The 72,089-nt window shown below is 37.1% G+C and overlaps 3 protein-coding genes across 3 annotated transcripts in view; all 3 read left to right on the forward strand.

Annotated features, from left to right (window-relative positions):
* The first annotated feature begins 539 nt into the window (after positions 1-539).
* On the forward strand, positions 540-27,529 carry LOC129244154 (UDP-glucosyltransferase 2-like). Its single transcript, XM_054881770.1, has 6 exons — positions 540-683; positions 24,448-24,609; positions 24,680-24,776; positions 24,845-25,303; positions 25,384-25,862; positions 27,137-27,529. Exons 1-6 carry the CDS (start codon positions 540-542, stop codon positions 27,527-27,529), a joined length of 1,734 nt encoding a protein of 577 aa, XP_054737745.1.
* Positions 27,530-48,493: 20,964 nt separating this feature from the next.
* On the forward strand, positions 48,494-57,935 carry LOC129244155 (UDP-glucosyltransferase 2-like). The gene is made up of 6 exons (XM_054881771.1): positions 48,494-48,682; positions 54,867-55,028; positions 55,099-55,195; positions 55,264-55,722; positions 55,798-56,276; positions 57,543-57,935. The coding sequence occupies exons 1-6, from the start codon at positions 48,494-48,496 to the stop codon at positions 57,933-57,935; spliced, it is 1,779 nt and encodes a 592-aa protein (XP_054737746.1).
* Positions 57,936-64,686: 6,751 nt separating this feature from the next.
* The window catches only part of LOC129244156 (UDP-glucosyltransferase 2-like), an 8,201-nt gene continuing 798 nt past the window's right edge, over positions 64,687-72,089 (forward strand). The window contains exons 1-5 of the mRNA XM_054881772.1: positions 64,687-64,737; positions 70,670-70,831; positions 70,908-71,004; positions 71,063-71,515; positions 71,596-72,074. Of these exons, the coding sequence (XP_054737747.1) occupies positions 64,687-64,737; positions 70,670-70,831; positions 70,908-71,004; positions 71,063-71,515; positions 71,596-72,074 (1,242 nt within the window). The remainder of the gene's footprint in view (positions 64,738-70,669; positions 70,832-70,907; positions 71,005-71,062; positions 71,516-71,595; positions 72,075-72,089) is intronic.

Consider the following 72,089-nt stretch of genomic DNA (forward strand, 5'->3'; position numbering starts at 1 on the left):
TTCTGCAGCAGCAGTTGTTGCATTTTTACCACTTTTATAAAAAAATATAAAATATGCATCTTATACGCGTTCGAAGATTCCATTTTATTTTTGTGATTAAAACCAGTTGTTGAATGCACAATATATTAAAGAAAATATAAATAGTTCCGTTATATTCCGCGAATAGTTTTTTCGTACAAAAGTGAGTTATGGGAAAAATACGCACGAACTTATGAACTGACCTGATATTTTTCTCTCACTTAGCCGGGTCATAAGATACAACAGGTAGCAATAAAAGCAATGTGTAGGCTCCATAAATACGGCCTCTGGCACGAGGACGAAACTACGGGACACAGAGAAATCTTTAAGATGATATCTGTGCAATATCCACTGTTTTTAGGAAATAAAATTGCGTGAGCAATGGAGTAATCTAGAGTGCATTCAAAGAGGTTTGACGTACCGGCGGGTCCAAGTGTAAAATAGATTCTGGAGCCGATTGGTACTTAAACAAGAGTGATAGGTATCATTACGCTATGGTTGGAAGGGCAATTGCTTTTCAAATGGATATTTTTGCCATTCTGAAAGTAGCAGAATGGATAACTGGGCAGATATGGAGCGGGAAACAGACTGGAGTCTTTAGTGACAGTAAGGCTGCACTAAAGACTCTGGAGAACGCAAAGGAAATCTCAAAATTGTTCAAGAATGTAAGTGAAAGCCTAATTCTGTTGCAAGACAGAATAAGCTCGTACTAATGTTGCTTCCAGGACACTGCGGGGTTCAAGGGAATGATATTGCTGATGAATTAGTCAACTGTAGATCTACGGTTCCCCCACAGAGACCAGAGCCAATAATCGGAATCAGTTCTGCAGAAATCAAGAAGTAGTGTAGCGATTATGTATGCAATTTACATTAAGAGCGATTGTCCGGTCTGGAACGCTGCAGAGTATTTTGTGATAAGCCTGAAGAGAAAATTGTCTTCTAAAACTTGGAAGAAAAGACGTTCGGTTGACGGTCGGTATTATTGCAGGACACAATCTATGGGGTGAACATATGACCATCATTGAAATCATTGAGGACCCGATTTGTTTGTCTTGCTTAGAGGAGGCGGATGTCACTGAGTATTTTCTCTGTGAGTGTCCCGCATTTGCTAGAGCAAGGCGACACATTTTAGGTTCGGAGGTCTTCCGATTTTTTAAAGAATCTTAAAGGTCTAACTACCTCTATTCCTCTATTCTATCTTATCTTTTTCCTTCTAATACTTCTCTCATTCCTTCATTGACTATCTACCCTTTCGTTTTCCAGAGCTTTAATTCCAATGAGCCGTTTAGCCTGAGGGTTTAAGGAGTTACCAAATCTCTCGGTGCTTCTTGGCTCGAGCTTTCAAATTTCAGTTTCAACATACACAGCCAGCAGCCGCCGTAGCCGAATGGGTTGGTAAATGCCTACCATTCGACAATGCACAGGTTCGAATCTTTGTGCATGAACATCAAATAATACATAAACGTTTTTTCTAATAGCCATCGCCCTTTGGCAGACAATGGCCCAGCCTCCGAGTGTATGCTTTATATCTAAATAAACTAGTAGTCGGCGATATTCCATTTAAGTTATAAATTATCTCTCAACGCTATGCTTACTTCGAGGATATCTCAGAAAAATCACATCAAGACTTGAACGATCTTTTCGCGCCATTTGGGCTTCAATAAAATCGTATAGATTTTCATTAGTTATGTGCAAGTCAACATCCGAGATATTATTTTTCATTTTGCGCCTGAGCGTATGCAACAAATAATTACGTGTGAAGTTTGCCGAAAAACGTGCAAGTGAAAACAACAACAGATTATCGTAAGATTCGTGGCTAGCGAGTATGGTTATACCTAATAAAACTGGTATAAGTCACTACTTTACAAACAAATGCAGTTTTAAGCAGCTCTATTCCCCCGCTGCCAAGATATGTGTATTTATGTTCCTTTATCTATTCGCCACTTGCTATAGTTGCTTACTAGGTTCGTCTGTGGGTATATAAATAAAATTTAATATTGCGTCTGCATACAGGGAGAGGTTGATGACGAATTCATTCAACTCCAATTTGCTTGTAAAATTAAATATTTAGTGAGGAGACTCACTGGTTGTTACCAGTGTCGGATTATCCATATTTTCTACAGTTTTTGACGGTTAAATGAATGTTTAGAGGACTCAAAGCATTGACCTACTATTTTTTGACGGTGTGAAAATTCCTAATTTGAGTTGTGTGGTACTTTGCGAAGCCACTCAGTATAGTTTTAGACGTTATATACGTGATATATCAGAAAACTTACGATACCCTTATGATACCCCAATTGCTTTTAATACTAAACAATGTTAAGTTTCTGAAAGTGAAAGGCAAGCAATTTCTAATTTTATTAGGAGTTTTTTTTAGTCGAATGTACGTAATTTAAATATCTAAGTGGTTTAAGCAACTCAGTTAGGGTAAGGAAATCAAATGCAGGTATCAAAATGGGCCTTAGGGCCACCAAGTATCTTGTCTTAGACAAGCAACCTGGCTAACTTAATCTAACAATCTGACATATGTATAACCTTTTCATCGATACCGTACCGCAAATCGCATAAGAATATGTTTCCTTATTTATACAAGGAGGACCACAATTAATAAGTCCATCGGAAGACTTATAATTTTTGCAAATGGCGTCCGATGTCAATCACATGTGGCAATTGTGAACTCGAAAGCTGTAGTGTATGTACAAACGTACAAAGAATGGCCAGTCTTTGCATCTGCGGGGCCCTCAGAACCACACCCACAGATGCACTAAATATTATGCTTAACATTTTACCAATAGAGCAGTACGGTAAGCAAACAGCTGCCAAAGCAACTCTCAGACTAAGAGAAATCGGCCTACTCAGAACGTACCAAAGAAGACACTCCTCAATTTTAGAACAATTCCCCTGCATTCCCAGCACAACGGATTTCTGTAGGACCAAGTACATCCATTCTAATAAATCCTTTGCCACAGTATTTCCTTCCAAAGAGGAATGGGATAACGGGCACATTGTTAAGATAAATGACTTAAACATCTAGACAGACTCGAGTATGCCAATCATTTCGCTTACCTGATCATTGCAATATATTTCAGGCGGAAGTCACTGCCATAAAAGAGGGACTTAAAGAAATAAAAACGAGAGTATTATCCACAAATGAAGTCTTCATTTACTCGGACAGTCAAGCAGCAATAAAAGCGCTGGGATCAAAAACGCACTCGTCAAAAACAGTTCTAGAATGTTTTAAACTACTAGATGACGTATCTAAGTGCTACAAGGTGCACCTTATCTGTTTACCAGGCCACAGGAATATCGCAGGAAATTGTAAGGCGGATGAACTTGCAAGAACCGGTACAACGCTCGATCTCGAACCGGATAAGGCGCTGATACCCATGCCCATAGCCACTTGTAAATTACTTATACACAAGGAAACCATCAAAAAGGTAAATACAATCTGGCAAAACCTCACAACATGCGAACTAAGCAGACAGACATGGCCGAACTGGAACAGCGGTCGATCGAAGATCTTGCTAAGATTCAACAGAGAATCTATAAGAAAAATTATAGGGGTATTAACTGGTCATTGTTTAATAGACAGCCACGCTAGAAGGTTAGGACTCCCGTACTTCGATTTCTGTAGAAGCTGTCTTAATACAGAAGAAGAGGAAACAGTCATTTTATGTGAGTGTGAAAGCTTAGCTATGAGAAGGCTGCGCACTCTCGATACAGCATTTCTAACCGATGTAGCGGATATAGCCCATCTAAAACTAACGAAGCTCTGCTCGTTTATTCAAGCAACCGGATGGTTTGAAAAGGAACACGTAGAGTAAGGATAAGCTCCAGTGGTATCACAATGGACCTGCCGAAGGTCTAAGTGTGTCTTACGACAACCACCCTACCTACCTACCATGTACAAACAGTCAAAACGGAGCGCGTAAAATTCAAAATAAAGATTTAAATCACCCAAAATTATATTATATACAATTTTTTTTTATTTAACAAAACAGTTATTCAAACTCAATATTGGCTGACTAATTTTTGCAAAATTAAAATGTTCTCAGTGGTAATCTACGCCATACTGGCATGTAATACTTATTTCAGCTGTACTATTATTTACCATTTACGCCTTAGGAGTAAGGTGGCAACGCTATCACAACGAATTTTAATTAAAGCTATGTTTATTCTTTTAAGCACCATTTATTTTATACTAAATTTTTATTTATTTGATACCCTTATACTAAATACATTTGTTTTAAATAAGACGGCAACGCTCTATAAAAATATTATTGAGTTAAAGCCTGATATTAATCTACTTTTGTACACTTTTTTATAATCAATATATTTTTTTAAATAAATTTCTTTATCTACAAAAACAAATAGATGGCAACACCTCCTAAAATGTATGTATACGGTTATTCAATAGGTGCGCTTCAACTTTTTTCCGATAGGGAGGGCGAACGACGCAAATTTTTTATTTTTCGCTTGTAATTTGTAAACTTCATTAGTATACATTTCATCATGGAACGCTACACACTTGAGCAACGATTGCAAATCGTGCAAATTTTTTATGAAAATAATCGTTCTGTTGCTGCTACTTTAAGAGCATTACGGCCATTTTACGGTCCATTTAACAAGCCGTCCCGTTTTGGGGTTATGTGAAGTCATTGGTCTACAGTAACAAGCCGGCGACGATTTGTGAGCTCAGAGCCAATATTGAACACGAAATTGCTGGAATTTTGGCCGATTTATGCAAAAGAGTGGTCGAAAATTGGGTTCAACGATTGGACTTCGTAAAACGTGCACGCGGTGGTCATGCAAAAGAAATCGAATTTCATACTTAAATGCATATGTTCAAACTCGATAATAAAAAAAAAAAACTAGTTAAAAAAGTCAAACCGTTTGTGTTTTATTCAAAAAAGTTCAAAAGTTGAAGCGCTCTTACTGAAAAACGCTTTATTTACTCTATTATATCTTATTTACACACCATCCATATACCTTAATATTCAACTGAAATTTGTGACGAGTTGCTAGTTTCGCAATAAAACTCAGGTGGCAACACTGTAAAAAATTGTTTTGTGAATATATGTATATTTCTTAAAAATGTTTGTCTGTAATACTAAGTTGTAATACTTTTATCTATTTTTTAATAATTTAATTTGTTTTTAAACATAACAGGTGGCAACGCCATGCTGAAATAATTGTTGCACGCAAATCATCTATTATCTACACGTATTCACATATAAAAGGTGAAGTTTGAAATGATATATTTTTAAAATTGCTATAAAAACGCAGGTAAATATTATATAAAGGGTTTTCCAATAAGAGGTGTTATTTTGATATTCAAAGAGAAATGCTATTTTTTAATATAAATGATCGGATGTTTATTTCATTATAAAGAGGAAGGTATGTCGTTAATAGTGGAAAATAGCATCAAGCAAATTACCACCACGTCCACGCTTATTGGACAATATCCTTTTCATGAATTTTCCATAACCGAACTGCAAAGTGGCTGCCCTATGTTCTCGTTAGCTTCACGAATTCTATCTTTGAGGTCTTGAATCGATCCTGGGCTGTTGGCGTAGACCTTCTCTCTCACGTGGCCCCAAAGAAAAAAGTCACAAGGTGTTAAATCACAAGATCTCGGTGGCCAATTGTGATCACCTCTTTGAGAGATAACACGATCCGGATATTTTCCCGTAAAATATCAATGGTTTCGTTGCTTGTGTGGCATGAAGCGCCGTCTTGTTGAAAATAAACGTTGAACCAGATCAATATCATCCAGTTCCGGCCATAAAAATCGTTAATCATTTCTACTGTTTAACACATAACACCTATTATTGGCAAGCCCGTTAATATTTTCCAAAGATGTTTTCTTTATTTGAAGGATTAGTTATGGAATAAAGATTCATTCATATGGCTGCTTCCTCCCGCCCATCCTGTCAGTCCAATTTTGGATGTAAGTTTAAGGTATAAGGGAGTGTGAGGGCAATTGTCATCATATATCGATTTTTGGACGACATACGCGGCACTTAGCGCGATTTTACGGAAACCAGATCCCCTAATATACTTTTTCAATATGTAGCCAAAATAAACTGAGTGGCACATCTCTGCCACGCACACCATTGACTGTAACGTTATTGCCATTTCCAGTTGAAGAAAAACTGAAAAAAAGTTAAAACCGCTGCTCCAAAAACCACTCCACTAGTCGCAAGCTCAGATGCTCTAAATCCCAAATACGCCAATTCTATTTGTTGAAATAGCAGGAGAGGAGGAAATGTGCCTCTTATCTGACAATATGATTTGTGAGCAAAACCAAAACCCGAACAGAGAAGTGACTTGCAAGCGTCTGGCCATTTGCGTGAGACAAGATCTCTTTGCAGAATGTTTCTCATGCTAGTGTAGCTAATATCTGTCGGCTAGTAGTCTCGGATTTATATTAAAGAGCAGCAATAAAATTGATGGAGCGGGCCAGACGAACACGAGAACAGCCTGTGGTGTAAATTGCTATGCGAACTTCTTAAATATTCTTCACAAATTTCATTCGAAACTTCATGTCAAAATTACATGTGGTTCAAAAAGAAATTACCGATAGACCCACCCTTACACCCCACTCACAGGTGGGTAATTGTAGTACTGGATTTTTGCAAATCATCGTTGATAAAAACGCACATATGCAATGAATGACATAAAAGTCAATAATCACGGAATGGCTTGCAAAAATCCACAAATCCTTGAAACACGTTTTGCGTTTACTATTACGTCAATTTCCAAATTTATTTGTGCACATACATATATTTAAGCGGCTCACTTCCCTGCAGAAAGTTGAACTGTTTCATGACCAACACTAGACTGGGGACTTTGAGACAACACCGAGTCTCACTTAATTCTTACCGGCAGTTTACGTGATGATGCCATTGACTCTTGTAATAGATGCCTGTAGTAGTATTAATTAATAAGAGTTTTAAAGAAACTCTATCATTTGCTATGTTATAAATGCAATCTACATTCAAATTTCTCGCTAACTATCGATGATGTTTGCAATGGAATTTAGGGTATTAAAAGCTCTCCGTTTGCGGAAAATTATGGTTTTTCTTAGCTTATTATCCATCACATCTTGCCAACCTTGAATGGCAATAAAAATGATGTTGTTAATTGCATGCCTATTTCCAAACTATATACGAAATCAAAGTGGTTTGAATTTATTAATGTTTCTTCGCATTCTTTCGCTAGATCTTCTACAGTTTTAAGCCCACTCCGAGCGACAAATCATCTTTTTTTAAGGCAGAAATACATTTATTCTCTGCCAAGTGGCGACCACTATTAGAAAAAACCTTTTCTATTAATTGGTGTTACGTGCCCTGGGACTTCAAACATGTGCCCTTCCGAATGGTAGTTACGCTATTCGGGTACGGCGGCCGATATTATATGCAGATAAAAAGCTTTAAGCCAATTTCAAGTCTTTCCGATTCGTGCATGCTGCACTCACCTCTCGACCAAATCTCGCACGTCACGTCAGGGTGTGATAAAAAATCTCCTTCACCAAAATTTTAGGAAATATTTTGAAATATCGTTTTGAAAATCTAAGGAATATTTAATTAAGGAATCACTTCTCACTACTCTATATGAAAATTCGGATCTGTGCGTAATATTTGATTCAAAAATCCTATTACTGAGTAATTTAAATTCTATAATTTCTAAGTCATATTCTGCACTTACCTTTTTCCTACGTTTCGGTTCAGACCTTACTGATCCATACACGCTAAGGTTATTACTTACTTGGCTTGTATGATCTAAGTTGGCAGATACCGCCTTTTTATGGAGGCCATATTGAAAAACTTGAACGCATTCAAAAGAATTTTCTTCGTTTCGCTCTCAGATCGCTAAATTGACCCGATTGTTTTGTACGATGCAAAACGGACTTTAATAAATTTGAAGTCTTTACGAAATACGACAAGTATTCTTTCGCTCTGTTTTATCTTTGTTACCATCAGTGGTGTAATTGCTGGGGAGTGATGATTTAATCTTTCTGGAGTGGCCTAGAACGGCGCATGCCTTCTATGCTCCAATACATGAAACATTGTAAGAATTTAATAAAATTTGAAATTCATTGGCTTTTAATTTTCCATCTTCTAAGTAAACTTTCAAATTAGTTTACCTAGTTGTTTGGGCACGATGCTTGTATCAACGAGTCGAACTCGCTGTTAAAGTCACCGATTCCCTCATTTTCGTGAGGTAGCAGCGAGTTGTCTATAGTGAATTCACTTTCGGTCGTTTCTTCACCTGTCTCTGTCGTGCCAGTGTTGATGTCGGCTTGCTTGCTGCACGCTTCTTCAGCTGAAGCTTTTGCACCTTCGGCGCATATTTTGAATTATATAGATAAGTATGAATTATTTGTGGAACAACATCAATACTCACGCAAGGGCTATATATACACATATACATGCACATTATTATAGCTGAGTGTTTGTTTTTGTAGTCTGTAAAAAATAACGTATATTATTTCTAGATTTGCTGAAAATAAATAAACAACATTGCCCTGAAATCCAATATAGAATCTCTCTTGCCAACATAGCTTCTTTGGACTAAGCAAACAATTAAGTAGTAAAGCCCTTTCTCGACGAACAAACCTAACACTCTAAGAGGCTCTCATCATGACCATCCTAACGTATGGCGCAGAAGCGTGGACGATGGCAATATCCGATAAAGCGTCGCTTGGAGTGTTTAAGCGAAAGATTCTGCAGAAGATTTTTGGACCTTTGCACGTTGGCAACGGCGAATATCGCAGGCGATGGAACAAGGAGCAGTATGAGCTTTACAACGACATAGACATAGAACAGCGAACAAAGATCCAGCGGCTACGTTGGCTGTGTCAGGTCGTCCGAATGGATCCAGGTGTAGAGTGATTATTATTAATATGCATATAAATATATGCACATATCATATTCGGTATACAAAAAAAAATTTGTCTGGTGTTCTTATCTGCCATAAACAGTGTTCTTATCAGTCAAAACAAATTTGTGTGTTGTTGTCATTAGACTTGAATATTTTTTCATATATGCTGTTTCACGTACATACATTAGAAAAAGAGCGTGTACTGGGTTACAGAAACAACAGGATTTAGTGGACCATATGCGAATACTGCGCAGAAGACTACACAATCTGCAGTGGCCTTTGAGAATACCCGTGAGCATTCTTTGATAGTAATTCGGAAAGGAGTAATTTTGTATTTTCTCTTCTCATGGATACTATACCTGTATGATTTTTGACTTAATTTGAGACATAAAATAAATAATCAAAAGCAAAAAAAACACAAACACGACAAATGGTGGTGATCAACATTTCTTCGTTTGCTATCTTTTAAGTAATATTGTGTTTTTTTTTAATTTTGTTGACTATGTTTTGTATATGCTCACTCTCTGCTTGAAAAGGGAGTTCAATTATCTTCACGAGCACTTGATTAAACATTAAGTGTTTAGAATTGAATCAAATGTATAATCCCTTTAGCTTTATAATTGTTTAAACTATAACGGCGCTGTTTCGGATAATGAGCCATGAAACTGTTTATGATGTTATAATGCGACGAATGAAAAATTTTTACTTTATTCGCAATCATGTGATGATTTGCTCTTTCAACAAATGTTGTGCAAGCAACGTCAGAACTGAATATTCGCACACACGGATCAGGCAGGGTATGCCCCGTGTTTTGAAAACTCGTATCCTCTTCAATAGCGCAACGCAATACAATTCACTTCAATGAATGTCTAAGCAAATCACATCAATGTATTACTATGATCGCTTACATTCTGCATTAAGAATTTGCAACTAAAGAATAAACTTAGTCGCCGAGAGGATATTAAAGACTGATGTTCTCGAAACATATTGATAACTTTGTGTCCAAAGCTTGTTCTATGATTGGGCTGGAATTTTACGTCGTAATGTGGAAGACTTCACTAATCCCTTGGCCTTGAAATCATTGACATGGGGAGACACTCTAATATATTTACCCACTGACATATCCTTCATTGACTCTTCTTAGCTATGCATCGCTCGACATGTGCTGTTCCTCCTTGAATTAGTCGTATGTCTATTTTAGCCACCTGTGTATCGGGCAAGTGTGTATCGGCCAACAAGTCACATTATTTGACCAATATACAGTTACGGCACGCACCAATATGCATGTTTGTCCCCTTGAATTAATGATGGCTTAACGGCCAAAATATGTACATTATTTTCTCGGTAGATGGCTGTAGTGATCGATACCTCGTGAATATCGGTCAAACAATTTAAAGTTTATGCTCGTTGTCAAGGTGACATTTCACACTAAAACATTATTTTGCTGGGTTAATTTTTTTGTTTTCATTCAATTGTGAGTTACAGGAAGTTAACAATGGAAGTCAACAAGAAGAAAATTCGGTACATTTTACATCTAACAAAATATATACTTTTTCACTTATAAAGGCATTAAACAAAATCGTTTGTGGGATATAATTGTAAATAGTATCCAAACACAAAGCCACAATCACACAAAGCCAAAGACCTCGTAGTACACTAGTAGATTTCGGACTACCCTTTACCCAATTAGCATATCAAATATCGTTAATAAGTACACACATACCTATGTAAATGTTATATTTGGTTAAAAGAAATATACATTTGTCCACATGAGTGCGTCTTATCGGTATTAAGCAACACGCTTTTTATTTAGATTATATGGTTGGCGGCCGCCGTAGCCGAACGGGTTTGTGCGTGATTATCATTCGGAATTCACAGAGAGGTCGTTGGTTCGAATCTCGGTGAAAGCAAAATTAATAAAAACATTTTTCTAATAGCGGTCGCCGCTCGGCAGGCAATGGCAAACCTCCGAGTGTATTTCTGCTATGAAAAAGCTCCTCATAAAAATATCTGCCGTTCGGAGTCGGCTGGAAACTGTAGGTCCCTCCATTTGCGGAACAACATCAACAAATAGGAGGAGGAGCTCGGCCAAACACCTAACAGAAGTGTACGCGCCAATTATTTATTTATTTTTTTTTATATGGTTGAAGCAGTGTTGCCTTTATATGAGAATAATTTGATATATATGACGTACAAAAATTTTCAAATTATTAATCATTAATATTTTTATATTAATATTCCAGAATATGCGATTATATGGAAATTTAGTAACACTGAAGGCACCTTGAAAGGATAGTAGCAGTGAAGCAAAAACAACAAGACAGTAAACGAAGATTGAATGTTTAGAATACGTCTCACAAAATTTCACAGATTAGAGACCAACAAAATTAATTGAAAATGCGTTGTTTTTTGGGTTTTCGAAAAGTATGTCATTGTCTATGTCATCGAAAATTTATTTTGAGAATATTAAGCGTTTACCGAGAGACGATCCCAGAAAATGTTTAAAATGCTTTAGGATTAGGTCAAATTTCCACGTTAAAAATGGATGGGAATATCATTGATGGATGAAAATATGCGATCCCCGCAAAAGCTTTAGGAAACATCGAAGTACATCACCACCGAAGTCATGTGTTCACCACCGAGACAATGCAAGTAAAACACTCCAGTGTGAAATCAACTGCCCTCCCCACCGGTTCTTGCGTCATGCGATCTTCGCTCTCCTATTTCCTAAGCTGATCGGAGCACTTTTAAACAGCTCCCACATATCAAATATAATTTCGAAAACTCGTGACATTCTCTGTTAACACAGAAAGTCAGTAAAGATTATATGTGCACCTGGACATGTTTGAATCTAAGGAAACCAATATGCAGATCAGGCGGTTAAAACTGGTGGTAAAGCCTCATTACATTGCATTACAATTTGTTAGTAACGCCAACTAAAAGCATTTGCTTTCAAGTTTTCTTTTGTCCACAGGTTCCTTTTAGAATTGGCCGTATCCCTCATTATCATTTGCTGGAGGTAAAGAGTCTGCCCAATTTATGGGTTATCAATTTTCCAACTTCACACCTTTTGGATTTATGCACCGGGTTAAGTCAAGTCAGAACTCTCATATAGATGGCAGTTTTTTAGATATGATTTGGAATTTATTCTAGCCACTACAATAATTATCTAATAAATATTACTCTCCTATGTTCATCTTTTCAATTTATAATCTCATTACATTTTATCATTTATTGTCTTCAAAATTGCGTATGTACATACGATATGTCCTGTAAAATCGGCAATTGTTTCATAAGAATTAAGATCGAAAAAAACATCCATTCCATGCCGAAGTATCCATTGAAGCTGTAAAGAAGCTGACTCAAGCAGACTTTCAGCAGAAGAGTCGCAAAGAACATTACTGCGGCCGCCGCAGCCGATTCTGTTGGGGTGTGACTACTATTCGGAGAACGTAGGTTTGAACCTCGGTGAAACACCAAAATAACGAGGAAGTGCAAGCGATGGCAAACCTCCGAGTGTATTTCTGCCATGAGAAAGCTGCTCATAAAAATATATCTGCTGTTTGGAGTCGGCTTAAAACTGTAGGTCCCCTCATGTGTGGAACAACAACAACATACACACCACAAATAGGAGGAAGAGCTCGGCCAAACACTCAAAAAGAGTGTAAGCGCCAATTATTGAACTTCTAAGCAAATATGAAATGAAATTTCGGTATCAACGACGGTTGGCAACTCTCTTTGTAATCGTTTTACTACCAATTGGATACTATCATTAGAAGCATAAAAAATTATTCTCAAGATTTTTCAATAAAAGCTAGACCTAATTGAAAGAAAATTAACTTATGATTTTAGTAGAAGAACTTATTCTAAAGAGTGCGGTGGCCTTGTACTTAACTAAGTCCTGCCAATGAAATTAAAAGTGAAATTAATAAATTAGTAATTATTTTAATCGTAGGAAATAAGAATGGTAATTGAAATGGGATATACTCGTACTCAAATTTAATTTACAAAAAGTAAAGGAAGTGTCGATATAAAATCATTTTTTTTTCGTTTGTTCTCTGTCGCTAAAAATTTTAAAATTATCATGGAAACATTTGTTGGCAAGTTTGTACTGATTATGTGAAATTAAATATCAAATTGAAATTTCAATATACATTTTTTTTTTTATTTCAAATTAATTAAAAAAAAGTCCCAGCTACGGCAGCCAGCCCTAAACCATTCGGTACTTCCTGGGGTTCGAAGCCCCGGACATGAAACATCAAATAATAGACAAGGTTACTGGTTATCCTCGGCAGGCAATGACAATCCTGATTTCCTTGATTTGAGCTCAAAAGGTGACACAAAACCGATAGAAAAATCATAAAACTCATTTCATAATGGATTAAATAAAGTGGATTAAAATAAAGTGAATGGATAAAACTTCAACCACCAGTTATATTTAGACCTATGAAACCGAAGTGTACTGGATATATATATAATACTCTCAAGCAATTCGTGAAGGTTTTGCCAAAAATTGTTCGTCCTTTGAGCCAAACTAATCACCGAGCGATTTTTCTACGTTTTCGTTAAAAATTAAATAGTGTGTGCCCTAACCGAGCATCGACGAAAGCAATTGATAATCAAATGAGGCTCAGGCTGACAATCAGTAATCTATGCCAGTCTCAAGTCACTAAACTTGCTAGCCCGATAAGTTCACCAAATTTGATGATGAAAACCAATATTGACAATATTGACGGGATGCATTTAAGGATTGCAAGAAAATGTATTTATCGACTCCGTTAGAGGCTAAATACCCAGAAAAGGGTGTAAGCGCCATATGATGTAGATACGATATTTTTGTGAAGTTTTATATATTGCCGAATATTTTACGACAGTGCAGAAACGGAATAAGCAGACATCTCATTTAGTTGGCTTTAGTACATCTCTCAACGTAAAAACAACAAGAAGTGCTGGGGAATTCACTCCACAGCCTACACGATGCAGTTAAAAATACAGCTATTTCCGCAGCAGGCTTAAATAAATTCAATTTAATGTTTATTATGCGAGAGCGTCCTTCAGCAGTGTGATCTAGTTTAGGAGCATTTCAAAAACGAAACGTCGCCTCGTAAAATAAGTCAAATTGTACATTTAAGTTCGTCAAAAGTTCAGCTCATTATTGAATGCCTTATGCATAAAAATCGTGTGGTAAATAACGGACAGGCTCCAAATCCAATTTTCACGGAGAATGAGTGTCAGTGGCTAATGCGACGAGTGTAGAAAAATGCAGCAACAAGCGCTGAAAAGCTAACTGAAATGGCCCAAAACAAAGAATTTAGGCAAGACCTGCCATCCAGAAACTGTTCGAAGAGTACTGAGGTAGGCAAATTTAAGTGGTAGAATAGCCCGTAACGTTTCTTAAGTGCAAGAAATAGAAGCAAGAGATTGCAATTTGCGCGTAACCATCTAAATAAGACTTCACCGTTTTGGAGGACCGTACTTGCTGCAGATGAGGTAAAAATAAATTTATTTGGACCAGATGGCAGATTTTTTATATGGCACGAAGCGAACACGGAGCTCCGAACTGAAAATTTGTCAGCTGCTATAAAGTATGGCGGAGGCAACTTCATGGTTTTGGCATGCACGTCATCAAATGGAGCTGGAAATTTGATCTTTATCAAAGAAACAATGAAAAACTATACTTATTTAAAACTTCTGCAAGAGAAAATTTAGTTCAAAGCGCTGGAAAAATACAAATTGAAAATGACTTTCGTTTTTATCAAGATAACGAACGACCTTAAGCACAAGTCACAAATAATATAAATATGGTTAATATATAAATGTCTCCACATTGTTGAAACTCCTGCGCAATCACCGGATGTTAGCGCCATCGAAATTTTATGGTCGCTTTTGAAGACAAATACGAGTATAAGAAAATATGGCATCCTTAGCAAATCCGATCTTAAAAGGGTGTTACTTGAGGAGTGGCACCAAATTAGTCCAGAATACACAAAAAATTGGCTTGCTCTATTTCGCGTACACTTCAAGCTGTAATTGATAACAACAAAGTACTAAATATCTTCAAATGTTAGAAATTAGAAATAAATAGTTGTTCTCTTTTAAGTTGCATCATTTAAGCTGTGGCGTGAATTGTCTGTATGTTCTTGTATTCTTTTTTTCTTCTTTTTTTGTATTACATTGAAGCGAGTGAAAAGTTTTTTGTATTTTATGTTGAGAAATGAGATTAAGTAAAATAAATAAGATGTCTCTGTTCTACCATTTTGGTAAAATATTAGGAAATATAGAGCATTTGACAAAAAACCGTATCTGCATCAAATAAGGTATAAGCGACTGTATATACGCATATATATACTATAATTCAAATTAAATTTTGTTCATATTCATTAAACAATGAACTTTTATTCAAGAAATTGTTACCTCGTTTCATTTTTGCCTTCGTTTTAATCAAATAAAATACGAATTGTTTACTTTATCGACGGATTGAGGTCGACCAGTTTCAAAAATAAGTTGGGAACCTCAGCTAGCAGGATATTTACCATCTTTGCATATCGGCAAGCACGTGCAACTTTTAAGCCTAAAAACAAAGTTAGACTCTAATCGATCTAAGTCAAAGTTCTCTTTAAGTCAACAATTGCTATCCTGAGTCAACCTAACGCGATTGGAGAGACGCGGACTGAAGCCTTGCAAAGCACCAGAATAAATTTAGGTATACACATGGGCTGGACTACTAACTTCAATAAATTCTGCCATCTGTTTGATATCATTGATACCATATTTCATACCTGAGATAATGAATTCGCAAGCCCGATAATATTCCAGGGGTTGATTTTTACTATCCTATTTGATTTTCACTATAACACTAAATGGATCCGCACTATTGTCGAACTAGTATACTTTCAAACCAGCAAGAAGGCGTCTTAAAATACTAAGAAGAAAGGTCTAAATTAAGATAATCAATGTTTGATAGCACGCGCTGATGCAGACAACTCAAGTGCAACAAAGTATTCATGAATCAGCTTTCACGATTGGTTCGAAGTTATGAATTAATTAAGAAAACTTTATTGATAATAGTAATTAGGTGGAGAATTCAAAAAACAATAATTATTAAAAAAATGTTAGATAATAAAATAAGATAAAAAAAACAAATTTATACATTTATTCGTTATGCCAAAATAATTGCATTTTATACTTTAAAAAATCCTTCTCGTTGCCTAATTAACTTCTTCTCTACGCAAAAAAAATTACGGAAGATATATCATCTATTTGTGGAGACCTTTATTCTGGAAAGCAAGGATTTTTTGTGGCGTAGTCTGTTCAGGCAAAACAGTGAGGGAATTTAGTATGATCAGCGTCCTCAAACATCGTAGGAAAAACGAAAAACTTATTCTGGAAAACGAACGTTTGAAAATGAGGCAAATCGTCGAAATAGTTGGAGTATCTATCATCTATGTACCATTTTGAACGTACTTCAATAACATTTTAGTATGTCAAGGTCAGCACATTAATAGCGGGTCAAGAGTTCATCAAAGTTGCGCGAGAAAGGAAATGTCTTTATGAACCAAACTCTTACTAGAGAAGTAACATTTGTTCAACCCAAGAAATCGGCATCGAATCAGACATCCATGTGGTTCGGCTCCGCCTTGTAAGTTAAAGGAGTCAAAATTGGCTGTAAGAATAACGGCTACTATTTTTTGGAATTCCAAAACCATGTTGTTGAGCAATAATGCGCTGCATCTCTAAAAAAACTAAAGGATGCCACTAAGCCTAAAAAAGGATAGGAAATGAGCACGAGATATACCCCTTTTATATGGCAGTGCGATCGTTCACTAGAGTCATCAAAGGGGATGAAGTGATGTCGGCTAGCTCTGCCTATTTTAAAGGCCTAGAAAGAAGTTTTGTTTTTAAATGGTATAAATAAACTTTATTAAAGTTTTGAGAAGTGTGGCTAATCGAACTAGAGTACCAACCATATTTTCCGTACGTTAGTATGAATGATTGTCGATTCGACGAAGTGTTGTAAAAGTGAACTAATATTGTTTTATTACATTTGATAATCGAACTAGAATTACACTTTCTTGGTACATAAAGAACTTATACTTACATATTTATACAGCCTTGATCAAAAAGTTCCCGGATATTCAGAAATTCAAAATACAAGTGCGCTCCCCAAAAGTGATATTGTCGCCTTAAAAAAATTCCCCATAAACTGCAACGCATTTATGCCAGCGCGTTTTATCTAGCTTTCGAAACATTTCTGGAGCTCTTTTTTAGTAATAGGAATCTGCGGCTGTTAAAACACGTTTTCAATAGAGATTTCCATACTCGATCATATAGAAAAAATCACAGTGAGTCATATCAAGTGAATTCGATGGATGGTATTAGTTTCTTGTTTGGTCAAAAATTCATAGATAATGATGGCACTGTAAGACGGTGTGCTATCATGGTTCAAAAATCACGAGTTTTTTCCCACAATTTTTTTTACGAATTGCTTCACATTAACATCTCATAATGCCCAAATAATAGTCCTTATTACTTGTTCGCCATTCTGGCAAAAATTCGTGGTGTCCTATTCCGTATATCCATAAAAACCGTTAACCTCGCTTTCTTTTTTGACTGTAAGCAACGTAGTGTCTTGGTTCATTCGACGCTATCCATCCACGATTGATGAATGCTGGGTCGGATTCAGCCTTGAAAATCATGTATTTGGCGATATCAACGCGGTCCCTTTTCTGTAAGAAATGCAAATCCTTCCGGGTCAACCCTTTAGCAATACGGCGCAAACTTAAACCATTAACTACAATATCCTGTATGGATCCCTCACAATGCTTAAAACCTCTTCCAACTCACCGATAGTGGCTATTGATCAACTTTTCTTTCACTTTATTGATGATTTCATCAGCTTTCGATGTCGACGACTTGCCAGCGACTACGCTCGTCATCCTCGATGGACTCACGATCTCTTTTGAAGCATTCATGCCACTCGTGAATGGCTGTTTTCTTTAGAGTATCATTACCGAAACAGTTTTCCAACATTTTGAGGGTTTTCCAACGTTTTTAAGTTTTCGCATTTACTCAAGACGGCGTAATTTGTTCAAATGTTTACAATAAAAAAAAACAAAAACAGAACTCAAAGCAGTTGACTAAGGGCGTTGTTCCGGGAACTTTTTGGAGCTCTATATTTGATGCTTACACTTTTCATTGGGTGTTTGGCCGAGCTCCTCCTCATTTTAGTAGTCCTGTGTCTTGTTGTTGTTCCACAAATGGAGGTGATACACTGGCAGAAATACACTCGGAGGTTTGTCATTGTCTGCCGAAGGGCGATCGCTATTAGAAACAACTTTTTCTTTCAATTGATGTTTCATGCCCGCAGATTCGAACCTGTGCTCTTCCGAATAGTAGGCACGCACCAAGCCATTTAACAGTACATAACCGTACGTAAAAGTTTATCGCAATTCCAGCCTACACCAAACTGAAGTTGATTCTAAAGATGTGACAGTCGTCGAATCGACGAGAACTACTTCTTTTGGGGCAGACTTAAAGAAGAATAATCGAACGAAAGAAATTTATTGTTACTATTATTATTATTAATGAGGCAAAATGTACAATAGAAGTCTGACTTTCTAGCACACTAGCAACTAGGGCCTACAGTATTTGTTTGTGCAATATTTGTTATTAGATGGACAGAAGTCAAAGATATGTCGGGTAGAAACTCGACCGCTACAGAGACGACAAACAACAGCGGCCATTCCAAGGAAGCGCCGTGCGTGCCTCAGTCACAGCCTTAGATGTGTGAGCGTGGTAATTTAATGTTTTGTAAGGGAAGCCGGAACAAAGGATTTACTGCAGATAGGGATTAATAGAGCACACGAGGAGTGCAATGTGGCCCACTAATTTTTTAACGTGATTGTTTATTAGTGTAAGCAGGCCAATAGTAGAGGATGCAGGGAATATTTTTTTTTAGCTTCAGCATCGACGTGCTCACTGTCTTTATTGCCTTTGTGACTGGGAATCCATAGGACTTTTAACTTGTTTGTATGTCTAATTACGAGTAGTTTGTCTCTAATTTGGAAAACTCTTAATCGTCATTGTAGATATTTTTTATAGCTTGACAAACATATAAACTATCCGTATACAGGGTTGGCCATATTAAACTGACCCATGTGATTATTAAAAAAATATGGAAAAAGAAACATTTTTTTGTGTTTCATTGTGAAAAACATTTAATTTAGTTCAAGGAGATTCGTTTACATCACTTTTTGAATATGATATCGCGCAAGTGGTCGCCCTTAGCTCGTATAGCGTAATGTGCCCGTTTTTCGGCGTTTTCCATAGTTTTGGCCAGCGTCTCGGCCGATATGGCGGCTATTTCCCGTCGGATATTGGCCTTAAGTGCGCCTAGTGTCTTTGGCTTGTTGACGTAAACCTTAGATCTCAAATTACAGTAAAAAGTTATAGGGTTACTCAATGGGTCAATGGCCAACCCTGTATATTACGAATTTGTCTCTGATTGTTTGTTGCGTGCTGAGTTGCTTTCAGAACTGCTGATGTCTCTGCTGAAAAAATGGAGCTATAGAAAAGTAGCTATCTACCAGTTGTGAGTGAGCCAATGGCTGTAGACAATTTTGAAGCCATCTGTCACGACGGATATATAATTAAACAAGTTGATTGGTTTATGGTAGTTTTGTTTAAAAATATCATTATTCGTCGTGTTTTTACAAAGGACATGCAAGTCGTTATTTATTAAAGAGGTTTTCCATAGTCTTGTGCCTTCGGTGTTGACTCTAGGATAAATTGGTTGTACTGAAATGTCTACGTTTTTGCAGTTATAGATTCAACGACGCAGAGCTGAAAATACTTAATACAAATAGAAACGACAGGGCCTTCAAGTTTATTTATTCAAAATAGTCCCCTCTGGCCTCTATACACTGTTTTGCGCGATCTAAAAGCTTTTCGAAAGAGAGTTTCAGGTCATTGACCGGAATGTCTTTCAGGATGTCGCTGCAAGCCTTTTGGATGCCTCTTTGCACGCAAAACGTTTTCCTTTCATGGCCAAATGCAATTTTCCGAATAGGTAAAGTCACAGGGAGCCATATCAGGCGAATACGGTGAATGATTGCTGGTTAAAATGTGATTTCTAGTCAAAAAATCAATCACAAGAGTGGATCGATGAGATGGTACATTATCATGCAATAATGCGAATGCGTTGCAACAAACGCTTAAAAACGCCAAGATAGAAAATTGCATTGACGGTTTGACCCGTTGGTACGAGCTACTTGTGCACAATTACCTTGGAATCGTAAAATCAAATGAGCGTCGACTTGATGTTCGACTTTTCTAAACGCGATTTCCTGGGAGGTGGTTCGTCTGGGGCCTTCCATTCGGCACTTTGACGCTTAGGTTTAGGTTGATGTTGGAAACACCACGTTTCGAATGTTGAATTCTGAGCAATTTTTGGTTCTCAGTTATCTTGTGCGGAATGAAACGTGCACAGACTTTTCGTAAGCCCAAATGATCAATTAAAATACGATAAATCGATGTTTTGGAGACATTCAACTCCGATTCCATGAATTTCAACGACAATTTCGGTTAATTTTTGATAAAGTTACGAATAATTTTCATGGAGATTTCGGTGATTACTGATTTGGGACGGCACGTATGTTCATTGTCATTTATGTCCTCACAACCATCCCTGAAACGTGTGAACCACTCATAAACTCTGACACGAGATATACAAGGTAAAGGTTTTACCGATTTGAAAACAAAATTTGATATTAGCTCTTTGTTCGAAACTCATTTTTGTACCGATGACACAAACATACTGACGCTTAAACGCAATAACTTCGCTTCCACTTAACCGAATGTCACCAAGCTTTCACTGGAAGTCAGCTAGGGATGTAACTCCCAACGCACTAACTCATTAAAACGATGGCGCCATCAAAAACATTTTTATCACGCCAGTCTTGTTAATTTTGGGCTACATCTTGTAAGTGCGTTTACATCGGGATACTGTTCTAAAAGTGTTTGCAAGAAAATTGTTTGTTCTGCTTACTAACTAGGGTATAAACTTGCCAAAGTTTATGCCAAGGCCCAACATTATTGAGAGTCGTAACATATCCTATTCACTCCGGTGGACGAGCGTCTCGCAACAATCCGCATCAAAGCCCGTTTTTTTAACATATCGCTAATTTGCGCCCACACCCCGACGGAAGAGAAGGACGATGCGACCAAAGATTCTTTCTATGAGCGCCTGGAACGTTCCTATGAGCGCTGCCCCCGCCACGACAGAAAAATCGTGCTTGGCGACTTCAACGCCAGGGAGGGCAAGGAGGGAATTTTTGGTCCCACAGTCGGAAAATTCAGCCTGCACAACGAAACATCCGGTAACGGACAGAGGCTGATCGACTTCGCCGGGGCCCGAAACATGGTAGTCTGCAGCAACAGATTCCAGAATAAGAAGATTCACCAAGCCACCTGGCTGTCTTCTGATCGAAAAACACGAAACCAGATCGATCATGTTGTGATAGATGGAAGACACGCTTCTAGTGTATTAGATGTACGTACGATCCGAGGACCCAACATTGACTCGGATCACTACCTTGTTGCAGCCAAACTGCGCACACGCCTCTGTGCAGCAAAAAACGTGCATCTACCTACGCAAAGAATGTTCGACATCGAAAAGCTGCAATCACAACAGACAGCCAGAAGATTCGCCACTCGACTCTCACTCCTGCTCTCAGAGAGTACTGCCCAACAAACCGGCATCCACGAGCAATGGAGCAACATTTCTCGTTTTCTACGTACCGCCGCCGAAGAAGAAATCGAATTCCGGCGAGCCCGAAACAACAATTGGTACGACGAGGAATGTCATGCTGCCGCAGAAAGAAAGAATGCTGCCTATAGAGCCACGCTGCGATCGGGCGCAACGCGAGCCATGTGGGATCACTACAAAGAGCTGAAAAAGGAAGAGAGACGTATTATCCGACAGAAGAAACGAGAGGCCGAAATACGTGAGTGCGAGGAGCTTGAGATGCTGGCCAATAGGAACAACGCCCGAAAATTCTACCAGAAAGTTCGGCGGCTTACAGAAGGTTTTAAGACCGGGGCGTTGTCCTGTAAGAACAAAGACGGCGATCTGGTGACTGACGTACAAAGCAATCTTAAATTATGGAGTGAACACTTCTCGAACCTATTAAACAGTGACAGCTGCGCATGTCACAGAGAAAGTGAAGATCCCGATACCCCAATCGTTGACGACGGAATTGTCGTTCCGTTACCCGATCATGACGAGGTGAGAATAGCGATAAGGCGGCTAAAGAACATCAAAGCCGCGGGCGCCGACGGACTGCCGGCTGAGCTATTCAAACATGGCGGCGAGGAGCTGGTAAGGTGCATGCATCAGCTTCTATGCAAAATATGGTCGGATGAAAGCATGCCTGCCGATTGGAATTTAAGTGTGCTCTGCCCAATCCATAAGAAGGGCGATCCTGCAATTTGTGCCAATTACCCGGGATTAGTCTTCTAAATATCGTCTATAAGGTTCTAGCGAGCGTATTGTGTGAAAGGCTGAGGCCCACCGTCAACCAACTGATTGGACCTTATCAGTGTGGCTTCAGACCTGGAAAGTCTACCATCGACCAAATATTCTCAATACGCCAAATCTTGGAAAAGACCCATGAAAGGAGAATCGACACACACCATCTTTTCGTCGACTTCAAAGCTGCATTCGACAGTACGGGAAGGAGTTACCTGTATGCCGCGATGTCTGAATTTGGTATCCCCGCAAAACTAATACGGCTATGTAAGATGACGTTGCTCAACACCAGCAGCGCCGTCAGAATTGGGAAGGACCTCTCCGAGCCGTTTGATACCAAACGAGGTTTCAGACAGGGTGACTCGCTGTCGTGTGACTTCTTTAACCTGATGTTGGAGAGCATCGTACGATCCGCAGAACTTAATCGCTCAGGCACAATTTTTTATAAGAGCGTACAATTGCTGGCGTATGCCGATGATATTGACATCATCGGCCTTAACAACGGCGCTGTTAGTTCTGCCTTCTCCAAACTGGATAAAGAGGCAAAGCGAATGGGTCTGGTGGTGAACGAGGACAAAACGAAGTACCGCCTGTCTTCAAACAAACAGTCGGCGCACTCGCGTATCGGCACCCACGTCACTGTAGACAGTTATAATTTCGAGGTTGTAAAAGACTTCGTATATTTAGGAACCAGCATTTACACCTATACTAATGTAAGCTTTGATTTCCTACGTAGAATCTTTCTTGTCAACAAGTGCTACTTTGGACTAAGTAGGCAATTGAGTAGTAAAGTCCTCTCTCGACGAACAAAACTAACTCTCTACAAGACTCTCATCATGCCCGTCCTAACGTATGGCGCAGAAGCTTGGACGATGACAACAACCGATGAAGCGACGCTTGGAGTGTTCGAGAGAAAGATTCTGCGTAAGATTTTTAGACCTTTGCACGTTGGCAATGGCGAATATCGCAGACGATGGAACGATGAGCTGTATGAGCTTTACGACGACATAGACATAGCGCAGCGAATAAAGATCCAGGGGCTACGTTGGCTGCGTCATGTCGTCCGAATGGTTACAAACGCTCCGGCTTTGAAAGTATTCGATGCGGTACCAGCTGGTGGTAGCAGAGGAAGAGGGCGGCCTCCTCTGCGTTGGAAAGATCAGGTGGAGAAGGACTTGGCTTCACTTGGTGTGTCCAACTGGCGCCGGTTAGCACGAGAAAGAAATGACTGGCGCGCTTTGTTAAACTCGGCCAAAATCGCGTAAGCGGTTACAGCGCCAATTAAGAAGAAGAAGAACATATCCTACACATTAGTTAATTTCATGAGATGGCAGCTATGGTTCCGATATACCAAAAAAATATGCAGAACTTCACATTTGTCGTTTTTAGCATTGAAATTTTTCACCCAAGAATTTATGTTCCGGCGTAACTGAGTGAATATACTTTCTTCTGTTGAGATGTCTCTCATTTTTGCGTAAAACAGGCAATACCTGCATAGATTCTGAAGTCTATTGTTTCGTATTTAAATTACATTTGGTTGAGCTTATAAAATGTTATAATAAAAGGTACGTACCCCTTGTTCTCGAAACAACTATGCGGAGGAGTATGCACCTTTGACTTGGGTTTTGGAATTTGTGGTCGGTTAAGAATGATTTAACGATTTTATATTATATACTATTGGTCCGTTACCTCAGGAGGACAGTAGTACAAGGATTATTTAGGCTTTTATGCATGATTTTTGGTTGAGTGCAAATCACTAATAAAACGCTGGTTAGATGAAAGTGCGACTAAAATTCCCCCTTTTTAATACGTGATGAGGTTATGTTTTGATATATACTACTACTGAAACGGTAATGTCCTACACAAGGTACTCAATACTGCAGTAAATATGTCAACAAGTAAAATACAAAAAAAAATAATTAATCAATATTATCAGAGTACACCTAGGCAGATATAATTAAACATATTTTTACGCAACATGTATTAAAGTTTATTTTGTATTATCTTTCAAATAGCTTCCAAAAATCGTTTTTACTGTATTAGCATTGGCTATTCTAGTCGCTCAAACACCATCTACTGGTGGTGCTAAAATACTCGCTGTGTACGCATTCCCAGCCAGAAGTCACTTCATGATGCATCGTTCGCTGATTAGCGAGTTGGTTAAACATGGCCATCAGGTAGAACTTTCATTTTATCTAAATTGTAGTCAATGAAATTAAACTAATTTCTCTACCAAATAATCAATAGGTCACCATGATAACCGCACTAACATTAGAACCTCAGAAATTGGACAGCAACTACACAGAGATACTTATTGAACCGGAATACGATTACTGGAAGCATAGTGAGTTGTTACGCTATGTGTACATATGTATATGAGATATTCCTAATTTTAATGTTTTTTCCTTACAGGTGCGGAAAAATTTGGCGCAAATCCGGTCTTTGAAATGAAAAATGATGTATCACTTTTATTGAAAATGACGAAAATCATTTCCTTAACTTACACGGAACATGCGCTCAAACAGCCCAAAGTGCAAGACATCATCAATGCCAAACAAACCGAAGGTGTCTACGATTTGTTACTGGTAGAACAATTCCAACAAGAAGCATTTCTAGCATTGGCCCACATCTACAATATACCAGTAATGAGCTCTGCAACATTTGCCCAACAAGCGTATATGAGTCAGATGTTTGGCATTATCACACCTTGGTCATATGTGCCTCTTGGTGTACTAGGATTTACCGAGCATATGACTTTCTGGGAACGTGTACAAAATACCTATCATTCATTACATTATGACCTCTATCGAGAATTTAAAATCTTTCCAGAAATGGATGAGCTGGTGAAGAAATACTTTGGACATCTACCGAGTAAGAAACTGAAAATATTTCGCAAACATGAATAAAATGAAGAAGTCAACTTATTATATTTATTTCCACCTCTTTCCCAGTAAAGTTCCCAAGTGTATCGGCTATGGATAGGAATTTGTCTGCTATATTAATAAATAACTATACACCGTTATCGTCGGCCGCTCCCACAATAGATAGCATGATCAATGTCGGTGGCATGCATATTTATCCACCAAAGCCACTTCCCACTGATCTACAGAAGTTTTTGGATGAGGCAGAAAATGGTGCAATTTACTTCAGTTTGGGCACTCAAGTTCAGAGTAAGGATATGGCTCCAGAAAAGCTACAAATTTTCCTTGACGTATTCCGTCAACTGAAACAACACGTCTTATGGAAATTCGAAAATGATAGCATTGCAAATTTACCAAAAAATGTTATGATAAAAAAATGGATGCCACAAAATGATATCTTAGCACACCCTAATGTGCGCGTTTTCATCGCTCACGGCGGGCTGTTTGGCACACAAGAAGCCGTGTATCATGCTGTGCCAATACTAGGAATACCATTTTTCTTTGATCAGGTAAATTAAATATAGGATCGGACTTAGAACAAAAACATTAACTATGCCGAAAATGATGGTTTTAATGCAATTGTGCAACAACGGTAACCCAGTGGTATAAATTCTTTGTGAACAATAGCCTTAAAATCAAAAAGGAAGAACATTATCGCCGTCACTCTCCAGTACGAGGTTAGGTTAGGTTAGCCTGGTTGGCAGCAAGCCACGCATAGAATTTTTTATCCCTAGCGATACCAAATGGACCCCGACCTCTATGAATACCTAAAGTAGACATCACGTAGGATGTTAGCGCTTTTGGCGAATTTTAGCGGCGTTTGGAGATCCGCTTTTGAGACGTCCTCCAGATCCTCAAACAATGGGGCTTCCAGGCATTTTAAAGGCGTTTTTGATAATGCCGGACAAACGCACAGAAGGTGTTCTAAAGTTTCCTCAACATCCTCTCTGCATTTCCAGCATTTGTCCGTGTTAGTCGTAATGTGGTTAGATTAGTCCATCTATCTTCCACTCGCCTTTTCTTATAGTCGTCCATTTTATTGTATATTGTATTTAGCGGTTTTGGTATGTCCTTCTCTTGTTCAAAAGGTAGTCTAACAGCACTTTTTGCTATCTCATCTACTATTTCGTTCCCCATAATGCCTTTGTGACCAGGCACTCAATAGATATGAAGCCTACTGTTTGCGGCTAGCCTTTCTATGGCCTCCCTGCTTCGTCGAACATTTTTGGACTTAATACAATATGAGCTTATTGCTTTTATTGCTGCTTGACTGTCCACGTATATATTAAAGTAATTTTTGAAATTTTTATTTTATTACCTTAATCATAATGCCAGCGAACGTCGTATTTTACTGAGAAGCACGACGTCCTTGCCAAATACTTCCCCAGTGACTTATAGTGTACTTATTTATTCCAACGATAGTTCAAATCTATTTAGTTCTCACTAAGATCTGGCTAGCTGGCGACGAATTAGTTCGCTCTTTGTGAATATTTTAAATGTCAGTGTTTATTTTTATTAAGAGTGCATAGGCAGCATAGCAGTCTGATAAACTTAGTACGATGATAGTTTACAGATATAGGCAGTCCAAATATTGAACGAATACTTTTGTAGCCCATTGACAATTAATTCCATATCGAACGGTTTGTCAGGCGTTGATGAAAATACACTTACAGCGAAAACATCTCACACCTTACATACAGTAAAAAAGTTCTAAATACTTGAGAGCGCATATTTCAATACAATATTTTTAACTTTCTCTGTGTTTTCTCTCCCCTCCACATAGTATCTAAATTTGAAGAAAGCTGAGCATGGTGGCTATGCCATTACTTTGGATTTCAAGACACTTACAAGTGAGGATTTGAAGAATGGACTGCAACAATTGCTCTACAACTCAACCTATCGCGACACTAGCAAACGGATCTCGCGAATTTTCCGCGATCGTCCCATGGGTCCACGGGAGACGGCACTCTACTGGATCGATTATGTGATACGTCACAAAGGCGCTCGTCATTTGCGCGCTGCTGGTTTGGATCTGAAATGGTATCAATTTTATTTACTGGATGTTATCGCACTGGCTGTAGCTGTTGTAGTTGTAGCGCTCGGAGTTGCGCTTGCGTCAGTGCGATGGGTTTTACGAAGAATCAAGGATGGAAAGATCAAACAGAAAGTGCAATAAAAATATTAAGTATTGGAATTATCTTTTTCTGTTTTATGGAAAATGTTCTCATATATATTGTAAATATCTACTGTACTGTAATGTGTATTTACAAGTTTTGACTATTTATTTATTTTGTTTTTGCTTGTAAAATCATACCATTCGAAATCATTCTATAACAAAAACTAATACAAACAGTTTGAAACTTTATATAAAATTTTTAAAATATCGGGAAATTTCCATAAATATTTCTCACCTTCTAGTCAAAATTTTTAGAAAAAGTCAGGTTATGCAGTTGTATATCCCCTTAAATTTGACTTCAATAAAGTGTAAGGTTGACGTTGAGTTTTGACAATTTTCTTCATATAACGAATGTCCGATATTTTTTATGATGCTGATAGTGTACGTAGAATAAAATAAAGTTTATCAAGAACATATTTGTGTTTAAAGGTTTCTGAAAGCATGAAGAATGCTTGACGGTTCAAGAACTGACGAATTTTATTTCCAATATTTTTGCTAGTTCTAGGTGTCTAATTTTGAAAAGAATCCGATAGGTATAGTTGACAAATTTTTAATTAAGTCCTTAATGTTTGGTATATCACCTGATGCTTTGAGATGTGGAAGTTTAAATGTAAAGAAATACTATTAAATATTAAAAACGAACATGTTTATGTTTATATGTGCATTTCAATTTGTTGTAATTATATGCCGACAGACGAAGACAAAATAATTGTCGTAAGTTCTTTATTACTATTATTTTATTTTAATCTTTGTTAAGGTCAAACCAAAAAAAAATAAAGAGTCTATCTGCTCTATCTAGAAACAAAAGATACTAAACAAAAAAAAAAAACAGTTGTTAAGGCCGCATAACCATTACGTGGTTTTCCCAGGCGGTCCCCCATCCTATACATACATATATAGGGTGATTTCTTAAGAGCTATAGGAAAGTTTTTCAAAAAAGAACACATGTAAAATTCAGAAAAATGCATGGAATTTTTATTTAAACCGATAGGTCCATATAATTTAATATTTGAAGATTATTTCATGCAAATGTTGACCGCGACTGCGCTTCAATCGGTCCATCCGCTTAGTCCAATTTTAGCATACTCTTCCCAATGTTTCGGCCAGTGTCTCACATATAAATGCTTTAATGTTGTCTTCTAATGCGTTAATTAATAACATAGCCCCACAAAAAATTATCTATAGGCGTTATATCGCACGATCTGGGTGGCCAATTGACAGGTGCCGAACGTGAAATAAAATGTTCACCGAACTCGACTCTCAACAAGTCCATTGTTATGCGTGCTGTGTGGCATGTGGCACCGTCTTGCTGAAACCACATGTCATGAAAGTCAAGTTCTTGCATTTTGGGAAGAAATGAAGAAGTACGGTCCAATGATACCTCCAGCCCATAAATCGCACCAAACTGTGACCTTTTCTGGATACATTGGTAGCTCTTGCAATTCTTCTGGCTGATCTTCACTCCAAAATCGACAATTCTGCTTATTTACGCACCCATTGTTCCAAAAATGAGCTTCGTCGCTGAACACAATTTTTCGATAAAAAAGTGGATCTTAAACTTTCTTAACAGAACACGCATTTTTATAATAAAATTCAATGATTTGCAAGCATTGTTCGTTTGTAAGACGATTCATGGTTAAATTATACCTGTAGACCAAACTGAAGATGTTTGATAGTGAAACAAAGCACGAAACGTGCGTCAGCTGTTTAAAGCAACTGTTTAAAAAGATAATAGCTAAAAAATCAGCGGTTATATACCGACAGACGAAGACAAAATAATTGTCGTAAGTTCTTTATTATTATTATTTTATTTTAATCTTTGTTAAGGTCAAACCAAAAGAAAATAAAGTCTATCTACCCTATCTAGAAACAAAAGATACTAGACAATAAAAAAAGAGTTGTTAAGGCCGGACAACCATCACGTGGTGTTCCCCATCCAACTACTAAAAGCGCCCGACGCTGCTTAATTTCGGTGCTTGGCGAGATCCGATGGGCCACATTCAGCGTGGTTTAGACTTGACAATTAAATTATGCACACATATATAAGTACACCCACAGCCATACATGGCAATGTACATATGTATGCACATAAAGGGTGTTTTGTTTAGAGGTTAGGTTTTCAAGTTGGCACTAGTTTTTTCGTAGATGGTCTTTTTGACAGCTGTCACTTGATTTATGCTCCGTTTGGTTTGCCATTTCATAATGAATAGACTTACACCTGAACAACGTTTGCAAATCGTGCAAATTTATTACGAAAATAATGGTTCGGTTCGCGCAACGCATCGAAGAAAATTTTATTCAGCGATGAAGCTCACTTTTGGTTGAATGGGTATGTAAATAAGCAAAATTGTCGCATTTGGAGTGAACATAATCCACAAGCCATTGCTGAGACGCCGTTACATCCTCAAAAAGTCACTGTTTGGTGTGCTCTAAGGGCAGAGGGAATCATTGGTCCATATTTCTTTAAAAATGAAGCCGGCCATAATGTTACAGTCAATGGAGAGCGCTATAGAGCCATGATTAATGACTTTTTCGTGCCTGAATTGGACGATGTTGATGTGGACGACCTTTGGTTCCAACAAGACGGCGCTACATGCCATACAGCCAACGCAACAATCGATTTATTGAAGGAAACTTTAGGTGAGCGTATTATCTCGCGCCGTGGACCTGTGGCGTGGCCTCCAAGATCATGAGATATAACACCGCGATCATGTTGTGATAGATGGAAGACACGCTTCTAGTGTATTAGATGTACGTACGATCCGAGGACCCAACATCGACTCGGATCATTACCTTGTTGCAGCCAAACTGCGCACACGCCTCTGTGCAGCAAAAAACGTACATCTACCTACGCAAAGAATGTTCGACATCGAGAAGCTGCAATCACAACAGACAGCCAGAAGATTCGCCACTTGACTCTCACTCCTGCTCTCGGAGAGCACTGCCCAACACACCGGCATGCGCGAGCAATAGAGCAACATTTCTCGTTCCCTACGTACCGCCGCCGAAGAAGAAATCGGATTCCGGCGAGCCCGAAAAAACAATTGGTACGACGAGGAATGTCTTGCTGCCGCAGAAAGAAAAGATGCCGCCTATAGAGCCACGCTGCGATCGGGCGCAACGCGAGCTATGTGGGATCGCTACAGAGAGCTGAAAAAGGAAGAGAGACGTATTATCCGACAGAAGAAACGAGAGGCCGAAATACGTGAGTGCGAGGAGCTTGAGATGCTGGCCAATAGGAATAACGCCCGAAAATTTTACCAGAAAGTTCGGCGGCTTACAGAAGGTTTTAAGATCGGGGCGTTGTCCTGTAAGAACAAAGACGGTGATCTGGTGACTGACGTACAGAGCAATCTTAAATTATGGAGTGAACACTTCTCGAACCTGTTAAACGGTGACAGCTATGAGCTGGTAAGGTGCATGCATCAGCTCCTATGCAGAATATGGTCGGATGAAAACATGTCTGCCGACTGGAATTTAAGTGTGCTCCGCCCAATCCATAAGAAGGGCGATCCTGCAATTTGTGCCAATTACCGCGGGATTAGTCTTCTAAATATCGCTTATAAGGTTCTAGCGAGCGTATTGTGTGAAAGGCTGAAGCCCACCGTCAACCAACTGATTGGACCTTATCAGACCTGGAACGTCTACCATCGACCAAATATTCACAATACGCCAAATCTTGGAAAAGACCCATGAAAGGAGAATCGACACACACCATGTTTTCGTCGACTTCAAAGCTGCATTCGACAGTACGGAAAGGAGTTACCTGTATGCCACTATGTCTGAATTTGGTATCCCCGCAAAACTAATACGGCTATGTAAGATGGCGTTGCTCAACACCAGCAGCGCCATTAGAATTGGGAAGGACCTCTCCGAGCCGTTTGATACCAAACGAGGTTTCAGACAGGGTGACTCGCTGTCGTGTGACTTCCTTAACCTGATGTAGGAGAGCATCGTACGATCCGCAGAACTTAATCGCTCAGGCACAATTTTTTATAAGAGCGTACAATTGCTGGCGTATGCCGATGATATTGACATCATCGGCCTTAACAACCGCGCTGTTAGTTCTGCCTTCTCCAAACTGGATAAAGAGGCAAAGCGAATGGGTCTGGTGGTGAACGAGGACAAAACGAAGTACCTCTTGTCTTCAAACAAACAGTCGGCGCACTCGCGTATCGGCACCCACGTCACTGTAGACAGTTATAATTTCGAGGTTGTAAAAGACTTCGTCTATTTAGGAACCAGCATTAACACCGATAACAATGTCAGCCTTGAAATCCAACGTAGAATCTCTCTTGCCAACAAGTGCTACTTTGGACTAAGTAGGCAATTGAGTAGTAAAGTCCTCTCTCGACGAACAAAACTAACACTCTACAAGACTCTCATCATGCCCGTCCTAACGTATGGCGCAGAAGCTTGGACGATGACAACATCCGATGAAGCGACGCTTGGAGTGTTCGAGAGAAAGATTCTGCGTAAGATTTTTGGACCTTTGCACGTTGGCAACGGCGAATATCGTAGACGATGGAACGATGAGCTGTATGAGCTTTACGACGACATAGACATAGCGCAGCGAATAAAGATCCAGCGGCTTCGTTGGCTGGGTCATGTCGTCCGAATGGATACAAACGCTCCGGCTTTGAAAGTATTCGATGCGGTACCAGCTGGTGGTAGCAGAGGAAGAGGGCGGCCTCCTCTGTGTTGGAAAGATCAGGTGGAGAAGGACTTGGCTTCACTTGGTGTGTCCAATTGGCGCCGGTTAGCACGAGAAAGAAACGACTGGCGCGCTTTGTTAATCTCGGCCAAAATCGCGTAAGCGGTTATCGCGCCAATTAAGAAGAAGAAGAAATGCCGATTAATGTAACTACCAGCGATTAACTTGGATATTTACATACACACATACTTGTGTACTCACTCATATTCGACTATAAATTTAAATGTAAATGTAAAATATTTAATTTTCATTTCACTCAACATCCTTCCAATTAAATGAAAAAAAAAACACCAAAAAAACTTATACACCCTAATAAACGACAGCAACAATATTTTCACGCATAAACAAATGAAAGAATAAAAAAGTGCTGATTAAAATAAATCTAATGCGAATAAAAATTATATAAATGAATCAACTGAATATACTTGGATTGTATTTCATTAAATTTTGGGTTTTTATTATTATAGGATATTATTATCATTATTATAATTTTAATAAAAAACTGCATTCAGCTGTGAAGAATAAGTATTTGCACTTATCAGGTCAGTCCATAAGTTTGTGCGTTTTTTAACGGTGGTTTTAAAATTAAAGAAAAAGATGTTTAAAGTATTTATTAATCAATAATATATTTTCCTTCATTATTTACAATGTCTTCCCAACGTTTAGGCAAATTTGTAATTCTCTGCTCAAAAAAATGTTTGTCCTTGGAGCCAAAATACGCTTCGATATCCCTTTTTGTAGCCTCCTTTGAGGAGTAGTTCTTGTTACTCATATGGGATTGAAGTCCACAGAAAGGGTGATAATGACAAGGTGCAATATCCGGAGAGTATGGTGGATGTGGCATTAGCTCCCATCCGAGCTCGTTCAGCTTGCCTAATATTTGCCTTGCGGTATTAGGTCTTGCGTTGTCGTGGTGAAACAAAATTTTGCGTCTATTCACTAACGACGGTCGTTTTTTTCAAGTGCCTCATTCAGGTTTGATAGCTGATGGGAATAATAATCAGCAGTTATCGTCTGGTTTGGTTCCAGAAGTTCATAATAAACAATACCAGCCATATATCACCAAATAGACAGGAGAATCTTCTTGGGGTGAAGGCCATCTCTAGGGGTCGGTTCTGGTGCTTCATGTTTATCTAACCATTGGCGTTTTTAAACAGGATTATTGTAAAGAACCCATTTTTCATCACCAGTAACGATACGTTTCAAAAAACTTTCATTTTCAAGCACGTTGCCGCAGCTGAGAACACACATTCACTCTCTGCCGAAGGTTTGCGAGGGAAAGTCTATGCGGAACCCATTTTCCCAGCTTTGAAACCTTTCCCAACTGAATCAGGTGCCTGTGAACTGTTCATTCGATGAATTTAACCTCTGAGCTATTATATCGACTGTCAAATTAGGCTCAGCTCCACGAGTTCGAGCAAGGCGTCGGAGTTAAATACTTCAGGACGACCAGCGCGCGGAGCATTCTCCACGTCGCAGTTACAATTTCGGAATTTTGAAAACCACTTTGCGCAGTCCTTACACTCACGGTACCCTCTCCGTGAGCAGTATTTATTTCTGCAGCAGCAGTTGTTGCATTTTTACCACTTTTATAAAAAAAAAATATAAAATATGCATCTTATACGCGTTCGAAGATTCCATTGTAGTTTTTAACAACACGTGCTTCTATCCGTGATTAAAATCACTTGTTGAATGCACAATATATTAAAGAAAATATAAATAGTTCCGTTATATTCCGTGAATAATTTTTTCGTACAAAAGTGAGTTATGGGAAAAATACGCACGAACTTATGAACTGACCTAATATTTTTCTCTCACTTAGCCAGATCTTAAGATACAGCAGGAAGCAATAAAAGCAATGTGTAGGCTCCATAAATACGGCCTCTGCCAAGAGGGCGAAACTACGGGACACAGAGAAATCTTTAAGATGCTATCTGTGCAGTATCCACTGTTTTTAGCACCCAAGGACAAGTTTCATTTGAAAGGAAAATTTGATGTGAAATAAAATTGCGTGAGCAATGGAGTAATCTAGAGTGCATTCAAAGAGGTTTGACGTACCGGCGGGTCCAAGTGTAAAATAGATTCTGGAGCTGATTGGTACTTAAACAAGAGTGATAGGTATCATTACGCTATGGGTGGAAGGGCAATTATTTTTCAAATGGAAAATTTAAATATTATAATATATGTGGATCTACGGTTCCCCCACAGAGACCAGAGCCAATAATCGGAATCAGTTCTGCAGGAATCAAGAAGTGGTTTAGCGATTATGTATGCAATTTACATTAAGAGCGATTGTTCGGTCTGGAATGCTGCAGAACTGTAAAGTATTTTGTGATAAGCCTGAACAGAAAACTGTCTTCTAAACTTCTAAAACTTGGAAGAAAAGACGTTTGGTTGATGGTCGGTATTATTATAGGACACAATCTATGGGGTGAACATATGACCATCATTGAAATTATTGAGGACCCGATTTGTTTCTCTTGCTTAGAGGAGGCGGATGGCACTGAACATTTTCTCTATGAGTGTCCCGTATTTGCTAAAGCGTGTAGCCTTTTTAGGTTCGGATGTCTTAAGAACAAGTAAGATGCATTCTCTCAAGCTGGAGGATATTTTCAGATTTTTTATAGAATCTCAAAGGTCTAACTACCTCTATTCCTCTATTCTATCTTATCTTTTTCCTTCTAATACTTCTCTCATTTCTTCGTTGACTATCTACCCTTTCGTTTTCCAGAACTTAAATTACAATGAGCCTTTTAGCCTGAGGGTTTAAGGAGTTACCAAATCTCTCGGTGCTTCTTGGCTCGACCTTTCAAATTTCAGTTTCAACATACACAGCCGCCGTAGCCGAATGGGTTGGTAAATGCCTACCATTCGAACCTTTGTGCATGAACATCAAATAATACATAAACGTTTTTTCTAATAGCCATCGCCCTTTGGCAGACAATGGCACAGCCTCCGAGTGTATGCTGCCATGAAAAAATCGTCACAAAAACCATCTGCCGTTCGAAGTCGGCTTAAAAATGTATTTTTGCATTTGTGCAAAATTATCAAGACTCACACCATAAATTCGGGGAGGAGCTTGGCCAAACACGCAATAAAGGGTGTAAGCACCAATTATATATATACATATATCCATAAGGTTTACTCAAATTCTTTATATATAAATAAACTAGTAGTCGGCGATATTCCATTTAAGTTATAAATTATCTCTCAACGCTATGCTTACTTCGAGGATATCTCAGAAAAATCACATCAAGACTTGAACGATCTTTTCGCATCATTTGGGCTTCAATAAAATCGTATAGATTTTCATTAGTTATGTGCAAGTCAACATCCGAGATATTATTTTTCATTTTGCGCCTGAACGTATGCAACAAATAATTACGCCTCTAGTTTGACGAAAAACGTGCAAATGAAAACAACAACAGAGTTATCGTAAGATTCGTGGCTAGCGCGTATGGTTATACCTAATAAAACTGGTATAAGTCACTACTTTACAAACAAATGCAATTTTAAGCAGCTCTATTCCACCGCTGCCAAGATATGTGTATTTATGTTCCTTTATCTATTCGCCACTTGCTTAGTAGGTTCGTCTGTGGGTAAATAAGGAAAATTTAATATTGTGTCTGCATACAGCGAGAGGTTGATGACGAATTAATTCAACTCCAATTTGCTTGTAAAATTAAATATTTAGTTAGGAGATTCACTGGTTGTTACAAGTGTCGGATTATCCATATTTTCTAGAGTTTTTGACGGTTAAATAAATGTTTAGAGGACTCGAAGCATTGGCATTAGAATACGACACTTTGGATACCCTTATGATACCCCAATTGCTTTTAATACTAAACACTGTTAAGCTTTTGAAAGTGAAATACAAGCAATTTCTAATTTTATTAGTAGCTTTTTTTAGTCCAATGTACGTAATTTAAATATCTAAGTTGTTTAAGCAACTCAGTTAGGGTGAGGAAATGAAATGCAGGTACCAAAATGGGCCTTAGGACATTTGTCTTAGATAAGCAACCTGGCTAACTTAACCTAACTGTCTGACATATAACCTTTTCAACGATACCGTACCGCAAATCGCATAAGAAAATGTTTCCTTATTTATACAAGGAGGACCACAATTAAGCCCATCGGAAGACTTATAATTTCTGCAAATGGCGTCCGATGTCAATCACATGTGGCAATTGTGAACTCGACAGCTGTAGTGTATGTACAAACAGTCAAAATGGAGCGCGTAAAATTCAAAGTAAAGATTTCCATCACTCAGAATTATATACAATTTTTTTTATTTAACAAAAAAATTATTCAAACTCAATATTGGCTGACTAATTTTTGAAAAATTAAAATGTTCTCAGTGATAATTTACGCCATACTGACATGTAATACTTATTTCAGCTGTACTATTATTTACTATTTACGCCTTAGGAGTAAGGTGGCAACGCCATCACAACGAATTTTAATTAAAGCTATGTTTATTCTTTTTAGCACCATTTATTTGATACCCTTATACTAAATTTTTATTTATTTGATAGCCTTATACTAAATACATTTGTTTTAAATTAGACGACAATACTCTATAAAAATATTATTGAGTTAAAGCCTGATATTAATCTACTTTTGTACACTTTTTTATCATCAATACATTTTTTTAAATAAATTTATATATATTGTTGACGCGGATCGCTTAAAGAAAAACACACCGTTTCGTTTCAAATAAATTCTTATATTAATTTAACAATTAGCGCGGTTGCATTTATATGCATTCTCTAAAGCGGTAAGTTATGCGGTAAAAACATAAGCGGTAAAATATGCAGTAATTGCGGGATGAATAACAAAAGCAGTAAATAAAATCTAGTTCAAAGACCTTATTAAACAGCAATATGTACCTACGCATGTACATACATGCGTGTAAGATCAAAGGATATAGCAGAAAATAGAATATAACAAAAGCGATTAAGTGTTTACATTGCTGACATTAACCCTTAAGTAATATTATAAAAATTAAAACTTAAATTAAATGCATAGACGGACTCAACATATATATTTCTTAAAAATGTTTGTCTGTAATACTAAGCTGTAATACTTTTGTCTATTTTTTAATAAATTAATTTGTTTTTAAACATACCAGGTGGCAACGCCATGCTGAAATAATTGTTGCACGCAAATCATCTATTATCTACGCGTATTCACATATAAAGGGTGAACTTTGAAATGATATCTTTTTAGAATTGCTATAAAAACGCAGGTAAATATTATATAAAGGGTTTTCCAATAAGAGATGTTATTTTGATATTCAAAGAAAAATGTTATTTTTAATATAAATTGTCGGATGTTTATTTGATTATAAAGAGGAAGGTATGCAGTTAATAGTGGAAAATAACATCAAGCAAATTACCACCACGGCCACGCTTATTGGACAATATCCTTTTCATTCAAATTTTCCATAATCGAATTGCAAAGTGGCTGCCCTATGTCCTCGGTAGAGTCACGAAATCTATCTTTGAGGTCTTGAATCGACCCTGGGTTGTTGGCGTAGACCTTCTCTTTCACGTGGCCCCAAAGAAAAAAGTCACAAGGTGCTAAATCACAAAATCTCGGTGGCCAATTGTGATCCCCTCTTCGAGAGATAACACGGTCCGGAATTTTTTCCCGTAAAATATTAATGGTTTCGTTGCTTGTGTGGCACCTCGCGCCGTCTTGGTGGAAATAAACGTTGTCCAGATCAATATCATCCGATTGTGGCCATAAAAAAACGTTAATCATCTCTCCTATTTAACACCTGACACCTGTTATTGGCAAACCCATTAATATTTTCCAAAGATGTTTTCTTTATTTGAAGGATTAGTTATGGAATAAAGATTCATTCATATGGCTGCTTCCTCCCGCCCATCCTGTCAGTCCAATTTTGCTGTAAGTTTAAGGTATAAGGGAGTGTGAGGGCAATTGTCATCATATATCGATTTTTGGACGACATATGTGGCACTTAGCGCTATTTTACTGAAACCAGATCCCCTAATATACTTTTTCAATGTGTAGCCAAAATAAACTGACTGGCATATCTCTGCCACGCACTCCATTGACTGTAGCGTTATTGTCATTTCCAGTTTCTAAGACAAACCGAAATAAAGTTAAAACCGCTGCTCCAAAAACCACACCAATAGTCGCAAGCTCAGATGCTCTAAATCCCAAATACGCCAATTCTATTTGTTAAAATAGCAGAAGAGGAGGAAATGCGCCTCATCTGACAATATGATTTGTAAGCAAAACCAAAACCCGAACAGAGAAGCGACTTGCAAGCGTCTGGCCATTTGCGTGAGACAAGATCTCTTTGCAGAATGTTTCTCACGCTAGTGTAGCTAATGTTTGTCGGCTAATAGTCTCGTATTTATATGAGCATTAAGAGCAGCAATAAACTCGATGGAGCGGGCCGGACGAACACGAGAACAGCCTGTGTTGTCACTTGCTATGCGAACTTCTTAAATATTCTTCACAAATTTCATTCAAAATTGCATGTGAAATTATCGATAGACCCACCCTTATGTGCTCACGGGTGGGTAATTGTAATACTGGATTTTTGCAAATCATCGTTGATAAAAACGCACATATGCGATTAATGATGTAAAAGTCAATAATCACGGAATGACTTGCAAAAATCCACAAATCTTAGAAACACGTTTTACGTTTACTATTACGTCAATTTACAAATTTATTTTTGTGCTATTGTACTACATACATACATATATTTAAGCGGCTCACTTCCCTGCAGAAAGTTGAACTGTTTCATGACCAGCACTAGACTGGAGACTTTGACGACAGGAATAGCCGCAATTGTTGCCCGAATGGATTGTTTTAGTTCATCCAAATTTGTTGGCTTTGTTTTATAAACTTCTTGTTTACATAAACCCCACAAGAAAAAGTCAGGTGCAGTAAGGTCAGGCGACCTGGGGGGCCAACGAAATTCGGAGTTTCTTGAAATCAGTTCATTGGGAAATTTTCGTCGCAACTCTGTCATAACAGTCTGGGCTATGTGAGACGTTGCCCCATCTTGTTGAAACCACACAGAGTTGAAAGGAATTCTGTTTCGGCGTAGTTCTGGATAGAAAAATTCTTTCAGCATTTTCAAATAACGGTCTCCAGTAACCGTAACGGTGTGACCATTTTCTTCAAAAAAATAAGGCCCGACAATACAGCGTTAAGAAACCGCACACCACACTGTCACGCGAAGAGGATGCAATTCCGTCTCGTGGAGTATCTGTGGGTTAGAAGTACTCCATATTCGACAATTTTGTTTGTTCACATTGCCGTTTAAATCGAAATGGGCCTCATCAGACATGAAAAGGCAGTTTAACATGTTTTGTCTTCTTCCACCATTTGCAGGATCTTCTGGCAAAATTCCAAGCGAATCGGCAAGTCTGCTGCATTCAGTTTGTTAACCATTTGAATTTTGTAGGGAAATAAGTCTAAATCTTTGTGTATTATTGTTTGCAAAGACTGTCGGCTGACACCAAGTTGAGCAGATAAGCTTCTTGTTGAAACCCTTGGATTGCTTTGTATAGCTGCAGCTACAGCAGCGATCGTTTCCTCCGTCCGAACTGGTGGGTTTCGATGATAAGGCCTTCTTGCGACTGTTGCTTGCTCAGCAAAATTATTCACCAGTCTCATTATGGTCCATCTGCTCGGGGAATCGCCGCCAAACATCCGCCTGTACTCTCTCTGTACCAAAACTACGGACTCCAGTGCGTGATAGCGGCGGACTATCCAAATTCTTGTTTGCGTATCCCAGTTATCCATTTTAATAAATTTTAAAGATCAATCTGCAAATTAAAACAAAAATGGAACAGAAAACTTAAAAAGAAAAAAAGTTATTCAATTTTTTTTTGGTAGCGGCTTTCATCAGCCACCCTGTAGATGCCTGTAGTAGTATTAATTAATAAGAGTTTTAAAGAAACTCTATCATATGCTATGTTATAAATGCAATCTACATGCAAATTTCTCGCTAACTCTCAATGATGTTTGCGATGGAATTTAGGGTATTAAAAGCTCTTCGTTTGCGGAAAATTGTGGTTTTTCTTAGCTTATTATCCATAACATCTTGCCAATCTTGAATGACAATAAAATGATGTTGTTAATTGCATGCCTATTTCCAAACTACATATATACGAAATAAAAGTTTCTTCGCATTCTTTCACTAGATCTTCTACAGTTTTAAGCCCACTCCGAACGACAAATCATCTTTTTGTGAAATACATTTATTCTCTGCCGAGTGGCGACCACTATTAGAAAAACCCGTTTCTATTAATTGGTGTTACGGGCCCAGGGGTTTCAACCCTGTGCCCGTCCGAATGGTAGTTACGCTATTCGGCTACGGCGGCCGATATTATATGTAGATAAAAAGCTTTAAGTTAATTTCAAGTTTTTCCGATTCGTGCATGCTCCACTCATCTCTCGACCAAATCTCACACGTCACGTCAGGGTGTGATAAAAAATCTCCTTCACCTAATATAAATTTCAGGAAATATTTTCAAATATCGTTTTCTAAATCTAAGGAGTATTTAGTTAAGGAATCACTTCTCACTACTCTTTATGAAAATTCGGATCTGTGCGTAATATTTGATTCAAAAATCCTATTTAAATTGTATAATTTCTAAGTCATATTCTACACTTACATTTTTCCGACGTTTTGGGTCAGACCTTACTGATCCATACACGCTAAGGTTACTATATACTTACCTGGCTTGCATGATCTAAGTTGGAATATACTGCCTTTATATGGAGGCCATATTAAGAGGCTTGAACGCATTCAAAAGAATTTTCTTCGTTTCACTCTCAGATCGCTTAATTGACCCGATTCTTTTGTACGATGCAAGACGTACCTTAATAAATTTGAAGTCTTTATAAAATACGACAAGTATTCCTTCACTCTAATTTATCTTTGTTACCATCAGTGGTGTAATTGCTGGGGAGTGATGATTTAATCTTTCTGGAGGGACCTAGAACGGCTCATAACTTCTATGCTCTAATACATGAAACATTGTGAGAATTTAATAAAATTGAAATTCATTGGCTTTTAATTTTCCATCTTCTAAGTAAACTTTCAAATTTGTTTACTTAGTTGTTTAGGCACGATGCCAGCACATGTTTGCCGGTTTTCTCTTCCGAGCTGTATGAACGAGTCGAACTCGCTGTTAACGTCACCGATTCCCTCATTTTCGTGAGGTAGCAGCGAGGGCCAATTATAACGGGTGATCAATCATGAGGTGCTTTTTTCAATAGTTAAAAAAAAAACAAAAATGTAAATTATGTTCAAAACCTTTATTTATCATTTGAAAGGACATTCTTTGACATTTACTTTTTGAATATGACTTCATTCAAATGTTGGCCGCAACTACGCTTAAGGTGGTCCATTCTGAAGGTCCAATTTTCAATCACTCGTTCGAGCATTTCGACTGGTATGTCGTGAATAACACGCGTAATGTTGGCTTCCAGAGCTTCAATCGTAGCTGGTTTATCAGCATAGACCTTGGACTTCACGAATCCCCAAAGAAAAAAGCCCAAAGGTGTGATATCACAAGATCTTGGTGGCCAACTCACAGGTCCTAAACGTGAAATCAGCTGCTCTCCGAAATGACTTCTCAATAAAGTCATTGTTTCACGAGCTGTATGGCAAGTGGCTCCGTCTTGTTGAAACCAAATGTCGTAGAGATCATTAGATTCAATTTCAGGTAGCAAAAAGTCCGATATCATGGTACGGTAGCGAGCACCATTCACAGTTACGTTGCGGCCATCATCATTTTTGAAAAAAAAATGGACCGATGATTCCACCAGCCCATAAACCACACCATACCGTTGTTTTCTCTGGGCGTAAAGGTAGCTCTTGAACCTGTTCTGGTTGCTCTTCATCACAAATACGGCAATTTTGCTTATTGACGTAACCATTGAGCCAGAAATGCGCCTCATCGCTGAACAAAATTTTTCTCGAAAACAGCGGATCTTCTTCAATCTTTTCAAGAGCCCAATCAGCAAAACGGTGACGTTCAGGAAGGTCATTTGGCTTTAGTTCTTGTACGAGCTGTATTTTGTATGCTTTTAAATGAAGATCCTTCCGTAAAATTGACCAAGTTGTTCCATACGACAGTCCAAGTTGCTGAGAACGGTGCCGAATCGATTCATCGCGGTTTTCACGTACACTCTCTGCTACTGCCGCTATATTCTCAATGCTTCTTGCTGGACGTGGTCTATTCGGTCGAGAATTATCCACCAATGAATATTCGGATTCAAATTTGTTGATGGTATGTCGAATAGTGCTTAAGGCAGGCCGATTATGTTGACCATAATGCGGTCTAAGCGCACGAAAAACATTTGTCACAGAACGCTGATTTTCATAATACAGTTGAACAATTTGTAGACGTTGTTGCAGTGTGAGTCTTTCCATGATGAAATGCCAAACGCTGTTCAACAAATCCACGATGACAGTTTGCCACAACTCGCGCGCGATCTGTAAAAAAAACGCAAATGAAAAAAACTCCTCTTAATTGATCACCCGTTACATATATATGTACATTATTATAGCTGAGTGTTTGTTTTTGTAGTCTGTAAAAAATTATGTATAATATTTGTAGATTTGCTAAAAATAAATAAACAACATTGCCCTGAAATCCAATATAGAATCTCTCTTGCCAACAATGGCTACTTTGGACTAAGTAGACAATTAAGTAGTAAAGCCCTTTCTCGACGAACAAACCTAACACTCTATAAGGCTCTCATCATGGCCATCCTAACGAATGGCGCAGAAGCGTGGACGATGACAATTTCCGATGAGGCGTCGCTTGGAGTGTTTGAGCGAAAGATTCTGCAGAAGATTTTCGGACCTTTGCACATTGGCAACGGTGAATATCGCAGGCGATGGAACGATGAGCTGTATGAGCATAGACATAGTACAGCGAATAATAATCACTCTACGCCTGGATCCAGCGGCTACGTTGGCTGGATTATGTCGTTCGATGGATCCAGGTGTAGAGTGATTATTATTAGGCTTCGTGGCATACTAGTAGTTCTAGTCGGACTACATTTAACTCATTTAGCATATCGAATACCATTAATATGCATATAAGTAGGTAGTAGTATGCACATATCATAATCGGTATAAAAAAAAACATTTGTCTGGCGTTCTTATCTGCCATAAACAGTGTTCTTATCAGCCAAAACAAATTTGTGTTTTATTGTCATTAGACTTGAATATTTTTTCATATATGCTGAATCACGTACATACTTAAATAAGTGAAAGTAAATGAGGTTTGCACTTCGACCTCAAGGGTTTTTGTGCCCTCTACTCTTCACAGTACGTCACCCAAATCCACTTCTCTTAATAAACCTAAGATTGAGTTGGGTTGGGCACAGCGTATGTGCCCTTATTCCGGCCGCATCAGACCGAGATGCCTCAATCTTCACATTAGAGAATAGCGTATGCTGGGTTACAGGAACAACAGGATTTTGTGGACCATATGCGAATACTGTGCTGAAGACTACACAATCCGCAGTGACCTTTGAGAATATCCGTGAGCATTCTTTGATAGTAATTCGGAAAGGCGTAATTTTGTATTTTCTCTTCTCATGGATACTATACCTGTATGATTTTTGACTTAATTTGAGACATAAAATAAATAATCGAAAGCAAAAAAAAGAAAAAAACACGACAAATGGTGGTGATCTAAATTTCTTCATTCGCTATCCTTTAAGTAATTTTGTGCTTTTTTTTAATTTTATTGTCTATGTTTTGTATATGCTCACTCCGCTTGAAAAGGGAGTTCAATTATCTTCACGAGCACTTGATTAAACATTATATGTTTAGAATTGAATCAAATGTATAATCCCTTTAGCTTTATAATTGCTTAAACTATGACGGCGCTGTTTCGGATAATGAGCCTGATTCTTGTGATATTCTTACACGGTTCATGATGTTATAATGCGACAAATCAGATATTTTTACTTTATTCGCAATCATGTGATGATTTGCTCTTTCAACCAATGTTGTGTAAGCAACCTCAGAACTGAATATTCGCACACATAGATCAGGCAGAGTCTGCCCTGTGTTTTGAAACCTCGTATCCTCTTCAATAGCGCAACCCAATACAATTCACTTCAATGAATGTCTAAGCAAATCACATCAATGTATTACTGTGATCGCTTACATTCTGCATTAGGAATTTGGAAATAAAGAATAAACTTAGTCGCCGAGAGGATATTAAAGACTGATGTTCTCGAAACATATTGATAACTTTGTATCCAAATGTGGGAGACTTCTCTAATCCCTTGACCTTGAAATCATTCTACGTCTTCTTAGTTGGAAGCCGACTAGATTATTGTGGAAAGAAGCCTCTGACATGGGGAGACACTCTAATATATTTACCCACTGACATATCCTTCATTGACTCTTCTTAGCTATGCATCCCTCGACATGTGCTGTTCCCCCTTGAATTAGAAGTTTGTCTATTTTAGCCACCTGTGCATCGGGCAAGTGTGTATCGGCCAACAAGTCACATTAGTTGACTAATACACAGCCGTTACCAGCTGTTACCGCGCGGAGGTGATGGATCAGGTTTCCACCAGCAATATGTACAGTTACGGCACGCACCAATATTCATATTTGTCTCCTTGAATTAATGATGGCTTAACGGCCAAAATACATTATTTTCTCGGTCGATGGCTGTAGTGATCGATATCTCCTGAATATCGGTCAAACAATTTAAAGTTTATGCTCGTTGTCAAGGTGACATTTTACACTAAAACATTCTTTCGCTGGGTTAATTTTTTTGTTTTCATTCAATTGTGAGTTACAAGAAGTTAACAATGGAATTCAACAAGGAGAAAATTCGGTACATTTTACATCTAATAAAATATATACTTTTTCACTTATAAAAACATTAAATAAAATCGTTTGTGGGATATAATTGTAAATAGTATCCAAACACAAAGCCACAATCATACAAAGCCAAAGACCTCATAGTACACTAGTAGATTTCGGACTACCGTTCACCCATTTAGCATATCAAGCATCGTTAATATGTGCACACATACCTATGTAAATGTTATATTTGGTTAAAAGAAAGCGACATTTGTCCACATGAGTTCGTCTAGTTTTCTTATCGGTATTAAGCAACACGCTTTTAAATTAGATTATATGGTTGAAGCAGTGTTGCCGTTATAGAAGAATAATTTGATATATATGACGTACAAAAATTTTCAAATTATTCAATCATTAATATCATTATATTAATATATTGCAGAACATGCGATTATATGGAAATTTAGTAACACTGAAGGCACCTTGAAGCGATAATAGCAGTGAAGCAAAAACAACAAGACAGTAAACGAAGATTGAAAGTTTAGAATACGTCTAACAAAATTTCACAGATTAGAGACCAACAAAATTAATTGAAAATGCGTTATTTTTTGGGTTTTAGAAAAGTATGTCATTGTCTATGTCATCGGAAATGTATTTTGAGAATATTAAGCGTTTACCGAGAGACGTTCCCAGAAAATGTGTAAAATGCTTTAGGATCAGGTCAACTTTCCACATTAAAAATGGATCGCAATATCATCAATGGATGAAAATATGCGATCCCCGCAAAAGCTTTAGAAAACATCAAAGGACATCACCACCGAGACAATGCGACTACTTGCTTTCTTGCCATGTAAAGCACTCCAGAGTGAAATCAACCCCCCTACCCACTAGTCCTTGCGTCATGCGATCTTCACTCTCCAATTTCCTAAGCTGATCGGAGCACTTTTAAACAGCTCCCACATATCAAATATAATATTATATAATTTCAAAAACTCGTGACATTCTCTGTTAACACAGAAAATCAATAAATATTATATGTGCACCTGGACATGTTTGAATCTAAGGAAACCAGTATGCAGATCAGGCGGTTAAAACTGGTAGTAAAGCCTCATTACATTGCATTACAATTTGTTAGTAACGCCAACGAAAAGCATTTGGTTTCAAAATTTTCCTTTGTTCATTTGTTCCTTTTAGAATTGGCCGTATCCCTCATTATCATCTGCTGGCGGTAAAGAGTCTGCCCAATTTATGGGTTATGAATTTTTCAACTTCACACCTTTTGGATTTATGCACCGGGTTAAGTCAAGTCAGAACCCTCATATTTCAGAGCCATAAGCCATTGGATTTTCTCCACAAGATAGATGACGGCTTTTTAGATATGATTTGGAATTTATTCTAACCAGTAAAATAATGATATAATAAATATTACTCTCCTATGTTCATCTTTATAATCTCATTACATTTTATCATTTATTGCCCTTAAAATTACGTATATATGTACATATGATATGTCTTGTAATATCCGCCAATATCATTCAATTGTTTTATAAGAATTAAGATCGAAAAAACATCCATTACCGAAGTATCAGTTGAAGCTGTAAAAGAGCTAACGCAAGCAGATTTTCAGCAGAAGAGTCGCAAAGAATATTACTGCGGCCGCTGTAGCCGATTGGGTTGGTGCGTGACTACTATTCGAGAACGTAGGTTTTAATCTCGGTGAAACACCAAAATAACGAAAAAGTGGCAAGCGATGGCAAACCTCCAAGTGTATTTCTGCCATGAGAAAGCTCCTCATAAAAATATATCTGCTGTTTGGAGTCGGCTTAAAACTGTAGGTCCCTTCATTTGTGGAACAACAACAACATACGCACCACAAATAGGAGGAAGAGCTCGGCCAAACACTCAAAAAGAGTGTAAGCGCCAATTATTGCACTTCTAAGTAAATATGAAATGAAATTTCGGTTTCAACGACGGTTGGCAACTCTCTTTGTAAACGTTTTTACACTTGGTAGTCTTAGAAGCATAAAAAAATATTCTCAAGATTTTTCAATAAAAGCTAGACCTAATTGAAAGAAAATGAACTTATGATTTTAGTAGAAGAACTTATTCTAAAGAGTGCGGTGGCCTTGTACTTAGCTAAGTCCTGTCAATGAAATTAAAAGTGAAATTAAAAAATTAGTAATTATTTTAATAAATAAAAATGGTAATTGGAATGGGTTATACTCGTACTCAAATTTAATTTACAAAAAGCAAAGGAAGTGTCGATATAAAATCATTTTTTTTTTCGTTTGTTCTCTGTCGCCAAAAATTTTAAAATTATCATACAAACATTTGTTTGCCAGTTTGTACTGATTATGTGAAATTAAATATCAAATTGAAATTTCAATATAAATTTTTTTTTTTTATTTCAAATTAATTAAAAAAAAGTCCGAGCTACGGCAGCCAGCCCTAAAACCATTCGGTACTTCCATGACATGAAACATCAAATAATAGACAAGGTTAGTGGTTATCCTCGCAGGCAATGACAATCCTGATTTCCTTGATTTGAGCTCAAAAGGTGGCACAAAACCGATGGAAAAATCATAAAACTGACTTCATATTTGAAAACAAAGTAACAAGTGGATTAAAATAAAGTGAATGGATAAAACTTCAACCACCAGTTATATTTATACCTATGAAACCGAAGAGTACTGGATATATATAATACTTTCACATCTCTCAAGCAATTTGTGAAGGTTTTGCCAAAAATTGTTCGTCCTTTGAGCCAAACTAATCACCAAGCGATTTTTCTACGTTTTTGTTAAAAATTAAATAGTGTGTGCCCTAACCGAGCATCGACGAAAGCAATTGGTAATCAAATGAGGCTCATGCTGACAATCAGTAATCTATGCCAGTCTCAAGTCACTAAACTTGCTAGCTCGAAAAGTTCACCAAATTTGATGATGAAAACCAATATTGACAATCAGCTTCGGATGCATTTAAGGATTGTAAGAAAATGTATTAATCGACTCCGTTAGAGGCTAAATACCCAGAAAAGGGTGTAAGCGCCATATGATGTAGATACGATATTTTTGTGAAGTTTTATATATTGCCGAATATTTTACGAAAGTGCAGAAATGGAGTAAGCAGACATCTCATTTATTTGGCTTTAGTACATCTCTCAACGTAAAAACAACAAAAAGTGCTGAAAAAAAAACTTCACTCCACAGCCTACATGATGCAGTTAAAAATACAGTTATTTCCGGAGCAAGCTTAAACAAATGCAATTTAATTTTTATTATGCGAGAGCGTCTTTCAACAGAAAAGTGTGATCTAGTTTAGGAGCATTTCAAAAACGAAACGTTGCCTCGTAAAATAAGTCAAATTGTACATTTAAGTTCGTCAAAAGTTCAGCTCATTATGCCTTATGCATAAAAATCGTGTGGTTAATAAGGAACAGGCCCCAAATAAAACTTTCACGGAGAATGAGTGTCAGTGGCTAATGCGGCGAGTGTACAAAAATCCAGCAACAAGCGCCGAAAAGCTAACTGAAATGGCCCAAAACAAAGAATTTAGGCAAGACCTGCCATCCAGAAACTGTTCGAAGAGTAGTGAGGTAGGCAATTTAAGTGGTAGAATAGCCCGTAACGTTTCTTAAGTGCAAGAAATAGAAACAAGAGATTGCAATTTGCGCGTAACCATCTAAATAAGACTTCACCGTTTTGGAGGACCGTACTTGCTGCAGATGAGGTAAAAATAAACTTATTTGGATAAGATGACAGATTTTTTATATGGCATGAGGCCAACACGGAGCTCCAAACTTAAAATTTGCCTGCTGCTATAAAGTATGGCGGAGGCAACTTCATGGTTTTGGCATGTACGTTATCAAATGGAGCTGGAAATTTGATCTTTATCAAAGAAACTATGAAAAACTCTACTTATTTAAAACTTCTCCAAGAGAAAATTTTGTTCAAAGCGCTGGAAAATTACAAATTGAAAATGACTTTCGTTTTTATCAAGATAACGAACGACCTTAAGCACAAGTCACAAATAATATAAACATGGCTAATATATAAATGTCTCTACATTGTTGAAACTCCTGCGCAATCACCGGATGTTAACGTCATCGAAATTTTATGGTCGCTTTTGAAGACTAATACGAGTATAAGAAAATATGGCATCCTTAGCAAATCCGATCTTAAAAAGGTGTTACTTGAAGAGTGGCACCAAATTAGTCATGAATACACAAAAAAATTTGCTTCCTCTATTTCACGTACACTTCAAGCTGTAATTGATAACAAAAAAGTACTAAATATCTTCAAATGTTAGAAATTAGAAATAAATAGTTGTTCCCTTTTAAGTTGCATCATTTAAGCTGTGGCGTGAATTCTCTGTATGTTTTTGTATTCCTTTTTTGTATTACATTGAAGCGAATGAAAACCTTTTGGTGTTTTATGTTGAGAAATGAAATTAAGTAAAATAAATAAGATGTCTCTGTTCTAAAGGGGGATTTTTTAAGAGCTATAGGAAAGTTTTTCAAAAAAACACACGTAAAATTCAGAAAAATGCTTGAAAATTTTATTTAAATCGATAGTACAGCCCATATAATTTAATGCTTCAAGATTATTTCACACAAGTGTTGACCGCGGCTGCGCTTCAAATGGTCCATCCGCTTATTCCAATTTTGGCATACTCTCTTCCATGTTTCGGCCGGTATCTCACATATATTATAAATGCTTCAATGTTGTCTTCCAATGCGTTAATTGAAGCAGGCTTGTCTGAATAGACATGAGATTTAACATAGCCCCACAAAAAATAATCTAAAGGCGTTATATCGCACGATCTGGGTGGTCAATTTACAGGTCCCAAACGTGAAATAAAATGTTCACCGAACTCGCCTCTCAACAAGTCCATTGTTACGCGTGATGTGTGGCATGTGGCACCGTCTTGCTGAAGTAACATGTCATGTAAATCAAGCTCTTGCATTTTGGGCAAAAAAATTTGGATATCATTTCATGGTAGCGCTCAGCATTCACAGTTACGTTACAATTCGCAGCATCTTTGAAGAAGTACGGCCCACTGATACCTCCAGCCCATAAACCGCACCAAATTGTGACCTTTTCTGGATACATTGGTAGCTCTTGCAATCCTTATGGCTGATCTTCACTCCAAAATCGACAATTCTGACCTTCGTCGCTGAACACAATAATGTAAATTTGGTTCTAAATTTAGTCACAATAGCTCGAACAGCCGCTTCAGTGAGTCGATTAAACTGACCATAAAATGGGAGAAGCGCCCGATAAACTTTCTTAACAGAACACGCATTTTATAATAAAATTCAACGATTTGCAAGCGTTGTTCGTTTGTAAGACGATTCATGGTTAAATTAGAGACCAAACTGAAGATGTTTGACAGTGAAACAAAGCACGAAACGTGCGTCAGCTGTTTAAACCAACAGTTTAAAGAGATAATAGCTAAAAAAACGCCCGTTAGCATTTTGGCAAAATATTATGAAATATAGAGCATTTGACAAAAAAACCGTATCTGCATCAAATAAGGTATGAGCCACTGTATATACGCATATGTATACTATAATTCAAATTAACTTCTGTTCGTATTCATTAAACAATGAACTTTTATTCAATAAATTGTTACCTCGTTTCACATTCGCCTTCGTTTTAATCAAATAAAACACGAATTGTTTACTTTATCGACGGATTGAGGTCGACCAGTTTCAAAAATAAGTTGGGAACCTCAGCTAGCAGGATATTTACTATCTTTGTATATGGGAAAGCACGTACAACTTTTAAGCATGAAAACAAAGTTAGGCTCTAGTCGATTTAAGTCAAAGTTCTCTTTAAGTCAATAATTGCTATCCTGAGTCAACCTAACGCGATTGGAGAGACGCGGACTGAAACCTTACAAAGCACCAGAATAAATATATACACATGGGTTGGACTACTAACTTCAATAAATTCTGCCATCTGTTTGATATTATTGATACCATATTTCATACCTGAGATAATGAATTCGCAAACCCGATAATATTCCATGGGTTGATTTTTCTATCCTATTTGAATTTCACTATAACACTAAATGGAGCCGCACTATTGTCGAACTAGTATACTTTCAAACCAGCAAGAAGGCGTTTTAAAATACTGAGAAGAAAGGTCTAATAGTAGAAAGAGGAGTTTAAAAAAAAAGCAGATTCCTTTATGCAGTGTGCCCTCTCCTAACCGACACCTCTAATGAACACTTTTCTTAGGCAGCTATGTTTTCCTCTAATAAATCAAATCACCTTCTCTTGAGCGGATCTCTTGGACGAACAAAAGTTGACTAACTGCAAGTGTCTGCCCAAGGAAGTTTTCACTGTATTAAATAACTATGGTAGGCAAAGAAAAAACTTTCTTGAGCAATGTTGCATATTAAAACGGAATTGGGTAGTGAGATATGCTTTACTACAAACTTAAAAGTAAATAATCGGGATTTATAAAAATAATTTATTTACATAAGTGACAAAACAGTCTATTGAGCATTGGTGGGCGTATCATTTTATAGTTGTCCACACTATACACAGAAAAAAGCTTTGATAAACAGTTTTGCTTGTCACCCCTACTTTGTAGCTGTTCTAAATTTCCCAACAACGTCCGATTAAGATCTGATAGCCACAAATCAAATAGCACACAGTTTTTTTTAGTTTTTCCCTGGTGTACTACTGTGCCTGCACGTCATTCTAATTAAGATAATCAATGTATGATACCACGCGCTGTTGCAGACAACTCAAGTGGAACAAAGTATTCATGAATCAGCTTTCACGATTACTTCGAAGTTATGAATTAATAAAGAAACATTAGCGATAATAGTAATTAGGTGGAGAATTCAAAAAACAATAATAAAAAATGTTAGATAAATATTTGCATTTTATACTTTAAAAAATCCTTCTCGTTGCCTGATTAACTTCTTCTCTACGGAAAAAAATATTACGGAAGATATATCATCTATTTGTGGAGACCTTTATTCTGAAAAGCAAGGATTTTTTGTGGCGTAGTCTGTTCAGGCAAAACAGTGAGGGAATTTAGTATGATCAGCGTCCTCAAACATCGTAGGAAAAACCGAAAAACTTATTCCGGAAAACGAACGTTTGAAAATGAGGTAAATCGTGGAAATAGTTGGAGTATCTATCATCTATGTACCATTTCTAAAGTACTTCAAAAAAATTTTAGTATGTCAAAGTCAGCACATCATTAGCGGGTCAAGAGTTCATCAAAGTTGCACGAGAAAGGAAATGTCTTTATAAACCAAACTCTTACTAGAGAAGAAACATTTGTTGAGCACGAGATGTACCCCTTTTATACGGCAGTGCGCTCGTTCACTAGAGTCATCAAAGGTGATGAAGTGATGTCGGCTAGCTCTGCCTCTTTTAGGAGCCTAGAAAGATGATTTGTTTTTAAATAGTATAGATAAACTTTATTAAAGTTTTGAGAAGTGTGGCTAATCGAACTAGAGTACCAACTATATTTACGTACGTTAGTATGAATGATTGTCGATTCGACGAAGTGTTGTAAAAGTGAACTAATATTGTTTTATTACATTTGATAATCGAACTAAAAAAACACTTTCGTGGTACATAAAGAACTTATGCTTATATATTTATATAGCCTTGATTCAAAATACAAGTGTGCTTCCCAAAAGTTATATTGTCGCCTTAAAAAAACTCCCCATAAACTGCAACGCATTTATGCTAGCGCGTTTTATCTAGCTTTCGAAACATTTCTGGAGCTCTTTTTTAGTAATAGGAATCTGCGGCTGTTAAAACACGTTTTCAATAGAGATTTCCATACTCGATCATATAGAAAAAATCACAGTGAGTCATATCAAGTGAATTCGATGGATGGTATTAGTTTCTTGTTTGGTCAAAAATTCATAGATAATGATGGCACTGTAAGACGGTGTGCTATCACGGTGCAAACTTCAAGACTTGTTTTCCCACATTTTTTTTTTACGAATTGCTTCACATTAATATCTCATAATGCCCAAATAATAGTCCTTATTACTTGTTCGCCATTCTGGCAAAAATTCGTGGTGTCCTATTCCGTATACCCATAAAAACCGTTAACCTCACTTTCTTTTTTGACTGAAAACAACGTAGTGTCTGGGTTCATTCGAAGCTATCCATACTAGTAAATTCATGTCCCGTGTCCATTAAAGTACGTTTGGGGTTTAGCCCATTGGCACGAAGTCATTGTCTACAATACCCTAGGAATCGTAAAAACAAATGAACATCGACTTGATTTTTGATTTTTCCAAACGCGATTTCTTGGGAGGTGGTTCGTCTGGGGCTTTCCATTCGGCACTTTGACGTTTTGGTTTAGGTTGATGTTGGAAACACCACGTTTCGAATGTTGAATTCTGAGCAATTTTTGGTTCTCAGTTAACTTGTGCGGAATAAAACGTGCACAGACTTTTCGGTTAATTTTTGAAAAAATTATGAACAATTTTATGAAGTTTTCGGTGATTACTGATTTTGGACGATAAGTTCATTGTCATTTATGTCCTCACAACCATCTTTGAAACGTGTGAACCACTCATGAACTCTGACACGGGATCTACAATCATCGCCATAAACTTTTTTCATCAATTCAAATATTTCGGTAAAGGTTTTACCGATTTTAAAACAAAATTTGATATTAGCTCTTTGTTCGAAACTCATTTTTGTACCGATGACACAAACATACTGACACTTTAGACGCAATAACTTCGCTTCCACTGAACCGAATGTCACCAACCTTTCACTGGAAGTCAGCTAGGGATGTAACTTCCAACGCACTAACTCATTAAAAAGATGGCGCCATCAAGAACATTTTTATGAAGCCAGTCTTGTTAATTTTGGGCTACATCTTGTTTACATCGGGATACATCGGGATACTGTTCTAAAAGTGAACTTTACATTTGTCGTTTTTAGCATTGAAATTTTCACTTCTTCTGATGAGATGTTTCTCATCTTTGTGTAAAAAATGGCGGTACCTGCATAGATTCTGAAGTCCTTTGTTTCGTATTTAAATTACATTTGGTTGAGCTTTCTCAAGACAACTATGCACGGAGTATGCACGTTTGATTTGGGTTTGGCATTTATGGTCAGTTAAGAATGGTTTAACAATTTTGTATTATATACTATTGGTCCGTTACCTCAGGAGGGCAGTAGCACAAGGATTACATGGGCTTTTATGCATGATTTTTGGTTGAGCGCAAATCACTAATAAAACGCTGGTTAGGTGAAAGTTCCATGTTTTCTTTTAAAAGCCACTTATTTATCCGTGATGGGGCTCTCTACCTAGCTGATGGGCTGTAGAAGCTATAATATTGGGAATTTCCGCATGAAAATTTCACAGTATATTCTTAAGATACCATACCTTAAAATTTCTAAACCACCGGGTCCCCTTAAGGACTAAAGTTAACTATGATTTTTTGGAATTTTGAGTGATAGTTCTTAGCATTTTTTAGCACGAGTTTAAGTTGGACATAGCTGAAATCGATTTCCAGGCTTCCCCTAATTAAATTATTGATCTCAAACTCATTCTCATTTATTCCGATATCTCTCTGGCTTCCTTTCTGGCCTTAACCAACGAGGACGTCTACGGTAATGCCCTAAACAAGATACTCAACACTGCAGTGAATATATCAAAAAGTAAAATACAAAAAAATAATTAATCAATATTAGCACAGTACACCTAGGCAGATATAATTAAACATATTTTTGTGCAACATTTATTAAAGTTTATTTTTTATTATCTTTCAAATAGCTTTCAAAAATCGTTTTTACTGTATTAGCACTGGCTATTCTAGTCGCTCAAACACCATCTACTGATGGTGCCAAAATACTCGCTGTGTACGCATTGCCAGCCAGAAGTCACTTCATGATGCATCGTGCGCTGATTAGCGAGTTGGTTAAACATGGCCATCAGGTAGAACTATCATTTTATCTAAATTGTATTGAATGAAATTAAACTAATTCCTCTACCGAGCAATCAATAGGTCACCATGATAACCGCACTAACACTAGAACCTCAGAAATTGGGCAGCAACTACACAGAGATACTTATTGAACCGGAATACGATTACTGGAAGGATAGTGAGTTGTTATACTATATGTACATACATATATGAGATATTCCAAACTTTATTGCTTTTACCTTACAGGTGCGGAAAAATTTGGCGCAAATCCGCTCTTTGAAATGAAAAATGTAGTATCAAATTTATTGAAACTGACGAAAATCATTTCCTTAACTGGCACAGAACATGCGCTCAAACAGCCCAAAGTGCAAGATATCATCAATGCCAAAGAAACCGAAGGTGTCTACGATTTGTTACTGGTAGAACAATGCCAACAAGAAGCATTTCTAGCATTGGCCCACATCTACAATATACCAGTAATGAGCTCTGCAACATTTGCCCAACAAGCGTATATGAGTCAGATGTTTGGCATTATCACACCTTGGTCTTATGTGCCTCTTAATATCCTAGAATTTACCGAGCATATGACTTTCTGGGAACGTGTACAAAATACCTATCATTCATTACATTATGACCTCTATCGAGAATTTAAAATCTTTCCAGAAATGGATGAGCTGGTGAAGAAATACTTCGGACATTTACCAAGTAAGAAACTGAAAATATCTCGCAAACATGAATGAAATGAAAAAGTCATTATATTTATTTCCACCTCTTCCCCAGTAAAGTTCCCAAGTGTATCGGCTATGGATAGGAATTTGTCTGCTATATTAATTAATAACTATACACCGTTATCGTCGGCCGCTCCCACAATAGATAGCATGATCAATGTCGGGGGCATGCATATTTATCCACCAAAGCCACTTCCCACTGATCTACAGAAATTTTTGGATGAAGGAGAAAATGGTGCAATTTACTTCAGTTTGGGCACTCAAGTTCAGAGTAAGGATATGGCTCCAGAAAAGCTACAAATTTTCCTTGACGTATTCCGTCAACTGAAACAACACGTCTTATGGAAATTCGAAAATGATAGCATTGCAAATTTACCAAAAAATGTTATGATAAAAAAATGGATGCCACAAAATGATATCTTGGCACACCCTAATGTGCGAGTTTTCATCGCTCACGGGGGGCTGTTTGGCACCCAAGAAGCCGTGTATCATGCCGTGCCAATACTAGGAATACCATTTTTCTTTGATCAGGTAAATTGAATATAGGATCGGACTTTGAACGAAAATATTGACTATGCCGAAAATGATGGTTTTAATGCAATTGTGCAGCAACGGTAACCCAGTGGTATAAATTCTTTGTGAACAATAGCCTTAAAATCAAAAAAGAAGAACATTATCGCCTTCACTCTCCACTACTAAGTTATGTTAGGTTAGCCTGGTTGGCAACAAGCCACGTATAGACCTTTTGGTCCCTAGCGATACCAGATCGATAGGAGACCGACCTCTATGAATACCTAAAGTAGACATCATGTAGGATGTTGGCGCTTTTGGCGAATCTAAGCAGCGCTGGGAGATCCGCTTTTGAGACGTCCTCCAGTCCCTCAAACAATGGGGCTTCCAGGCATTTTAAAGGCGTTTTTGATAATGCCGGACAAACGCACAGAAGGTGTTCTAAAGTTTCCTCAACATCCTCTCTGCATTTCCTGCATTTGTCCGTGTTAGTCGTAATGTGGTTAGATTAGTCCATCTATCTTCCACTCGCCTTTTCATATAGTCGTTCTTTTCATTGTATATTGTATTTAGCGGTTTTGGTATGTCCTTCTCTTGTTCAAAAGGTAGTCTAACAGCACTTTTTGCTATCTCATCTACTATTTCTTCCCCATAATGCCTTTGTGACTAGGCACTCAATAGATATGAAGCCTACTGTTTGCGGCTAGCCTTTCTATGGCCTCTCTGCTTCGTCGAACATTTTTGGACTTAATACAATATGAGCTTATTGCCCTTGTTGCTGCTTGACTGTTCACGTATATATTAAAGTAAATTTTCATTTAGCTTAATCGTAATGCCAGCGAACGTCGTATTTTACTGAGAAGCACGACGTCCTTGCCAAATACTTCCCCAGTGACTTATAGTGTACTTATTTATTCCAACGATAGTTCAAATCTATTTAGTTCTCACTAAGATCTGGCTAGCTGGCGACGAATTAGTTCGCTCTTTGTGAATATTTTAAATGTCAGTGTTTATTTTTATTAAGAGTGCATAGGCAGCATAGCAGTCTGATAAACTTAGTACGATGATAGTTTACAGATATAGGCAGTCCAAATATTGAACGAATACTTTTGTAGCCCATTGACAATTAATTCCATATCGAACGGTTTGTCAGGCGTTGATGAAAATACACTTACAGCGAAAACATCTCACACCTTACATACAGTAAAAAAGTTCTAAATACTTGAGAGCGCATATTTCAATACAATATTTTTAACTTTCTCTGTGTTTTCTCTCCCCTCCGCATAGTATCTAAATTTGAAGAAAGCTGAGCATGGCGGCTATGCCATTACTTTGGATTTCAAGACACTTACAAGTGAGGATTTGAAGAATGGACTGCAACAATTGCTCTACAACTCAACCTATCGTGACACTATCAAACGGATCTCGCGAATTTTCCGCGATCGTCCCATGGGTCCACGGGAGACGGCACTCTACTGGATCGATTATGTGATACGTCACAAAGGTGCTCGTCATTTGCGCGCTGCTGGTTTGGATCTGAAATGGTATCAATTTTATTTACTGGATGTTATCGCACTGGCTGTAGCTGTTGTAGTTGTAGCGCTCGGAGTTGCGCTTGCGTCATTGCGATGGGTTTTACGAAGAATCAAGGATGGAAAGATGAAACAGAAAGTGCAATAAAAATATTAAGTATTGGAATTATCTTTTTCTGTTTTATGGAAAATGTTCGCAATATGTATATACTCTAAATATTTACTGTACTGTAATGTGTATTTACAAGTTTGACTATTTATTTGTTTTGTTTTTGATTGTTTAAAATCGTACCATTTGAAATCATTCACAAAAACGAATACAAAAAGTTTGAAACTTTGTATAAAATTTATAAGATATCGGCAAATTTCCATAAATATTTCTCACCTTCTAGTCAAAATTTTTAGAAAAAGTCAGGTTATGCAGTTGTATATCCCTTTAAATTTGACTTCAATAAAGTGTAAGGTTGACGTTGAGTTTTGACAATTTTCTTCATATAACGAATGTCCGATATTTTTTATGATGCTGATAGTGTACGTAGAATAAAATAAAGTTTATCAAGAACATATTTGTGTTTTAAGGTTTCTGAAAACATGAAGAATGCTTGACGGTTCAAGAACTGACGAATTTTATTTGCAATATTTTCGCTAGTGCTAGGTGTCCAATTTTGAAAAGAATCCGAGACGTATATTTGACAAATTTTTAATTAAGTCATTAATGGTTGGTGTATCACTGATGCTTTGAAATGTAGAAGTTTAAATGTGAAGAAATACTATTAAATATTAAAAACAAAAATGTTTATGTTTATATGTGCATTTCAATTTGCTGTATATACCGACAGACGAAGACAAAATAATTGTCGTAAGTTCTTTATTATTATTATTTTATTTTAATATTTGTTAAGGTCAAACCAAAAGAAAATAAAGAGTCTATCTACCCTATCTAGAAACAAAAGATACTAAACAATAAAAAAACAGTTGTTAAGGCCGCACAACCATCACGTGGTTTTCCTAGGCGGTCCCCCATCCAACTACTAACAGCGCCCGACGCTGCTTAATTTCGGTGCTCGGCGAGATCCGATGGGCCACATTCAGCGTGGTTTAGACTTGACAATTACATTATACATACATATATAAGTACACCCACAGCCATACATGGCAATGTACATATGTATGCACATATATTCATTGAATAATTATCCAGAGCATGCCTGCAGCAGTAAGTAATTATTATTTTATTCAAATCTACTAAAGGGTATTTCAAAAGTCGCGCCCAAATGTTGTTTTAAAATAAACATTTACAAATTTAGGCACTTTCAGATTTCATTATTTTTATTCAAAATACAGCTCTTATCAATTATCTGTGAGAAATGACATCATTTAAATGCCCACCATGAGCACGTCTATCGGTGAAATCCGCCAAACAGTCGATTCAGTAATGCCTAATTGTTGAGAACGTCGAGATATCGATGTTGAAAATTGTTCAGCAACACAGCTACAGCAGCAATATTCTCAAAAGAACGTCCAGTTTTTGGTCTGCCACTCATTTGCTTTTCTTGAGAGAAATTTTTCCTTTAAATCTTTTCACCAGTCTTTGAATGCTCGGCTCATTCTGACAATAATTTGAACCAAAACTTGAATTACGCGATATGTTGCTTTTAAATCACGCAAAATTGTACATCTGTCTACATAACAAATATCAAAGACGACAGAAAAAAGGTATCCTCTTGGAATTAAGCACTGCTGACCTCTAAGCTTCACTTTTGAAAGACCCTTTAGTTCTCGGCTTCTCTATTACCAGTTTTATTTGCAGCTGAAGTGGTTCGTCTTCTACCCTTTTTGTCGTCTTTTTAAATATATCAGTTGCTAGGGTATAGGGTGGGCCATGTAAAATTTGCCTTTTGAATCGGCTATAAAAAAAAATTAATCAATATTTTTTCAAACTTTTTTTTTTATTTTGAAGATTGGACATTGTCATTTTTGAATGAAAAATAATGCCGTTCAAATGACTGCCACGACTGGCCGATCAACCCAATTTTTAAGCACATTTTCGATTGTTTGGGCTCCAATTTCATGAATGGCAACTTCGATTTCGTGTTTTAAAGCATCAATCGTCTCTGGATGGTTCGCATAGCATTTGTCCTTAAGGGGGTAGTATGGTATTTTTTTTTTTCATTTTTTTTTTTTTTTTTTTTTTTAAATTATTCTATAACTTGCGCGTTATGTGGAGGTAACCATACCGCCAACTACAAAGGATGCGAAATTTATAAAGCACTTAAAGTCCAAAGATTTCCACCTCTGCGAAATAAAGAACCAACATCAAATACAAATAAAAATAATACGCCAATAACAACAGCCGTAACAAACATAATTCCCGGAGTCAGCTAAGCTGATGTTGCATCTTCTTCAAGAGAACATAAAGCAGAGCAGGAGCTGACTAACAAATCTGAAAAAAACAATGATATCGAAGAGCTTAAAGACATGGTAAAATCCCTAGTCAACCAGATGACAAATATGATGAATATAATTACAATGCTTTTAAAGAATATGAATGGACAAAAGTGAAAAAATTAAAATTCTAATTTGGAATGCAAATGGACTAATACAGCACTATTTAGAACTAAAACAATTCTTAGCTGACAAAGAAATTGACATATCATTGATTGCAGAAACACATTTTACTGACAAAAGTTTTCTGAAATTTCCTAATTATAAAATGTATGTGACAAACCATCCTGATGGAAGAGCCCATGGAGGGACAGCTATAATTATTAAATCAAGCATAACTCACATAGAACAACTGCAATATTCGACGCCTCATCTTCAATCCACGACATTGCAAATATATGACAAAAATGGACCAGTATCTATTTCCTCCATTTACTGTCCACCTAGACTTATAATAAACTCGGATGAATATGACAAATACATAAGAACGCTTAACAATAGATTTATTGCAGCTGGAGATCTCAATGCAAAACACATCGACTGGGGCTCAAGACTCACCAACAAAAAGGGCCGTATTCTAATTAACGCAATTAACAAAAACAATTGCAGATTTATAAGTACCGGAGAACCTACCTATTGGCCAACTGACGTAAAGAAAATTCCAGACTTGATCGATTTCTGCATAACCAAAAACATAAGCCATAACCAATTGACAATTCAGTCGTGCTATGAACTTTCTTCTGACCACTCGCCGATATTACTTGAATATGTAAGTTATATAAAATCTATAGATACATCTTTTCGCGTATTTAATGACAGAACCAACTGGGAAAAATTCCGCCACCATATTGACGATCAACTTATACCAAATGTGATATTAAAAACGCAACTTGACATTGAACGTGCCATTATCCATTTCAATGACGTAGTACTAGAAGCAGGGATCAGATCAGCACCAAAGCAAGCTAATAGAATAAATTCAGCAGCAACTGACATTTCTATGAAGAAGCAAATTATTGAAAAACGAAAGTTAAGAAAAAGATGGCAAAAAACCAGATCACCTGACGACAAGAGAAAACTAAACTTAGCCACAAAAATTCTTAAGGATACTTTAAACAAAAGAAATAACAAAGAAATCGAAAACTATTTGAAGAACCTGACTCCCAACGAAGATACAAACTACTCTCTTTGGAAATGTACCAAAACATTAAAAACACAAATAAAACATCAACCACCACTAAAGAAAGATGACAATTCATGGGCCGTTACAAAAGAGGAAAAAGCGAAAACTTTAGCAAAATACTTTGAAGAGGTTCTATCAAATGACGAAGAAAAGAAAATTGACAACCAAAACAACTACCATTATGACTTTACAAAAATAAAAAGGACGAATACACACGAAATAATAGCTTGCATCAAAAAAGGACTAAAACATAAAAAAGCACCCGGATATGACTTGATAACAGGAAAAGCATTAGTGGAGCTACCAACCAAAGCATATATATTTTTGCGAAACGTTTTCAATGCCATGTTTCGCTTGCAATATTTTCCGAAACTCTGGAAAGTGGCAGAGATTATTGCATTGCCAAAACCGGGTAAAGATCCAACTACCGTATCATCTTATAGACCAATAAGCTTACTACCGACAATATCTAAAATTGCTGAAAAATTACTGCATGATCGACTAACTCAATTTCTGGAGAAAACACGTATAATACCGGATCATCAATTTGGATTTAGAAAAAAACATTCGACTATCCAACAGATCCACAGAATTACAAATAAAATCCAATCAGACTTTGAAAACAATCGTTATTGTGCGGCAGTATTCTTAGACGTAGCTAAAGCGTTTGACAAAGTGTGGCACAGAGGTTTACTCCACAAAATAAAAATAATGATTCCTTTTGACTACTATCTTATCATAAAAAGCTACCTAACTAATCGAAGTTTCTATATTAAATATGACAATCAATGTTCAGATATTCTGTTGGAGTTCCGCAAGGAAGCGTTCTTGGACCTCTACTATATGTTTTATTCACCGCAGACATACCACCTCCTGACGAAACTAATTCATCAATTGCTACGTTCGCAGACGATACAATACTACTGGCATCGGATAAAAGCTTAACTATCGCTACTGAAAAACTGCAGCGATACACAAACGCAGTTAAGGAATGGTTCGATAATTGGTGCCTAAAAATAAATGAAGACAAAACCGTACAGGTTATATTTACTACCAAAACAAAATTTACTGCAGTTCCAATAAAAATAAATGGCAAAGCAATTACAATTAAACCAACTACGAAATACCTTGGAATACATTTGGACTCGAAACTAAATTGGAATCACCACATAAAGCAAAAGGTCAAACAAATAAAAGAAAAGCTTCGACAACTTCATTGGTTAGTCAGCACAAAATCCAGACTTACTATACAGAACAAGCTATTATTGTACAAAGCCATGATTAAACCAATCTGGCTATATGGACTACAGGTATGGGGAACGGCTAAAAAGTCTCACCTAGTAAAAATTCAACGACAGCAATCGAAGATTCTTCGAATTTTGACCATGTCTGACAGGTACACGAAAAATGATGACATCCACAGGACTTTTAATATAACAACAGTAGACGAAGAGACCAAAAAAATAGCAAGAAGCCACTTTGAAAAAATACAGGGACACAATAATGCAGAAATCAACAAACTTCTGGAAAGGGGAAAAAACACTGAAAGACGCTTAAAGAGAACTCGACCAAGCGACTTAATGAATGCTAGAAAATAATAAATGCGCAAAGGGGTTAAATTGTTGTAAAATTGTAATTATGTAATTGTATATTTAATTGCATATAGTATTACTTCGTTTATTTTAATTTTTATCGCTTTGGCACTGGTCATTAAGCGATGTATGTAAATCCTGGCCAAATTGTTAAACAACGTACTTAATGTCAATGGACAGATGTATAAAATAAAGGGGATAAAAAAAAAAAAAAAAAAAAAAAATCTTAAGATTATTGTGTGAAAGTTTGAAGTGCATTGGAGTAAAATTGACAAAGACACAAAGGATTAAGTATCTACCTCTCCAACCGGATTTCACGCTGCCGAAATCTTTAAACGCGTTTTTCTCACACTTGCCTTTTTTACGGTCGGTGTCCACTGTAGATTCATATCTACTGCACCGATTCTTTTCAAATTTGGTTTTTTTGTTTCTTTACTTTATTCACGTGGTAATGACGTCGAGTTTTTTTTTTTTTAATTTTGTCATATTTTAAAACAACAAAGTTTTCAAGTTTTTTTTATGAAAAATCGGTGTTTTGACTTCAAAGCGCTTTAAAAAATTAAAAAAAAAAAAAAAAAAAAAAAAAATTCGACGTTGTTACCTGCGAAACTTTATTAGCTGATGAAATCAATTTGGTTTTTTGATTTTAGTTGATCCAGTAATGAGTTCTGAGGGACACCGCAATAAAACTTTTTTATGAGACGTCCGCGAAGATTCGCTGCCACCAACTCATTTCTTCATAAAAATCAATGAAAATTTCACACAATATTCTTTAAATATGACTTTATAATGAAGTAATTTTAAAATTTTGAATAAATCAACTGTGTCGACAAAAAAAATTTCGAAAAATATGCTTGTTTTACACCGAATTAACCATACTACCCCCTTAACGGCTGATTATTCGGTTTTCAAAAACGGTAGTCAAAAGTTCGAGTGTAACTTTGGCAGTGTGACAAGTTGCACCGTCCTGTTGAAACCAAATGTCGTCGATGTCATCCTCTTCAATTTTTGGAAACAACTCGTTGAGCATGTCACGCTAACGCTCGTCATTTACTGTAACCGCGGCTCCTCGCTCATTATCAAAAAACAAATGGCCCGATGATGCCGCCAGACCAAAAACCGCACCAAACAGTGACTCGTTGTGGATGCATTTGCTTCTCTACAGTAGCGTGTGGATTTTCTGAGCCCCAAATCCGACAATTTTGCTTATTGACGTAGCCACCGATGTGAAAATCAGAAGAAGAAGACTCACCACTTTGGAAATAGGTTTTCAATATTTCCCAATTTTGTTCAAGCGTATAGCGTCGCATTTCGTAAATGGCAAACCTTTAAGTAAATTAAGAACACATTTGATATGCCATTTGTGTTACCATTCTCAAAAAAATAGGTGGTTCAAAAAGCAAACGCTATATAGCCCACCTTTGTATTTCTAACATGGCGATGTTTTACGAAATGAAAATTGTCGAATATCCTATATAGAAAAAATCTATACGTACTTGTATGCAGAACATAATAAAGTGAAAAATACATTTGAAGTGATCGAAACAAAACAAGTGGAGAAGTAATGCAATTTTCAAAGTATTTGGGCATCTGCCAAGTATAAAATAACGATACATTTTTGGAAATTTCTACAGTGGTCCTACTGCACTGGTAGAACAAATTACTGATTAAGTACTAGTATGGCCACAGCTGTCGAAAATTTGCTCATAGACGATTCTGATATATTAAATGTACTTAAGTATATGAATATATATGTATGTGATAAGCAATTATTTTGGAGACGAGATAGCAATGGTGCAATTGGCCAAAAATATAACTCTGTCATAGTGTATTATTTTTCTATTTTCATAGACCACAGATAAGTGTTACTAGTAGCGATTAATGTTGGCAGAATTTAGTTGAAAACACGTCACAGTTCTTATATAATGATGACCTTGCAGCTGTTTAATGACAACGACCTCGCGCACACTAAGAGTTGAGTGCAAAAAGACTGCCATCCTTCCTATAGCTAAACAGAGCAAAGCTACTAACCCTAGTAGTTTTCGGCCTGGAACCATTGTATCAGCCTTTTCAAAGGCATGCGAGTCATTGATGGAAAGACAAATTCCATAATTTGTTCAGAAAAGTAATTTATTGAACCCACTGCAGTTCTGGTTTAGATCTAAGCATATCTGCTCTACACCCCGTGAAAAATGGGTGAAAAATACTTGACCTGTAGAAATGGTCCAGTGGAAGATTTATGTATTATATTACAATTAAAAATGAGCTGTCTGCAATTTCCCAATGGGCCTATGATAATTATTTAAAATGCTAAAAGAGTTACAGACTTCCAAATACCTTTATGAGAAATTAAGACTGATGAGATTTAATAGGCATCCAAGTCTAATGGAACTCTAATATTCTACTTGGCTTCATCAATACTGTTCTTCATTAATGCTGTGGTGCTCTGAAATTCAATTCCTGAATCTGGCAAGTGTGTGATCAGTGGGAGTAACTACAATGGGGTAATACACAATTACTTTAATTCTAAAAAAAAACCCAAAGACACGGAATAATACATGACCTGAAAAGCCCTGGGCCGAACAAAGAAAACACGTTTTTTGTTTTTCCAAAATTAACTTTATTCATCAACGTAATTTCCACCAAGAACAACTCAGTCATTCCAGTGCCGCTCTAACATTTCAATGTAGAATGATTTATCTTTTGCCTCAACGATTTACCTTTTGCCGCCGAGCGCTTTTTTAGTTTTTTAGCTTTTTTAGAGTTTGTCGATTTTTGAAGTCGGTAAATCATCAATGACACACGAAATTATTTTTGAACCATGTTTTGAAAATAACAAAAATAGCGTCACACTTAGCAGAATAACTCACAAAATAATGAATAGAATATCATGAATTTTTAATAGCAGTCTTTTTAAGGTTAGTAATGACTGAAACAGAGGTTAATGCAATAAAACTAGGGCTATTTATTGTTTCGGCCAAGAACCTCGTAGTTAACTAATAGTTTTATTCGGATTATCCATTTAGCAAATCAGGTAGCGTTATTCAGGTATATACATACATATGCACATATCATATTTGGTATAGAAAAAGAATTTTTTCTGTATACAGTGCCGCACAGAATTATTCGGACATTTTTTTCTCGGTTATAAAATATTAGCCGCCGTAGCCGAATGGGTTGGTGCGTAACTACCATGCGGAATTCACAGAGAGAACGTAGGTTCGAATCTCGGTGAAACACCAAAATTAAGAAAAACATTTTTCTAATAGCGGTCGCCCCTCGGCAGGCAATGGCAAACCTCCCAGTGCATTTCTGCAATGAAAAAAAAAAAAGCTCCTCATAAAAATGTCTGCCGTTCGGAGTCGGCTTGAAACTGTAGGTCCCTCCATTTGTAGAACAACATCAAGACGCACGAACCAAATAGGAGGAGGAGCTCGGCCAAACACCCAAAAAGGGTATACGCGCCAATTATATATATATGTGCATAAAATATTAGAAAACCCTTTCCCTTTTTATCTATTGCTCAATAACTAAATCAGTCGTTTCATTGTAGTCTAAGCTTTAGTTTAAATATAATAATAAATTTGTTTTCAAGCAAAAGCGTAGGTAAATAATGCATAAACTTAAAAAGTACGTGGATTGATGTCACAGAAGTATGCGGAAAAACAATTCCAGACATAAGCTCAAAGTAGAGGTGCCATAACCATAACACATAAATTTGGTGAACGAACCAACATATGGGCAACACTGTAGTCGATTAGAGGTGATGTGTCATAACTCCGTAGTCATAACCGTAACCGATAAGCGTAGAGACCAATTGGATTTTGGTTTTTTGCCGTAGCCATAACCAGCTACATAGTGTTGTATTGTGTAGCATTGTGATTTGAGGCACTCTACACTTCGATAATTGATGACATAAATACCGCTTTGGTTAATACTATAGTTAAGGTTATGACTCTACTTTGCGCTATATATTCATATGATTAATGATAGTTTTAACTAATATCTATTTAGTAGCGTATCCTTTCAAATTAATAACTTCTCTGAATCTATTCTGCCTTGAAAAAAACAACTTTCGCGTTATCACTGCTGATATCTCTGCCAATTTGGATGTAATATATAATATCTAAAGCTTGGCATTGTGAGCTGTATGATTTGGGCCTAGCAGCTCTAAGCGTTCTTCGCAAATTCTCATCACTAATGTTTATTCTGTTAATCTCAAAGAGATTCCTATTAATTTTTTAGACAGAAGCGCGGCTTCTAATTTTTTTGATAATAACGACCGTATCGCGGGACATAATTTTTCAGGCCTTTTTGATCGCTGTACTAAGTTTAACGAATTCCTCTGCAAAATCTGTGGATGGCTGAAATGCTTCTTTTTCTGTAACTTCATTTCTTTTTTAAATGTTTTTTCCTCATTTTGTAAGTTCAAATATTATTTCTCTTTTCTTAGTAGTTTCTTTCGACTTTTTACCCTTATTTTAAACTACTTCTCGTATTTTATTACACACAACTACCGAAATCAACGAGTTCTACTAAGAGAATGAATCTTAAATTCTATATACAACAGTGGCGTGCGTTTATGTGGATAACGGTGCCTTTACAAAGATGAGATGTTGAATTATTTCTCCCAAGAGCAAGGATATGTATTAAAAAATTAAATTTTGAATGTAAACCCAAAATAAAATAATCTGTTTTTGGACTTTTTTCCGAATACTTTTGAGAGACACTGCTATTTCGTCTGGTTTTCTTATCCATCATAAGTAGTGTTGCCATCTTATGTGAATATTTTGATATGCACATGTTAACAGACGTACAAATCTTTGAATCAATTCTATTCAATAAATAATAATAAAAATAATAAATAACAAATTTAATTAACATAACTTAGGAGCTAACTGAAGGTATATTGGACAACGAGAGAGTAGACAAATAATTGAAATTTTTCGGGAGATGAAAAAATGTTTTTTTGGAAGAGTTCTAACCGAGTTTCAAGAAGAAATCCGAGAAAATGCTTAAAATGCTTTAGGACCAGATAAAATTTCCAATATCAAATGTGTGACAATATCAAATATATAAGTTAGTAATTTGGTCGATGTTTAAGACCAAACTAGTAAGCTCCGTAAAAAGATTAGGAAGCATCGAAGGACAAGTCATGGGTTCACTACTGAGACAATGTGACTACTCAGTGCTAGATAAGTAAATCACTGTTATATCAACTGCCTTAACCCCGGATCTTGCGCCACGCCCCTCTTCTATTCCCTCAACTGATCGGAGCACTTTTCACAACAGCTCCCACACTTAAAATGTTTTTTTGAAGAAGTACAGTCCAATGATACCTCCAGCCCATAAATCGCACCAAACTGTGACCTTTTCTGGATACATTGGTAGCTCTTGCCATTCTTCTGGCTGATCTTCACTCCAAAATCGACAATTCTGCTTATTTACGTACCCATTGATCCAAAAATGAGCTTCGCCGCTAAACACAATTTTTCGATAAAAAAGTGGATCTTCGGCCAACTTTCCATGAGCCCATTCACCAAAAATTCTGCGTTGCGGTAGGTCGTTCGGCTTCAATTCTTGCACCAGCTGTATTTTGAAAAGTTTCACACCTAAATCCTTTCACAAAATTTTCCACGTTGTTGAGTAACAGAGGCCCAATTGCTGCGAACTGCGACGAATCGATAATTGATGGTCATCATTAACACTGGCCAATACAGCTGCGATATTTTCTTCAGTTCGCACTCTACGTAAGCGTATTGGTGGTTTGATGTCCAATAATGTAAATTTGGTTCGAAATTTAGTCACAATAGCTCGAATAGCCGCTTCAGTGGGTCGATTAAACTGACCATAAAATGGAAGAACAGCGCGATAAACTTTCTTAACAGAACACGCATTTTTATAACAAAATTCAATGATTTGCAAGCGTTGTTCGTTTGTAAGACGATTCATGGTGAAATTATAGACCAAACTGAAGATGTTTGACAATGAAACAAAACACGAAACGTGCGTCAACTGTTTAAACCAACTGTTTAAAAAGATAATAGCTAAAAATCACCCGTTACAATAAAAAATTTAAAAGCCACGGCAACATCTATTTGGTTTTAAATATAATTTAATTTCGAGGCACTGAATCTAAAAATAACGCTTACTCCGATACGAATGTTGGTAAGGAAGCAAATATGAAATAAAATTTCTGTAACAACGAAGGTTGGCAACTCCTTTGGAAACGTATACGTAAGTACTACTTGAAAGTCTTAAATGCATAAACAAATATTCTTAAGACTTTGCAATAAAAATTAGTTAGCTATCTTGCGACTTAAATGAAACAAAATGAGCTTATTTGATTTTAGTACAAAAACGTATTCCACAAAGTACAGTGGCCTTGTTCTTAACTTAGTGATACAAACGAAAGTAAAAGTGAAATTAGTAAATAGGTAGATTTTTTAAAGAAAGTGCCGTAGGGAATAAAAATGGTAATTAGATGGGAGTCAATATAAAATAATAATTTGTTTTTTTTAATTTTTTTTCTTGTGCTCTGTGAAGTTATTCGGCAATTAATTGATTAAGTGATGAATGAAATTGTAAAAAATCCACTCCTCGGCGGTGGCCAAAGCCGAATAAGTTGGTGCGTGACAACTATTCGGTGGGGCAGGTGTTCGAAGCTTCGGGTATTACTGATAGAAAAAGGTGGTCGCCTCTCGGCGGGCAATGACATACCTCCGAGTTTATTTTCTCCCCCAAACAAAAACCATTTGCTCTGCGTAAGCGGCATAAAATTGCAGGTCCCTTCATATGTTGGAAAAAGGTGCATACCACAAATAGGAGGATGAGTTCCGCTAAACACCACACAACAACAATCACGATCATTGATTCGATTCCAAAAGATGACACAAAACTATAGAAAAAACCTAAAATTCATATTTGAAAACAAAATCACAACAAAATTAAAATAAGGTACGAGTATAGTTCGAATTAAAAGTTCAAAGAGTCAAAATCGGCCGGTGAGAAAATGCCTACTGTCGAATGGAACTCAATATTTGGCAATACTACATTACATTTCTGGAATATCTAAAGGATGTCACTCAGATAAAAAAAGGGGAAGTGGACTCGAGATGGACTGTTAACTAGAGTCATTTAGCGATGACTGCACTACAGAAGTGTGGCCCCAAAGCACCTAATTCCCTCAGAAAACGGATTACAGGTGATGAAATGATGTCGGCTATTTGTAGCCTAAAACACTGATCACAGCATACACCTCACTGGAATTGACGAAAATTCTTACACCTACGGAAAACTTAAAGAGGAATAAATCGAAAAGAAAAAAAAATATTTATCTTTTAATCTCAAACTCCTTTCCTCTTTATTCTGCCTGCTTCTGATCTCCTCTAGCAGTCTAACCAGCACGGAAGTCTGCATTAAAGCGTAGTTGTCGATAAAAACAAAAAAAAAGAAAAAAAGGAATTAACCAATATTATCAATGTCGTTCTCCTATATCATTCGTTGTTGAGTTAAATTACCAATATAACCATTGGTATATTTTTTTTCATCATTATTATTAGTTATTATTTAATTAGTTTTGTATATTTTAATATAACACTAAGCTAACTTATATCTTTTGAAACATTTGTTAAATTTTATTTTTTCTTAATTTCCAAAAAGCTTTCAAGAATCGTTTTTTCTCTATTGGCTCTGGTTATCCTAGTTACCCAATTACCTTCTAATGATGGCGCGAAAATACTCGCTGTGTACGCATTCCCAGCCAGAAGTCACTTCATGATGCATCGTGCGCTGATTAGCGAGTTAGTTAAACATGGCCATCAGGTAGAACTACCATTTTATCTAAATTGTACTCGTATTGAATGAAATTAAACTAATTTCTATACCAAATTATCAATAGGTCACCATGATAACCGCATTTACGCTAGAACCACATAAATTGGGCAGCAACTACACGGAGATACTTATTGAACCAGTATATGATTACTGGAAAGATGGTGGGCTTTTTATGGCAAATATAAAATACTTAAACTTTAAAACTCTTTCGCCTTGCAGTACAAGCAGGAGTAAGCGCGATCTTTGATACAAAAAATGAACCATCAAATGCAGTGGCAACCTTAAAAATGTTTGGCGTAACTACCACAGAACATGCGCTCAAACAGCGCAAAGTGCAAGATATCATCAATGCCAAACAAACCGAAGGTGTATATGATTTATTATTGGTAGAACTATTCCAACAAGAAGCATTTCTCGCATTGGCCCACATCTACAATATACCAGTAATGAGCTCTGCAACATTTGCCCAACAATTGTATATGAGTCAGATGTTTGGTATTATAACACCTTGGTCATATGTGCCTCTTGGTGTACTAGGATTAACCGATCATATGACTTTCTGGGAACGTGTAGAAAATACCTATCATTCATTGTATCATGACCTCTATCGAGAATTTAAAACCTTTCCAGAAATGGATGAGCTGGTGAAGAAATACTTTGGACATCTACGGAGTAAGAAACTGAAAATATTTCGGAGGCATGAATGAAATTAAAAAGTTAACCGATGTGCCTTATTTTCACCTCTTCCACAGTTAAGTTCCCAAGTGTCTCGGCAATGGATAAGAATCTTTCCGCTATATTAATTAATAACTATACACCATTATCATCCGCCGGTCCCACAATAGATAGCATGATCAATGTCGGTGGCATACATATTTATCCACCAAAGCCACTTTCCACTGATCTAAAGAAATTTTTGGATGAGGCAGAAAATGGTGCAATTTACTTCAGTTTGGGCACTCAAGTTCAGAGTAAGGATATGCCTCCAGAAAAGCTACAAATTTTCCTTGACGTATTCCGTCAACTGAAACAAGGCGTCTTATGGAAATTCGAAAATGATAGCATTGCAAATTTACCAAAAAATGTTATGATAAAAAAATGGATGCCTCAAAATGATATCTTAGCACACCCTAATGTGCGTGTTTTCATCACTCATGGTGGGATGTTTGGCACACAAGAAGCGATATATCATGCCGTACCAATACTAGGAATGCCATTTTTCTTTGATCAGGTAAATTGCAATTGC

The sequence above is a fragment of the Anastrepha obliqua genome, chromosome 4, assembly GCF_027943255.1.
Source record: "Anastrepha obliqua isolate idAnaObli1 chromosome 4, idAnaObli1_1.0, whole genome shotgun sequence".
NCBI lineage: Eukaryota > Metazoa > Arthropoda > Insecta > Diptera > Tephritidae > Anastrepha > Anastrepha obliqua.

Coding starts and splice junctions, on each gene's coding strand:
- LOC129244155 (XM_054881771.1), top strand. CDS start 48,494: ATGCATAAAAATCGTGTGGTTAATAAGGAACAGGCCCCAAATAAAACT. Junction 55,029..55,098: donor TGGTTAAACATGGCCATCAG/GTAGAACTATCA, acceptor AGCAATCAATAG/GTCACCATGATAACCGCACT. Junction 56,277..57,542: donor TACCATTTTTCTTTGATCAG/GTAAATTGAATA, acceptor CCCTCCGCATAG/TATCTAAATTTGAAGAAAGC.
- LOC129244154 (XM_054881770.1), top strand. CDS start 540: ATGGATATTTTTGCCATTCTGAAAGTAGCAGAATGGATAACTGGGCAG. Junction 684..24,447: donor TCTCAAAATTGTTCAAGAAT/GTAAGTGAAAGC, acceptor TCTTTCAAATAG/CTTCCAAAAATCGTTTTTAC. Junction 24,777..24,844: donor ATACGATTACTGGAAGCATA/GTGAGTTGTTAC, acceptor TTTTCCTTACAG/GTGCGGAAAAATTTGGCGCA.